The 72,089-nt window shown below is 42.9% G+C and overlaps 1 protein-coding gene across 1 annotated transcript; it reads left to right on the top strand.

Annotated features, from left to right (window-relative positions):
* Positions 1–35,308: 35,308 nt before the first annotated feature.
* LOC140202093 (scavenger receptor cysteine-rich domain-containing protein DMBT1-like) lies at positions 35,309–69,071 on the top strand. Its single transcript, XM_072266952.1, has 15 exons — positions 35,309–35,369; positions 42,339–42,371; positions 43,168–43,482; positions 49,523–49,834; positions 54,021–54,335; positions 55,626–55,940; positions 58,404–58,718; positions 60,854–61,171; positions 61,259–61,321; positions 61,413–61,730; positions 61,861–61,893; positions 64,412–64,516; positions 64,935–65,042; positions 68,144–68,251; positions 68,661–69,071. The coding sequence occupies exons 1-15, from the start codon at positions 35,309–35,311 to the stop codon at positions 68,864–68,866; spliced, it is 2,925 nt and encodes a 974-aa protein (XP_072123053.1). The 3' UTR covers positions 68,867–69,071.
* The last annotated feature ends 3,018 nt before the right edge of the window (positions 69,072–72,089 follow it).

Raw genomic sequence — 72,089 nt, 5'->3', positions numbered from 1 at the left:
TATTTCTTGGACATAAAGTGCAATAGAAGTGGATTTGCAAACAACACGTGAGCGGTGTGCTTTCCTATATCACACGTGCAATGAGTATAAATATTGGGAAGTAATGTTGTGGCTGTATAAAACTTTGAGCAGTCCATAATTGGAGTACCATCTCCTATTCTGGTTGATGACTCAGACAGCGCAGATATTCAAAGGGAAATGTAGACTGAAAAGCATAGGATTAAGACGAGAGGAAGAAAGTTTAACGCAGATTAATGAGGCAAAGATATTAGTATACTACTGATTTGCAAAGAACTTACAAGGTGGCTACAACATGCTGCCACGATGTGTTGGCGAAGAACGGTACAGTGCATATACTTGTCAATCAATTAGAAAGAATTATGTCTTTGAATGGAACGAAGGATATGAATATTGTGCACGAAATGCCATTCAGTTTGTATGGCGATATCGCTGGTCCAGACATGTTTCGTGGGCGTTAGGGTCTTTTTCTGTGACGTAATATTCGATACTTTGAGCATGACCAAATACAACTACTACTACGTCGAATCAGGCCTTTGAATGCCTTGCTACTGGTACAATGTAGCCCAGTACTACCTATCTCGGGTCGGGTTGCCGGCGACTTAACCGGCACACCCCCTGGTGCACTTCGGTTAGCCAGGGAGGAGCGTGTGTAGGCACCCAGCAGGACTAAAAAGAAAAAAAAAAACTGTCAATGAGCAGATGAACTCTTCGTGAGTCAACGGCCACCTACTGTCTGTGTGAGGAGTGGCGCACCAGACTGTCTTGGAACGTAAGGCATATATACAAACGAGTCTCCAACAAAATAGGTGTGATAGAGACACTGTTTTCCATGGAAAGATCAACTAAAGAAGGATGCCATTTGACTGTTTGTTTTGTGGACAATTTCGGACTTCTCTGGATGATATTAATGATATAATTCATACGCAGATAATTGTGTTGCTTGTGATACGATCCTTCATCCTGGGTTCAAGCTCCAGTTCCTGAGATGAAGCAATATGTTCTTGCAGAGGCATACGTAGACTTAGATATGAGTTAAAGCATTTAATGAAATAGTTATTCTTTTAATCTTTTTCAATTAAAAAAATCAAATATTTGCAGCGTAACAACAGGAGAATTAACCACTAGGTGTCTGCTCAAAATACGAAATTGAAAATAGACTTGAATGTCCTGAGGAAGGGTCTCGTCCTGAAACGTCGACTGCACCTCTTCCAGGAGATGCTGCCTGGCCTGCTGCGTTCACCAGCAACTTTTATGTGTGTTACTTGAATTTCCAGCATCTGCAGAATTCCTGGTGTTTGCGTTTGAATGTTACAGTTTGTTTTGGCATATTTCACAACGCTAAATGTAACATGTGGCAGGTATGATATTGTGGCCATCACTGAGACCTGGCTAAAGGATGCATGTCTCTGGGAACTGAACGACCAAGGATGTATCGGAAGGAGAGGAAGGTAGGCAGAGGTGGAGGCGTGGCTTTATTGGTAAGAAATGATATTAAATCATTAGAAACAGGTGATATAGGATCGGAAGGCGCAGAATCTTTAAGGGTTGAGCTAAAAATAGCAGGAGTAAAAGGACCCTGATGGCAGTTATTTATACGCCTCCAAACAGCTGCAGGGATGTGGACTACAAATTACAACTGGAAATAGAAAAGGCTTGTCAGAAGGGCAGTGTTATGATAATTGTGGGGGATTTTAACATGCGAGTAGATTGGGAAAATCAGGTCAGCACTAGATCTCAAGGGAGAGAATTTGTAGAATGTCTGCGAGATGGCTTTTTAGAACAGCTTGTTGTTGAGCCTACTAGGGGATCGGCTGTACTGGATTGGGTATTGTGTAATGAACCGGAGGTGATTGGAGAGATTGAGGTGAAGGATCCTTTAGGAGGCAGTGATCATAACATGATTGAGTTCACTGTGAAATTAGAAAAAGAGAAGCCGAAATCTGATGTGTCGGTATTTCATTGGAGTAAAGAAAATTACAGTGGCATGTGAGAGGAACTGGTCAAAGTTGACTGCAAAGAGACACTGGCGGGAAAGATAGCAGTGCAGCAGTGGCTGTAGTTTGTGCGAAAAATGAGGAATGTGCAAGACAGGTATATTCCAAAGAAGAAGACATTTTCGAGTGGAAAAAGGATGCAACCGTGGTTGACAAGAGAAGTCAAAGCCAAAGTTAAAGCAAAAGAGAGGGTATACAAGGAAGCAAAAATTAGTGGGAAGAGAGATTATTGGAAAGTTTTTAAAACCTTACAAAAGGAAGCCAAGTAGGTCATTAAGAGAGAAAAGATTAACTATGAAAGGAAGATAGCAAATAATATCGAAGAGGACACTAAAAGCTTTTTCAAGTATATAAAGAGTAAAAGACAGGTGAGAGTAGTTATAGGACCGATAGAAAATGATGCTGGAGAAATTGTAATGGGAGATGAGGAGATGGCGGAGGAACTAAACAAGTATTTTGCATCGGTCTTCACTGAGGAAGACAGCAGTATACCGGACACTGAAGGGTGGCAGGGAACAGAAGTGTGCGCAGTAACAATTACGACGGAGAAAGTACTCAGGAAGCTGAATAGGCTAAAGGTAGATAAATCTCCTGGACCAGATGGAATGCATCCTTGTGTTCTGAAGGAAGTAGCTGTGGAGATTGCGGAGGCATTAGCGATGATCTTTCAAATGTCGATAGATTCTGGAATGGTTCCGGAAGATTGGAAGATTGCAAATGTCACTCCGCTATTTAAGAAGGGGGCAAGGAAGCACAAAGGAAATTATAGACCTGTTAGCTTGACATCGGTGGTTGGGAAGTTGTTGGAGTCGATTGTCAAGGATGAGGTTACAGAGTACCTGGAGGCGTATCACAAGATAGGCAGAACTCAGCATGGATTTCTTAAAGGAAAATCCTGCCTGACAAACCTATTACAATTTTTTGAGGAAATTACCAGTAGGCTAGACAAGGGAGATGCAGTGGATGTTGTATATTTGGATTTTCAGAAGGCCTTTGACAAGGTGCCACGCATGAGGCTACTTAACAAGATAAGAGCCCATAGAATTACGGGAAAGTTACATACGTGGATAGAGCGTTGGCTGATTGGCAGAAAACAGAGAGTGGGAATAAAGGGATCCTATTCTGGTTGACTGCCGGTTACCAGTGGTGTTCAGCAGGGATCAGTGTGGGGGCCGCTTCTTTTTACATTGTACATCAACGATTTAGATTATGGAAAAGATGGCTTTGTGGCTAAGTTTGCTGACGATACGAAGATAGGTGGAGGGGCCGGTAGTGCTGAGGAAACCGAGAGTCTGCAGAGAGACTTGGATAGATTGGAAGAATGGGCAGAGAAGTGGCAAATGAAGTACAATGTTGGAAAGTGTATGGTTATGCACTTTGGCAGAAAAAATAAACAGGCAAACTATTATTTCAATGAGGAAATAATTCAAAGTTCGGAGACACAACGGGACTTGGGAGTCCTCGTACAGAATACCCTTAAAGTTAACCTCCAGGTTGAGTCAGTAGTGAAGAAGGCGAATGCAATGTTGGCAATCATTTCTAGAGGAATAGAGTATAGGAGCAGGGATGTGATGTTGAGGCTCAAAAAGGCGCTGGTGAGACTTCACTTGTAGTACTGTGGGTAGTTTTGGTTTCCTTATTTTAGAAAGGATGTGCTGACGTTGGAGAGGGTACAGAGAAGATTCACTAGAATGATTTCGGGAATGGGAGGGTTAACATATGAGGAACGTTTGTCCGCTCTTGGACTGTATTCCTTGGAGTTTAGAAGAATGAGGGGAGACCTAATAGAAACATTTCGAATGTTGAAAGGCATGGACAGAGTGGATGTGGCAAAGCCGTTTCCCATATTGGGGGAGTCTAGTACGAGAGGGCATGACTTAAGGATTGAAGGGAGCCCTTTCAGAACAGAAATGCGAAGAATTTTTTTTAGACAGAAGGTGGTGAATCTGTGGAATTTGTTGCCACGGGCAGCAGTGGAGGCCAAGTCATTGGGTGTATTTAAGGCAGAGATTGATAGGTATTTGAGTAGCCAGAGGCATCAAAGGTTATGGTGAGAAGGCAGGGGAATGGGGCTAAATAGGAGAAAATGGATCAGCTCATGATGAAATGGCGGAAAAGACTCGATGGGCCGAATGGCCTACTTCTGCTCCTTTGTCTTATGGTCTTATGGTCTTATGAATTTCAACGTACTTGCAATGAATTTTGGGTGTAATCCGAAACTGAAGGAGTGCAGCGTAAGGGAGTTGGGCTGTACAAATGGGAACATGGGACACGAGGAGAAGGGACCCCATGGGAAGAGAGTGTAGGTGATGGGCAGATAAAGGAAAATAATCTGTGTGATAATTGGTTGTGGCGTGTACGATGAACTGAGTACTTCAGGTGGAAAGGAAGTGAGAAACGGTTACCTGAAACAGTAAATAAAATTTTCATGCCGTCCATTTATAGTCTACCTGGGCAGTGGCGGTGTTTGTCTTCCAGTCTGAGTTTGCACTCACCTTGGCAGCAGAAGAGGCTGAGTACACATGCGCCATTCTGGAAAACATGAGTGGAAGTGCAGTGGCTTGATATTGGGCGCTTCAGATTGCGAAGGCCGTGAAAAAGTCTTCGGCTTCCGGCACCGCCCTGCGGTCTCTCTCCAATGAGATCCTGGCCATGAGATATTTGTCCTCAGAAGACTGCAAAACATATTTCTTTGTGAGAGGTATCTTCATCATGGTGACAAAGGTATAATTTATTATCATAACCTTATAACCTTATTGCACTGCAAGGTACATCCACTGTGGAAAAAAAAATAAAACAAACCTGAGTTAGTTTTCGAGACGAACAGGTGAGGATGGTGCATTTTGGACAAGAGTGAATCAGATGGGTTTCGACAACAGTTTCGTAAATTCAAAATTGTCATTGCCGAGTCCAAATTTCGTTCCAGGTTTATATGTTTCTTGAATTGAAATAGCACAGTTGCAGGCATAGAGTGTAAAACAATATTCGACGCCTGTGGATGGCAATTCAGCAAGTTGAAGGCTTAAAGATTAAGGCTGGAAATGACTATCTTTCAAAGAATAGGAACACTTCAGCATCTGGACTTTCTCCGTTTTTATGAAGCCAAAGCCAGCTCAGCAAAATCAGCAAGGGATGTTTGGAAAAAAAAAAAAATAAGTGTTAGTAAGATGAAAGAGCTGATCGTGTCATGGTCTGGACCGTGAAGTCCGTATTCCGGTTCACGGTCCGGTCCATCGGCCCTTGCTGCAGGTTTTCCTGACTACCCTGTTTCTGTTCCTGTTGAGCAGTAATTAAGGCACTTGATGGCAGCTGCTGCTTGTTGGGGCTGGCTGCACAAATACCTCCAGGGACCAGGGCGTAACTGCTGGATTGTTCTTGTCCTTACTCTTTGTATCCCTTCCCCTGCCTTCTGTTTCCTGGCCTGAAGCCCTGCCTGGTCTTGCCGGTAACTCTGGCCTTGCCTGAAGTTCTGTCTTGGTTTGCATTGCTTGAAACCTTGCCTTGTCTTGCTATCTTGTACTGGAGCCAGCCCGTACCTAGCTCCCTTCCTGTACCCTGCCTCCGCCAGGTAAGCCATGCCGTCTTGCCGTTACCTGCGGTTGGTTCTGTCCGTTCATGTCCCTTGCCTCCATCGGGTGGTGATCCGCACCCTGCCCAGGAGTATCGTGCGCTGCCCAGGGGATCCGCACCCTGCCCAGTAGGTGCCTCCAGGCCCAAGCCCCGCCTCAAGTCTCCAGCTTCCTGCCATGCCGCGCCTCGAGTCTCTCGCCTCAAGCCTGAAGACACCAGCCTTCAGCCAAGCCTCGCCTCAAGCCTCTGGCCTCTAGCCTCAAGCCTGAAGTCACCAGACTCCTGTCTCCTGCCAAGCGTCGCCTCTAGTCTCTAGCTTCAAGCCTGAAGACTCCAGCGTCCTGCCACCTGCCAAGCCTCGCCTCAAGTCTCTAGCCTCAAGCCTGAAGACTCCAGCCTTGTCCTGCCTGCCAGCTAGTCCTCGTCCTTGCCTAGTTCTGGGGTCTGAGCCAGAGGCGAGACCCAGATACTGAGTCCTTGTCCAGTCTCCGGCTCGGAGTCCAAGCCCGGGCTCCTAGCTCTCTTGTCCAGTCCTGTTCCAGGTTTCCGGTTTTCGTGTCCATGACATTGCCCTCACCATGTATCCTAGTCCTGTGCCTAGTCCTTCAGTGTCTGTGTCTTGCACTTGGGTCCGTTCCTAGCCACCTCCTTGTGACAGAACAATCCAGCTGCCCATGGAACCAGCGACACAGACACTGTTATTTTCCTCTTGCCACCCGGGACTCCCTTCTGTTTAAATACCCTCCCACCCTCCCGGGTCGTCCATATTCTGGACTCCCTTCTTGGTCGCCAGGAGGCTTCCGTAGAGGGAGGCACTGACATGATCCGTCCGTGAAGTCCGTATTCCGGTTCACGGTCGGGTACATCGACCTGTGCTCCACGTTTTACTATCTACCCTGACTCTGTTCCTGTTGAGCACTAATTAAGGCAGCTGATGCTTGTTAGGGCAGGCTGCATAAATTCCTCCAGAGACCAGGGCGTGGATGCTGGATTGTTCTTGGCCTTACTCCTTGTATCCCTTCCCCTGCCTTCTGTTTCCTGGCCTGAAGCCTTTCCTGGTCTTGCCGGTAACTCTCGCCTCGCCTGAAATTCTGTCTTGCCTTGCATTGCCTGAAGCCTTGCCTTGCCTTGCTGTCTTGTCCTGGAGCTACCTTGTACCTAGCTCCCTTCCTATCCGTTGCCTCCGCCGGGTAAGTCGGGCCTTCTTACCCATACCCTGCGGTTGGTTCTGTCCCTTCCTGTCCCTAAGATCCGTCGGGTAAGTCAGGCCGTATTGCCGTTTCCTACGGTTGGTTCTGTCCCTTCCTGTTCCTTGCCTCCGTTGGGTAAGCCATGCCATATTACGGTTATCTTCATTTGATTCTCTCCCTTCCCAACCCTTGCCTCCGTTGGGTAAAGCCAGGCCGTCTTGCCGTTACCTGCGGTTGGTTCTGTTCCGCCCTGTCCCTTGCCTCCATTGGGTGGTGATCCGCGCCCTGCAAAAGAGCACCGCGCCCTGCCCAGGAATACCGCGCCCTGCCCAGGGGAACCGCGCCCTACCCACGAGGTGCTTTCAGCCCCAAGCCTCGCCTCAGGTCTCCAGCCTCCTGCCAAGCCTCGCCTCGAGTCTCTAGCCGGAAGTCTGAAGACTCCAGCCTCCTGCCAAGCCTCGCCTCGAGTCTCTGGCCTCAAGCCTGAACACTCCAGCCTCCTGCCTCCCTCCAAGCCTCGCCTTAAGTCTCTGGCCTCTAGCTGCAAGCCTGAAGACTCCAGCCTCCTGCCTCCTGCCAAACCTCGCCTCTAGTCTCTAGGCTCAAGCCTGAAGACTCCAGCCTCGTCTTGCCTGCCAACCAAGCCTCGTTCTTGCCTAGTTCTGGGGTCCCAGCCTGAGGAATGACCCAGGTATTGGGTCCTCGTCCCGTCTCCGGCTCGGAGTCCAAGCCCGGGTTCCTAGCTCTCTTGTCCAGTCCTGTTCCGGGTTCCTGGTTTTCGTGTCCATGTCCTTGCCCTCACCCTGTATCCTAGTCCTGTCCCTAATCCTTCAGTGTCCATGTCTTGCACTTGGGCCCGTTCCTAGCCACCTCCTTATGACAGATTGTGCACTTTAGGAAGTGTAAGACGAAGGAACACATACCAATCCTCATAGAGGGATCAGAAGTGGAGTGATTGAGCAGTTTCAAGTTCCTGGGTCTCAAGATCAATGAGGATTTAACCTATTGCCAACGTTTTGATGTAGTTATAAAAAAGGCAAGGCAATGTCTGTACTTTATTGGGAGTTTGAAGCGACTTGGCGTGTGAACAAATGCACTCAAAAAATTCTATAGTTGTAAACACAAAATACTCTGCAGATAGAGTGAGACTGGTTTGAGGGAACGTAGGCGGTGGGAATTACCGGGAGTTGGAAAATTCAATGTTCATGCCAAGGTGCTTGAGACTACCCAGACGGTATATAAGATGTTACATTCATGCCAAGGTGCCTGAAACTACTCAGACGGTATATGAGTTATATGAGGCCTCCTTCTACTATCCATTGTGCTTTTCCCTATTCCTCCTGCACTTTTTTGCCTTTCACTTCCCTGTTTCCTCTCCCCCACCCCTTGATCTTTCCCCTTACTGGTTTTTCAACTGGCACCTACCTGCCTTCTCATTTCCACCCTCCCCCCTCCTTCTTTATAGGGCCTCTGGCCCCTCCCTCTTCAGTCTGACGAAGGGGCTCGGCTCGAAGCGTTGACTGATCGTTTCCACAGATACTGCCCGACATCCTGAGTTCCTCCAGAATGTTGTGTGTGTGTGTGTTAAGTCTATAGTTGTAGCGTGGAGAGCATTCTGACAGGCTGCCTCGTTGTCTGGTATGGAGAGGCTACTGCACAAGACCGAAAGAAGCTGCAGAAAGTTGTAAATCCCGTCAGCTCCATCCTGGGTACTGGCCTATTAAGTGCCCAAGACATCTTCAGGGAGCGTTATCTTAGAAAGGGAGCGTCCATTATTAAGGAATTCCACCACGCAGGGCATGCCCTTCTTTCACAGTTACCATTAGGATGGAAATACAGAAGCGTGAATGAAATTCATTAACAGATTATTTCGCTCTGCCGTCCAATTCCTAAACAGTCATTGAATCTTTGGACATTAATGTTCATTATTTATTTATTATTAAAAAAACAAATATGGAGTATTTCGGTTTTTGCACGTTTTAAAAAATCTACTCAACGTATGCATATTGTAATTGTAATACTTGTTTATTAGTTTGCCTGCTAGCTTATGTATTGCATTGAACTGCCGTTGTTAAGTTAACAAGTCATTTGTCGGTGTTAATAAGCCTGATACTGGTTTTATTAAAATGATCAAGTGCCAATATTAATCTGGACAACTGAGTACCTATCATCATCGTTATCAGGTGCCTCGTCCAGTTTCAGCTTTGACTGCCATGGCCCACACACTCCTGTTTCGGGTCAAGTGGATCAATTCATTGGTATTCATTTCCAATTTTCTGGCTGCTGTCTCCATCATTATTTGTCTTTGTCTTCCTCTTGCTTTCTTGCCTTCATCTTTCCCATAATTAAGTGCATTCTAACTCGTCTTTCCTAATCACATGCCCAATGAAGTTACGTTGCCCTTTCATGATCTCATACATTACTTCTCTTTTTGTGTTTGCTCTGCTCATGATATCCTTGTTAGATATTGGTTTCTCCCATGATATTCTTTGCATCCTCCTCAAAAACCACATTTCTGCTGCTACAATTCGTTTCCTCATGTTATTAGATATTGTCCAACATTCTGAGCCATATAACATAACTGGATAAACGTAACATTTCAGTACTCTAAAGCGGGTTGTCATGCCTAGTTCAGTATTGGTTTGTATACTCTTCATTCTCGCAATTCTCTTCATTAAGTGCCTGTACTGTTCTTCTATGAAGTCATCTGATGTCTTTTTAAGGTGAATATTAAGAAGTCCAGAGTTAGTGTGGTGAGTTCCTTAATTGAGTTTAGCATTTGAGGTCTGTCACAATTTCCGTTCCAACATCGCGTTCAAACCGAGGTTAATAGTGCAAATTTGGCTTCTTGGATTTAGTGCCTGGAATAGAGATTAGAGTTCTCAGCTGCTTAGGCAGAACACAGCCAGCTGTGAAGAATAGATTTGGCATATCAGAGGAAAGGTAAACGAAACATACGTTCAGCAATCGACGTGATAGCAGGTGTTTCCTGCCAGCTCAATGGAGAGGCCATATTTGCTGAGACATTCACGTATCACTCCAGAATGATGAACAAACTGTGAATACACACGGAATAAAATTTGAAAAGTAATGTTCCATGGCCATTTTCCCGATGCATCTCATTAAGGATGAAAAGCAGCATTGCGTAAATGTTTTCCTAAACCCGCGGCGAATTGTCTCGAATACTCAAAAACACACGCGTGACATATTGTTCTGTAGCACTTTCAATTTTCATTGCTTGGGTGAAATCTATTGCAATGCCAAATTGCACTATCCCTTCGATATCTGCTACTAAGCAGAGAATAATATAAGCCGGTATAAGATCGCAAAATAAACAATCAGCTCACATCAAATGGATAAATGCCGCAAAACTGCCGATATTTTGTATTATACCGAAAAAAAAGACCCGTTTGTTCTTGAAGTATCGTGAATGTAGTAAAATACTTCTGGCCTAATTTGAATTGTGCCTATTTTTATTGGTGAGTGAATTGTATGAAAAAGTTTGTTAATGCAAGAACTAACTGGCAAACGGCTTATTATAGAAAATCCATGATATTCCTATATAATAAATAGAATATCATGAGGTGTTCTAGAAATGGTGTAGTATGGTAATATTTTTATTGTGAACAGTGGTACTGGTTATGTAGAACGCGTTGATCGAGAAATTATGCTGAAATTTGGTACACGAAGCGGAGAAGCCTCTTGTGAAGGTCTAATTTGTGAAATGGGTAGAATGGCTTCCGCCTTTGTTAGATATTTACTGGGCAAAGTTTTAGGCACTGTTATATCAGTAGGCATCATTTATATCAACGTGGTTCTATTAATGAATGTAGAAAGTTGCGAAGTACATTTGGCAAAATCATTGTCGAGTGGCTGTGGCTGCTGTAGAAATGTGTGAAAATTCATCTTCCATTCTGGACGTGGTGAACCGCCCCTCTCATTTTTTACAAGTACTTTCCATCTTATTTTTCTAAAACATTAATACTGCAGTCCAGACCATAGTGTTTCCATACACTTTCCATCACCCATCTAAGCTCCTTTCATTGAGCTGATCGCTGGAAACTTGCGGATCCGCACCTCATCTATTGTTGTGCACATTGTATGTTTCATACGTAACTCAGCAATGAAAGCAGAAATTTCAAGTTGTAAATGCAGCTCAGTTTTCAGATCAAATGCGATGGTATCAAATCTCCTCGGTTCTGATCTGACTTTCCTTCCACATTCCTGTACTTCTGTCATACTTCCCTTTTCATTTTCCATTTTCTTTAGGTCAGGATTTACCTGGCAGCGTTCTACTTTGGTCACTCTTTTTCTTGCAGACAGAAAGCCTCAGAGCAAATGCAACATTATTTCTAAGCCAAATAGTCCTATCTGGCCTATTGAGTGCTTCCAGCAGTTCTCACTTGATTTGCCTTGCAATGACTTTTGTTAGGCTCTCGGCGTCTCCTCTTTCAATTTTTCAGTTTGAGATTGATGGTAGAAGATTGAGTATATATTTTGCCCAATCCTAATTTCAAGAGAAATGCTGAATCTCTGCCACTTTCCAGAAAAAGGATTTCCACCACATGTGGCGAAGCTATAATATGCGTGCACAAATGTCACACAAAATTAATGTCACACAACATGCAGTGCTGCACCTCAATATTTTTAAACCCTCAACTGTACTAAAATAAGATACTAATATTCATTTTAATAGTGAAATTATTCAGTAATAAGCTTATATAGCACCCGAAGACACTGAAATGTTTTCGCAAGAAGCATCTGAGGATGGCTTGGCACCAACTGGACAGTGCCGTTGACATTTACTATTGGATGATATGTTTTGAAACCTTCGTGGATTTGGTTTACCCATCAGTACTCGAATATTAAATAGATGTAATAACGATGAATCTTAGACATGTTGTTATTTTTCAAATGTTTTCTGAAAAAAGTTAAAACTGTATTAATGAATTTTGAACTGAAATGCAAATTTTATTTTCAAACTGTCTCTTTTATACTTTCCTTAATGGTAAAAGTACGAATGCACGCAATAACCAACAGAACTCATCTTTTGTTCATGTTAAAATGCATAACTATGTGAACTATTTCATTAATCAGTGTTAATCAATGTTCGAAATTGCCAAGGGTTACAGGAGAATTTTTAGAAATTACTATAAAGAGTTTTACACGGCCCGACAAATAGTAGTAAGGATGTTGTCTACAACTAACAACCCGAGATAGAAAATGCATGCAAAAATGGCAATACAGGTATGACAATAGACATGGGCGATTTCATTATGCACACAGATCGGGAAAATTGGTCTGGTGCTGGATCCCAAGGGGGGTGGGGATTTTCTAGAATGCCTACGAGAGGGCATTTTAGAGCAATTTGTGGTTGAGCCCAAAAAGGGATCAGCAATTCTGGATTGGTGGTGTTGTGTTCGAGGGACGGCCTGAGCTAAGCAGTTACGCCTCGGATCCATGTTCACCACCCCCCACCACTTCTTAACGATAGAATGACTGAACTCCAAGTGTGTGCAATGAGCTTGAAATTATTCTGTACCCTTCACATAGTGGTGCTTCTCGTTATCCTGACTTATCTTTGATACACTTTTGTCTACGTTTTGGTTTTGTGCATTGAAAATCTACTGTACGTTTCAACCTTGGAGATAGAAGGAGAATTTACACTTATAATTTTATTGAAAACCTACGATTCTCCAATTTTCCACGTCAATGAGTTGCAAAGGTAGTAAACAGTATTGCTACGGATGAAAGTATAATCGTAATTACAAAAGGAATGATTTTTGTTTTCAGCGTCCCTTTAGGGTTTACTAGAAATTTTTAATTCTTAATGTTAAAATTTTTAGTTACCTGTTGAGAGGTTAAAAAATTGTAATCTTTAGTAACTTTTTGAGAGCTTCTGGATTTTATATTTGATTTGAGATGATGCGCTATGTTTTGTTGATTAGCTCAAAGCTTTACTTCAATGGAAAGCAGCCAGTGAGTGAGTGGGCCAGTGAAGGAGTGGAGATTTGAGGTTTTGACTGGAGAGATTCTGTCAGTTTTGGCAGTTGGACTGTGCAATCAAGTCATTCAAGATTTGAATAGCTCAGCAGAAAGCAGTTGGGTGGACAATCAAGATGTGAATAGCTCAGACTCAGCCGAAAGCAGTTAATTAGGCAATCGACGTCAGGTGACCAAGCAGTTCGAACAGCTCAAACAAATAAATTGATTGGTAGCTCAAGCGGAGCGGTCTGTGGAAAGCGGCCAGTGAGTGAGTGGAACTTTGAGGCTTTGACGAGAAGAGGAGGAGGATGAGCTTGTTCGCAGTTAGTCTTTACAATGCCTACTGAAACGGTGATGTGCCTCTCATGTGAGATGTGGCAGTCTTGGGGGAACGTCCTTCTCTAGCAGAGTCACATCTGCCAGAAGGAATATCGAGCAGCATCTGGATGAACTTCGACTCGTAATGGAGAATAAGGCAGTGATAGATGAGAGCTACAGGGAGGCAGTCACAGGTAGGCTGCCAGAAGCAGGTCGTTGGGTGACCCACGGAGGGGCTAAACGAAGGTGAGTAGACAGGTAGTGCAGAGCACCCCTGTAGCTATTTCCCTGAATAATGTTTACTGTCCAGGACACTGTTGGTAGGGACGACCGACCAGGTGTAAGCCACGGTGGCAGGGCCTCTGGTACTGAGTCTGAACCTGTGGTACATAAGGTTGGGACGGAGAACAGGAGAGCTGTCGACATTGAAGACTCTGTTGTCAGGGGAGCAGACAGGAGATTTTGTGACGTGAGAAGGACTCCCGCATGGTTTCTTGCCTCCCGGGTACCAGGGTCCGGGATGTCTCTGACCGGGTGCACGACATGCTGGTGCGAGAGGGAAAGCAACGAGAAGTCGTGATACATGTTGGCACCAACGACATAGACAGGAAGAGGGATGAGGTCCTGAAGTGAGAGTTTCGGGAACTCGGCAGAATGCTGAAGAATAGGACCTCAAGGGTGGCGTTCTGAGGATTTCTGCCAGGGCTGCGTGATAGTGATGCTAAGAATTGGAGGAGATGGCAGTTGAATGCTTGGCTGAGGAGTTGGTGCAAGCGGCAGCGTTTTAGATATTTGGATCATTGGGATATCTTCTGGGGAAGGTGGGACCTGCACAGATTGGATGGGTTCAACCTGAATTCGAAGGGGAGCAATATCCTTGTAGGTCGGTTTGTTAGCATGGTCGGGAGGGTTTAAAATAATTTGCAAGGGGGATGAGATCCGGACCGATAGAGCAGTGAAAGAAGTGCATGGAGTAAAGCCAGATCTAACATATAGAGAGGCTTTGAGGAAAGAGAAGCAGAATAAAGGGTGTAAAGGTAGAAAGTAGAAGGGCTAAAGTGCGTGTACTTCAATGCAAGAAGCATCAGGAATAAAGGTGATGAACTGAGAGCTTGGACACATACATGGAATTATGATGTAGTGGGCATTACAGAGACTTGGCTGGCACCAGGGCAGGAATGGATTCTCAATATTCCTGGATTTCAGTGCATTAAAAGGGATAGAGAGGGGGGAAATGTGGAGGAGGGGTGGCATTATTGGTCAGGGATACCATTACAGCGACAGAAAGGGTGGGTAAGGTAGCAGGATCCTCTTTTGAGTCAGTATGGGTGGAAGTCAGGAAGAGGAAGGGAGCAGTTACCCTATTGGGAGTATTCTATAGGTCCCCTAGTAGCAGCAGAAATACCAAGGAGCAGATTGAGAGGCAGATTTTGGAAAGGGGCAAGAACAAAAGGTTGTTATCATGGGTGACTTTAACTTACCCAACATTGATTGGCAACTGATTAGTTCCAAGGGTTTGGACGTGGCAGAGTTTGTTAAGTATGTCCACGACGGATTCCTGTCACAGTATGTTGACAGGCCGACCAGGGGGAATGCCATACTAGATCTTGTATTATGTAAGGAACCGGGTCAGGTCACAGATCTCTCAATGATTGAGAATCTGGGGGACAGTGACCACCACTCCCTGGCCTTCAGTATTATCATGGAAAAGGATAGAATCAGAGAGGACAGAAAAAATTTTAATTGAGGTAGGGCAAATAATGAGGCTATAAGATAGAATTTGCAGGTGTGAATTGGGATGCTGTTTTTGCAGGGACATGTACAATGCACATGCGGTCGATGTTTAGAGATCTTTTGCAGGATGTTAGGGAGGAATTTGTCCCGGTGAGGAAGATAAAGAATGGTAGGGTGAAGAAACCATGGGTGACAAGTGAGATGGAAAATCTATTCAGGTGGAAGAACGCAGCATAAATGAGGTTTAAGAAGCAAGAGTCAGATGGTTCTATTGAATAATATAGGGTAGCAGAAAAGAAGCTTAGGAAAGGGCTGAGAAGAACAAGAAGGGGGCATGAGATGGCCTTGGCGAGTAGGGTAAAGGAAAACCCCAAGGCATTCTTCAATTATGTGAAGAACAAAAGGATGACAGGAGTGAAGGTAGGACCGATTAGAGGTAAAGGTATGAAGATGTGCCTCGAGTTTGTGGACGTGAGCTATGTCCTCAATGAATACTTCTCTTCGGTATTCACCAATGCGAGGGATCTTGATGACGGTGAGGACAATACGAGTGAGGTTGATGTTCTGGAGCATGTTTATTTTGAGGCAGAGGAGGTGTTGGAGTTATTAAATACATTAGGACAGATAAATCCCTGGGACCTGACGGAATATTCCCCAGGCTGCTCCACGAGGCGAGGGAAGAGATTGCTGCGCCTCTGGCTAGGATCTTTATGTTCTCGTTATCTACGGGAATGGTACCACAGGATTGGAGGGAGGCCAATGTTGTCCCCTTGTTCAAAAATGGTAGTAGTGATAGTCCGGGTAATTATAGACCAGTGAGCCTTACGTCTATGCTGGGAAAGCTGTTGGAAAGGATTCTTAGAGATAGAATCCATGGGCATTTAGAGAATCATGGTCTGATCAGGGACAGTCAAAGCATGGCTTTGTGAAAGGCAGATCGTGTCTAACAAGCCTGATAGAGTTCTTTGAGTAGGTGACCAGGCATATAGATGAGGGTAGAGCAGTGCATGTGATCTATATGGATTTTAATAAGGCATTTGCGAAGGTTCCACAAGGTAGGCTTATTCAGAAAGTCAGAAGGCATGGGATCCAGGGAAGTTTGGCCAGGTGGATTGAGAATTGGCTTGCATGCAGAAGGCAGAGCGTGGTGATGGAGGGAATGCATTCGGATTGGAGGGTTGTGACTATTGTTGTACCAGAAGGATTGGATCTGGACCCTCTACTTTTCGTGATTTTTATTAACGACCTGGATGTAGGGGTAGAAGGGTGGGTTGGCAAGTTTGCAGACGACACAAAGGTTGGTGCTGTTGTATATAGTGTAGAGGATTGTCGAAGATTGCAGAGAGACATTGATATGTTGCAGAAATGGGCTGAGAAGTGGCAGATGGTGTTCAACCCGGAGAAGTGTGAGGTTGTACAGCTCGGAAGGACAAACTCCAATGCACAGTACAAAGTAAGTGGCAGGATACTTGGTAGTGTGGAGGAGTAGGTGGAACTTGGGGAACATGTCCACAGCTCCCTGAATGTTGACTCACAGATAGATCGGTTAGTTAAGAAAGCTTATGGTTCTCAGCTTTCATAAGTCGAGAGATAGCGTTTAAGAGTCGCAAGGTAATGATGCAGCTGTATAAAACACTGGTTAGGGCACACATGGAGCACTGTCTGCAGTTCTGGTCGCCTCACTATGGGAAGGATGTGAAAGCATTGGAAAGGGTACAGAGGAGATTTAACAGGATGCTGCCTGATTTAGAGAGTATGGATGCAGGGTGACTTGGATAGGTTGGGTGAATGGGCAATTTCATGGCAGATGCAATTTAATGTGGATAAATGTGAAGTTATCCACTTTGGTGGCAAAAACAGGAAAACAGATTATTATCTGAATAGTAACACACATCAAAGTGGCTGGTGAATGCAGCAGGCCAGGCAACATCTCTAGGAAGAGGTGCAGTCGACGTTTCAGGCCGAGACCCTTCGTCAGGACTAACTGAAGGAAAAGTGAGTAAGAGATTTCAAAGTGGGAGTGGGAGGGGGAGATCCAAAATGATAGGAGAAGTCAGGAGGGGGAGGGATGGAGCCAAGAGCTGGACAGATGATTGGCAAAAGGGATACGAGAGGATCATGGGACAGGAGGACCGGGAAGAAAGACGATGGGGGGGGAACCCAGAGGATGGGCAAGGGGTATATTCAGAGGAACAGAGGGGAAAAAAAGGAGAGTGAGAGAAAGAAAGTGTGTATAAAAATAAGTAACAGATGGGGTACGAGGGGGAGGTGGGGCATTAGCGGAAGTTAGAGAAGTCAATGCTCATGCCATCAGGTTGGAAGCTACCCAAACGGAATATAAGGTTTTGTTCCTCCAATCTCAGTGGTTGGATGAATGGTGGCCGGTTAGGAAAGGGGAGGTGCAACGAGACCTGGGTGTCATTATACACCAGTCATTGAAATTGGGCATGCAGGTACAGCAGGGCGGTGAAAAAGGCGAATGGTATGCTGGCATTTATAGCAGGAGGATTCGAGTACAGGAGCAGGGAGGTACTACTGCAGTTGTACAAGGCCTTGGTGAGACCACACCTGGAGTATTGTGTGCAGTTTTGGTCCCCTAATCTGAGGAAAGACATCCTTGCCATAGAGGGAGTACAAAGAAAGTTCACCAGATTGATTTCTGGGATGGCAGGACTTTCATATGATGAAAGCGTGCATCGACTAGGCTTATACTCGTTGGAATTTAGAAGATTGCGGGGGGATCTGATTGAAACGTATAAAATCCTAAAGAGGTTGGACAGGCTAGATGCAGGAAGATTGTTCCCGATGTTGGGGAAGTTCAGAACAAGGGGTCATAGTTTGAGGATAAAGGGGAAGCATTTCAGGACCGAGATTAGGAAAAACTTCTTCACACAGAGAGTGGTGAATCTGTGGAATTTCTGCCACAGGAAACAGTTGAGGCCAGTTCATTGGCTATAGTTAAGAGGGTGTTAGATATGGCTCTTGTGGCTAAAGGGATCAGGGGGTATGGAGGGAAGGCTGGTACAGGGTTCTGAGTTGCATGATCAGGCATGATCATTCTGAATGGCGGTGCAGGCTCGAAGGGCCGAATGGCCTACTCCTGCACCTATTTTCTATGTTTCTATGATCAGAGTTTAAGGGTTTTACTCTTTGGAGAGAAGGAGCAAGAGAGGAGATATGATAGAGGCATACAAGATATTAAGAGGAATAGATAGGGTTGATAGCCAGTGCCTCTTCTGCAGTGCACCTCTGCTCAATACAAGGGGACATGGCTTTTACGTAAGGTGTGGGAAGTCTAACGGGGATATTAGAGGAAGGTTTTCTTTACTCAGAGTGGTTGGTGCGTGGAACACACTACCTGAGTCAGTGGTGGAGACAGACACAATAGTGAAATTTAAGACACAACTGGACAGGTATATGGAGCAATTTAGGGTGGGGGGTTATATGGGAGGCAGGGTATGAGGGTCGGCAGAACACTGTGGGCGGCAGGGCCTGTACTGTGCTGTACTAGTATATGTTCTATGTTCTATGTATTTTACATTGAGAAAATGACACCGCAAAATGTGAAAATAGTCCTGAGGCCTAAATAGTTTTCCAAGGCACTATATTTCAAAATGGAAGCAATGTTCTATTATGAGAATAAGATAAGCTGTGAAGTTGGTACGATCTGATAGTGGAAAATAAATGCTGGATATAAAGCAATAACCATGAAGTTGCTAAAATATATATTCAATGGAATAATTCGTAAGAAAAAATAAAGTAATATACTAGGGAAAACTTGAGCCTGTATAAAAAAATACACGAGAACTGCAATTGAGGAAGAGCGAAATTGGAACATTAAGTTGCTGCAATAAACAAGGACAATGATGAAATTGAAACTGTGAAAAAAAAGCAAACAGAGCTAGAAAAAAAAAAAACATCAGTAATTAAATAGATGTATCATGCTAGAATGTCCGGGAAACTGCCAACAGTGTGCAGTAATAAGAAATTTGAATCAATGCTTTCGAAATATATGTATTTATTTATTGAGATGCAACCTAGTCCTTCGAGCCTCGCCACAAAGCAATACCCAGACTTAACCCTCTACTAACCACGGGTCAATTTTCAATCACCAGTTGGCTGCAGACCTTTTACGTTGTTGAACTGTGGAAGGAAAACGGATCAACCGAGTTGTCAAGGGGAGAAATTGCAAGCTCCTTACAGACAGTGGCAGGAATTGGACTTCTTTTGCTGGTACTGTAAGACGTTGTGCTAACCACGTCGCTTTTCTACAACATTGCAGAACCAGCACTCATGGTAATTGTGGAAGTAAAAATATACTGCTTCCAAAATAGTTCTCGAGAAGCTATCATGCTGAACAAACGTAACTTTAATGGATATATTCATACACATGAAGGAGCTGGCTTTGGGTTTGTGGCTGTTATCACGTTCACAAAATATTATGGTTTATTTTTCACATTGAGGGGTAGTACAATCATTATCCCTGATAATCAACTATTCACCATCACGGTCCACAATTATGGCTTCAGAGAGGACTTAAGGAAACATTTCCAGTCGAAGTGAAAACATGAAAATGAAATTTCAAAGCTGGAATTTCAAAGAAAATTATTGTGGAAGTACATATTATCATGATTACAATCCTGAGATTAATTTTCTTGCGGACCTTCAGAGTAAGTACAACAAAAACAACAGCAACAACAACAGCAAGAACAGCAGCAATACTACTACTACTACTACTAAAAATAATAATAATAATAATAAAATATGCAATAAATGTCATGTGATAGTGCCTTATGTCGTGCTCAACGGTGGGAAGGGCTTTACTTATGATGGATTGCGCTTTATACATTATTTTTTTTGTGGTGTGGGAATGTAAACGTGTTAACATACAGAGGGATTAATGGAAACTGTCATGGTCTGGTCCGTGAAGACCGCATTCCGGTTCACGGTCCGGTCCGTGGACTCGGGACTCCGGGTCTTCCAGCTGTCCCTTGTTTGAGTTAATCATAGGCACCTGATTCCCATCTTTGGGCTTGCAATATAAGTAGCCCTGGGCTTGAGTGTGGGCTCCTGGTTTGTCTTGTCAGCCCCCCTTGGAGCAACTTGCTGATGGATCGTTCGTGAAACCATTGTGATCTCTAGACCTGGTTGTAGGACCACCGCTTCATGGAGCCTTGTTGCCACTTGTTGGAGTAATATTTGCGGTATGGATTCGGCTGTTTCCCGGGCCAGCTGAGTGGCCCTCAGCCACTCCGAGCTAGGTGGGGATCCGGCTGTTTCAGTGGCCAGCGGAGGTTGCTGGCTGTAACTGCAACTCGGCGCAACCCTGAAGCAGAGATGGATCCGTCTGTCGTTCTTTGTTTTTTGTCTCTTCTTGTCCTCACCTCTGTGGGGTAAGTCAGGCTGTTTTGCCGTTGCCCTGTGGGGGGACCTGCCTTGTCTTGTCCTTGCCACTGTTGGGTAAGTCCGGCCGTTCTGCCGTTACCTGACGGAGAGACCTGTCCCAACTTGGTGTGGAGACGAAGTTGAGTCCCGGCTTGTCTTAGGATAAGTCCCGGCTCTATGTTATGTTCTGTCCTGTCTTATGTTAGTGTCATGTTAAAGATGAGTCCCAGCTTGTTGAAGGATACGTCCTGGCTCTATGTTGATGTTCAGTTCCCAGTCAGTCTCTGAGCTTCAAGAACCCTAGCCTCGAGGATCCCGCAGCAAAGCACAAGACTCAAGAACCCAAGCCTCGAGGATCCCGCAGACAAGCTCAAGACTCAAGAACCCAAGCCTCGAGGATCCCAAGCCAAGCTCAAGATCCAATACCCCAAGCCTCGAGGATCCCAAGCCAAGCTCAAGACCCAAGACCCCAGCCTCTAGCTTCAAGAGCTAAGACCCCAGCCTGTCTCCAAGCTCAGGGCTCTAGACCACAGCCACATCCTGTCTGGAAGCCAAGTCATGTCCTTGCTTGGTTCCGGGGTCCGAGCCCGAGGCAAGACCCAGGTTCTGGGTCCTTGTCCAGTCTGGGACTCGGAATCCAAGCCTTGTCTCCTAGTCCATTGCTCCTAGTCCCGGTCCCGCTTTCCCTAGCCCAAGTCTGCATTCTTGTCCCTGCTCCTTGCCTGAATCCTGTCACGTCCCTCTTTAGTCAAGTCCTGTTCCTTTTTCTTCTGTGTCTGCGTCTCGCATTTGGGTCCGTTCCCAGCACACCATTGTGGCAGGAAACTACATACTGGCTACAGAGTGGTAAACACGTTGCCTGTGTAACATTATGCTGAACACTGAAATTTCCTGCTTAAATAGAAAGAAAAAATATACTGAAGATTATGAAATATAGCACCAATAAGTCGGTAAAGTGTACTATATGAAAAGCATGCAAGGTACTGTTCTAGTCACGTGCATAGCCTAACATTTGAAGCAATGGTCTTCATCTTTTTAATACTTTCAAAAGAACCAGGTTGAAGATGGGGTAGAAGTACATTATTAAAATTTATGCAGTGGAAGCACATGATATCGGTCCAACCATATAAAGAACCTGGCTGCATTGTACTATTCACAATGTTACTTTTCATTACTTTTATTGAACATAAACGCATATATGACACAATTTCTTCCATTTAACAGCTTCCTCTATTTTGATATTGAGAGAAATTGACTATCTTCAATTATTTCGGAAAGAGGGAAGTATGAATAATGACTTTTTGGTGGAATGAACAGATGTTCTGGACAGTTGGAAGCTCAGCAAGGAGACCAGTAGGGGACACATTTTGATGAGTACTTCATTTTGGAAGATGTTGGTGTGATTTGTGAACAACAGAAGTGTGGTGCAGTAAATGCAACTCCCAGATGTGTATACGGGTATTTGTGGAAGGAGAATTACCGTTGTCTGGGGAACGAGTCGTTATTAGCTGCGTGTCCGGTTTCCGGATAGAGGCAAATGAGCTGTTCACATGGGAATGCCGCCGATGTCATCTGCTCTGCTGACGGGAGGATGTGGTGAGAGCAGATGTGCCTGAAATGGGAGAGATGCGTTTGAGAGCAGAGTTGATGGTTGAGGAAGCGATGACCCTTTCTTTAAAAAAGGAGGACATCTCTTTCGTCCTGGAATTAAAAGCCTCATACTGAGAGCAGATTCGGCGGAGACGAAGGATTTGTCAGAAGGGGATGTCATTTTTGCAAGAGACAGGGTGAGGAGAAGAGGGATAGTCCAGATAGCTGTGAGAGTCGTAGGCTTATACTAGACATCCGTACCCCATTGGAGCCATTTCGTGTCAATTCGTGTCATTTCTTGAGGTCGTATCCCATCCGTTATTTATTTATTTATTATATACTATTTTTTTTCTCTCTCTCTTTTTCTCCCTCTCTACCTCTCACTATACTCCTTGCCCATCCCCCGGACTTTACCCCTCCCCATTTGTTTCTCCCTAGGCTTCACGTCCCATGATCCTCTCAGATCCCTTTTGTCAATTAACTGTTCAGCCCTAAGCTCCATCCCTCCCCCTCCTATCTTCTCCTATCATTTCGGTTCTCTCCCTCCCCCTCTGACATTCAAATCTCTTACTAGCTCTTCGTTCAGTTTGTCCTGACAAAGGGTCTCGGCCCGAAACGTCGAGTGTACCTCTTCATATAGATGCTGACAGGCCTGCTGCGTTCACCAGCAACTTTTACGTGCGTTGATTGAAATTCCAGAATCTGCAGATTTCCTCGTGTTTCTGCTTTGCTCACTCAATGATATCTCTCTGAACTATTCTTGTTTCCCGGCTTTTCTTGTAACTGTTAATAAAATCTATTTTGTTAACGCTTCAAAACGCGTTGTGTTCTGCATTTATGTCCACCCATGCTCCGCACTTGTGACATAGTCAGCATGGCCTTATAAAGGGCACGTTGTGCCTTATGAGCCTGAATGAATTATTTTGAGGATGTAACAAAACACATTGATGAAGGTAGAGCGGTGGATGTAGTGTATAAGGATTTCAGTAAGGCATTTGATAAGGTTCCACATACAAATCTCCTTCAGAAAGTAAGGAGACATGGGATCCAAGTAGACTTTGCTTTGTGGATTCAGGATTGGCTTTCCCACAGAAGGCAAAGTGTTGGTGTGAGATGGTTCGTATTGTGCATGGAGGTCGGGGAGCAGTTCCGAGGCGTTCCGCAGGGATCTGTTCAGAGAACCCTCCTGTCTGTGATTTTTATAAATTACCTGGATGAAGAAGTACAAGGGTGGATTGGTAAGTTTGCTGATAACACAAAGGTTGGAGGTGTTTTCAGGAGGATACTCTGGAGGGTTGTCATAGGTTACAGCGGGACATTGATAGAATGCAGAACTGGGCTTGGAAGTGACAGATGGACATCAACCCAGATAATTGTGAAGTGGTTCATTGTGTTAGGGCCAATTTGAAGACAGAATATAATATAAATGGTAAGACTCTTGACAATGTGGAGGATCTGAGAGATCTTGGGGTCCTTGACGATCGGGCACTCAAAGCTGCTGCGCAGGTTGCAGTGTTTTTAAGAAGGGTTACGTTATGTCGGCATTTATCAACCGTGGGATTGAGTTCAAGAGCCCAGAGATAACGTTACAGCTATATAAGACCTTGGTCAGATCCCACTCGGTGTATTGTGTTCAGCTCTGGCCACCTCACTGCAGGAAGGATATGGACACTATAGAGAGTGCAGAGGAGATTAACAAGAATGTTGCCTGGATTGGAGGGCGTATCTTATGAGAATAGGTTAAGTGTGTTTGGCCTTTCCTCCTTAGAGCAACGGAAGGTGAGGGGAGACCTGATAAATGTGTATAAGATGAGGAGACGCATTGATCATGTGGATAGCCAGAGGTTTTCCCCCCAGAGCTGACATGGCTAAAAAGAGGGGACATAGTTTTATGGTGCTTGGAAATAGGTACCGAAGTGATGTCAGGGGTAGCGAACACAGAGTGGGGGATGCATGGAATGCACTGCCGCCGCCGGTGGTAGAAGCAGAACCAATAGGGTGTTTCAGGAGCCTCTTCGATAGGGACATGGAGCAAAGAAAAGTAGAGGGCTATGCGCTAGGGAAACCCTAGGCAGACTCTGGTGTAAGTTCCATAGTTGTGGGAACATTGGCGTGTAATGTGCTGTAAATTTCTACGTTCTATGAAATTAACTGTTCTTCGGTCGTAGGGATATTCACAATGGTGACGTTATAAATAATTGAACGATTCTGTTGTTTAGTGGCATTCATGTGTGATTGTGATTCAGAAGGAAAACAATTGCCGTTCCTTCTTTTCCCAGTGGTAGGCCATGTGCCTATGTTCGTTATATTATAGGTAGATTCAACTTGAGTATAGAGTGAATAATTCTGAAGATCGGAGAGTAATTGTGCACAAGAATGTGGAATAATAACAATTGATGTAAGAGGATTATAGCTTTGGACGCGATGTGGAAAATATAGAGATATAGTATTTGCACAGTGACGACACATGTTGTTGATTTTATTGAATGAGTGATGAGAGACAATATGAAGTGAAGAGCCAAATTTAAATTCGGTGAGTATGAACAGAGTACAGTACCTATACACGGAGCAGAGAAGATTACAACATCGCACAGTTCTTTCGGCCTACGATGTACTGCCGACCTTTTAACTTAACTCTAAGATCAATATAACCCTTCTCTCCTGCACAACCATCGTTTATTGTATTATCCATGTGCCTATTTAAGAGTTTCCGAAATGTCCGCAGTGTTTCTGCCTCTATCACTACCCCGAGTGGTGGTTGTTCCACGCACGCTCCATTCCGTCTAAAAAAATTAAATCTGGCATTCACGCTATACATTTCTGCAACCACTTTTAAATTACGCTTCCTTAGTAGCCATTCTGACTCTGGAAAGTCTCTGGCCACCCATTCTATATAAAATTGATATTGTACATTTCTATTAAGTCCCCACTTTCCCCGCTGCGCTGCAAAGAGAAAATCCACAGCCCTTGATTCTCTCTTTTCCCCCTTCAGCCAGTAGAGAAGGAAAAAATTGCCACCTACTTCTGATACTGTAATTCCGAAAGACCACATCCGAGCTTAAAGAGTGGCCCGGACAGGTGTCAGAAGATGCAATACATCCTCTACTTATCAGTAGGTACAAAAATGACAAAAAGATCATTCAGTTTGTCTGCCTGATATTTCTCGTTTTTTTTTTTCCAGAGATGAGGTCCTATACTGAACTAGCATGTATTGCGGGAGTATGGACTGATTATGCTTATTGCAGAAGCGGTAGGGGTGTGGGGGTACAAAAAGATGTGCTTAGTGGTCGGTCCTGTTGCAGACGGCGTAAATTACAGAGATTTATATGTTGGACCCGGAGAATGGTGGGGTGGTAGGTGAGGACAAAGGGAACTCTATTCCTATCGGCCTGACAGGACGATGGAATGAGTGCAGGTGTGTGTGAAACGGGAGAGATGCGTTTGGGAGCAGAGTTGATGGTGGAGGAAGGGAAGACCCCTTCTTTAAAAAAAAAAAAAGGGCATCTCCTTCGTCCCGGAATGAAAGCCTCATTTCGAGAGCATATGCGGCAGAGACGGAGGAATTGCGAGAAGGGAATGGCATGCTTTGCAAGAGACAGGGTGGGAAGAGGAATAGTCCTGGTAGCAGTGAGAGTAGATAGGCTTATAGTAGACATCAGTGGATAAGCTGTCTCCAGAGATAGAGACAGAAATATCAGAAAAGGGGAGGAAATGGACCAGGTAAACTTCAGGGCAGGGTGAATGTTGGAGGCAAAGTTAATGAAGTCAACGAGCTCAGCATGCGTGCAGGAAGCAGCGCCAATGTAGTCGTCGAGGTCGCGAAAGAAAAGTGGGGGACAGATGCAAGTAGAGGTTTGGAACATGGATTGTTCCACAGAGCGAAGGAAAAGGCAGGCATAGCTGGAACCCATACGGGTGCCCATGGCTACACCTTTAGTTTGGAGGAAGTGGGAGGAGTCAAGGGAGAATTTATTAAGAGTAAGGACTAATTCCGCCAGACGGAGTAGAGTGGTGGTAGAGGGGAACTGGTTAGGCCTGGAATCCAAAAAAGAAGCGGAGAGCTTTTAGACCTTCTTGGTGGGGGATGGAGGTATATAGGGACTGGACATCCATAGTGAAAATAAAGCGGTGTGGGGCAGGGAATTTAAAATCATTGAAAAAATCAGAGCTTGCGAAGTGAGATGGACATGGCAGGAACACTTCATCAACAGTTTCACAGTAATATCTATGTAAATCTTCAGAAAGCCACAATACTAAACACAGTAGAAATGTATAATAGCATGAAAGTTCCTATCAAACAAGTGCGCCTGGCTAGACCGGTACTTCAGAACAATTAATATAATACATAGAGCCATTCCAAACACACAAAACTTACAGAAATCAATAAGTGAAATACACCAGAAATGCGCTAAATTACAAGAGGAATTTTAAAGATTATGGAACATGAACAGGATATACATCGTCCCAAGAGTAATACTTACAACTGATATGATCCCAAAATCATTACACAATAAACCAAAGCTGCAATATCTATGTGAATTTCTGGAAAGCAACAATATCAAATCACACACAAAAAAAAATACAGTCGGAAGGTTCATAACCTTTGAAACGTGACTGTGCTTGGCAAAACCTGTATCCGAGTTTTTACCAGCGTGAGTGAGAAAAAAAATACAGCAGAAATAATAATAGAACAATAATAACTTTATTTATGCAGCAACTTTTAGACATCCGCATGCGGCCTCAAATGCTTTACGTAGATTCTAAAGTAAAAACAATTTGTATTGATGTTTGTTGCTGGATTAAGACAGCAAGCGTGGGTTCTTAATCAGTTTAATTGCTCAACGCTTACTAGCTGTTGCTTTGAAATCTACCTTTCAGATTCACGAAAGCATCCTGAGTCAAAGTCGCCCAAAAAACGGAAAGATTATGGATTTTGGACATCGGCGATTCATATGGGTATCACTGACATCATTGTGGTGCAAGATTTTCATTGAGGAGTATTAATTTTCAGTCTACATTTGCATAATAACCAGTATTAAAATGACCCAGCTGAAGGGATAGAAATATAATACAATTTTCCAGTTCTATGGCCTCAATCCAAGACATTTAACCACAGACACAACATAGGTTAAAATGTCCTACTTTCAAAGAAGAGTAACATTTCAGGCTCTAGACTGACTACTAATTACGAGGGAGCACTAACTGCTCAGTAATTCTACATAGGAAAGACTGGAAACATTCAGTATGGGTTCATAATATGAATCAAATATCACTGTTAATATTGTCGTGTGTATACCTATTCCCTTCTTCTGTGAAATCATACGAAAGGATGTTGACATTAATGATAAGGACCGCGGATTTGGAATGAAACGGGTTATTAATCAACTTTTAATTTGAAGTATGTCAGTATTTACATCCTACCATTCTGTTCACAAAAAATATACATATTAGCAATGGCTTCTTGTGTTAAGTAACAGGACCAAAAAATGGACCCGTAAACTTTTTTTGAGTCAGAATTCAGTCTGCTACCAAATTTAGATTCGGCATTTCAATATTTCAGAGGAGAAGAAAAATAAAATCCCCCATAGCAGGTGTTTCCTGCTAGCTCAAGAGATAAACAGTTTTGCAGAGACGTTGCTGTGCTGCTGCAGAATGCTGCAGCAGTCTCTGTATACAGCGAATGAAATGGAAAAAAAAAGACACAATGCTCAATTATTACTGCCTGAATAATCCCTTGCAAATAGTTGGTAAGGAAGACAATACTCAGCTATCATATAGTGAAAACCTTTTAATACTGTAAAGGAAGACTGTGGGTCATTGGATTTCCTAAAATCTTTGGCAAATGATCATGAATACACAAAATAAGTACATTTGTCTTTCTTTGAAGTAGTTCCGAGAGTCAACTTTCTGGCAAAATCAATTAGTGTGGAAAGATTTAGAAATGCAATAATTTCTGCTCACAGCAGAGCAGAGTAAACTCGAGTATAAAATCTGACAAAAAAAAACAGCTCATTCCAAACGGATAACTTCTGCAAGATAGTTCAAATTGTTATATTAAATTGACCGAGAATGATCTGATTCACATTGATGATGTGAAAATTGATACAAAAAGTGATCAGGCATAAATTTGAAATTTAAATTGTTTTATTGAAAGTGGCGCACTGAATTTCGTAACAAGTAACCCGAATTTCTGTTCTGTTTGGCATCGCTCTTCTCTCTTTCAGTTGAATCTGCACATTTCCACCCCTTCAATGGGAGCATGTCAGGCTGTTATTTAATTAATTCAGGATTGAGTTCAGGAAATTTAGGTTGGAAACACAGCTCAACTTTTAAAAAATTTAGAAGATTATTGTATTGCTTTTGTAGTTTGAGAGTTGTGCTCCACATTCAGAAAGCCTCTTTACTCTCCTCTTTACACCTCGCTTTTCATTAGAGCACTTATTTGTAATCTTTCCTATTCATGACATTTGTGACAGTCACAATAGTCTATGCGTGGTCTGTTGAGTGCTACTAGAATTTTATGCATGATTTGTTCTTCTTTTACCTTGCAGTGTCTTTCATTTAAGCTCTATATAATCTCTCTTTTCAGTTTCTATTGCGATTGCTTCCAGGAATGTGAGTATGTATTACCCAGTTCTAATTTCCAGTGAAAAGTTGATTGTCAGCCACCTTCCAGAGACGGAATTCCCACGATCTTCAGGGACGCACGGCGAGAAGAAGGTACATAACCAGGCTAAGAAAGCAATCTTGGGACACTTGTCTGTCAGCATGTCCGTAAGCAGGAACACAATGATGACGGCAAAGAAGATATCCAGTGCATACAAAAACGCTATAATTGGGAAATGTCAGTGCATATATGAAGGAGATTACAAATCTTGCCCGAGTGGTGCCACAACAGCCTCTTGTCAATGTCAGCAGACTTATTGATTTTAGGAGGAGGAAATCGGAGGGCCATGAGCTAATCCACATCGAGGGATCTGAGGATTAGCAACTTTAAAATCCTCAGTGTCATAATTTCAGAGGATCTGTCCTGGGCCTAGAATATAAGAGCCATTATGATGAAGCACAACAGCATCTATATTTCCGAAGATTCGGCATGATATCGAAAACTTTGACAATCTTCCACAGATGCTCAGAGAGGAGTATATTGACTGATTGCATCACAGCCTGGTATGGAATATCCGGCATCAAATACTCGATACGGCCCGGTCTGTATTGGAACCTATACTGCTAAAGCTCTCACCATCACTGAGCACCTTCTTCCATCATCATGGACATCCACCGTCCAGGCTACTCTCACCTCACGTTGGTGCCATTAGGAAATATGGTGCAGGAGCCTCAGGACACATATCATCATGTTCAGGAACAGTTGTTTTCCATTATCCATCAGGCTCTTGGATCAGAGAGCATAACATCACTCAACCTCACTCGTCCAATCGCTGAACTGCTATCACAGCCTATAAACTCATTATAACAATGTGTGATCAAGGGTTTTTCATTTGATGTTATTAAAATGTATTGCTTATTTTTGTCATCATCATTATTATTATCTTTTGCATTTGCACAATTGGTTGTCTTTTGCACGCTGATTGTTTTTCTTCCTTCCTGTTGGTTGCAGTATTTCATTGCTGGTATTGCATTTTTTGGATTAGTGTTTGTGTCCCCGAAACCCCCCACAAATCATAGGGTTCTACGTGCTGAAGTAGAAAAAACTTTGTAAGTAAATATATTTTAACCTTTGAAGAGAATTGCAGGTGCATCGAATATAAATCTGTACTGAAGAAGAACAGCCCTTGCGCCCATCATGTCTGTGCGGAACACCACATCAAGTACTACTCATGCCTTCTGCTTGCCCATTTCCAGTTTCTCCAACCCCTGCCTGTTGAGGCACATAGATGAACGTCTCCTAAACGCAACTAACATATCTGCTTCCGCGGCAGGCCTGGCAATGTTTGTAAGTACCCATTTTCGTTGTGTCATGAACACGCCCGAAACACTGTCTCTCACCTATGTCTCATATAACTTGATGAATTTTTATCACGTCTATCCTTGAAATAATCATAGGTTATCTAGCCTGTCGTTACAAGTAAGACAGTATAATCCCGGCAGCATCAGATCAAGAGACTTCTGCACCATGTACAAAACTTCCACGTGTTTCAGAAATCGTTGATGACAATGGAAAGTCGTACCCAGGTGCAACCGAACGTATGTTTTACACAGCTACACTATGTAATCCTGACTCTTATACTCGGTGGCCTTAGTAATGTTGTTATGGGTGCAATGTTTTATCCTTTCCATCCACTGAATTTATTTTTTCACTTTCAGCAAGAGATGGACTTGAACCCCAAGATCCCTCTTCACAATAGTGCACCTAACCATTTATCATCGTCGGACTACGTTCCCTTACTCTTGCCTCACCTCACACGCACCCAAGTGGACCTTGAATGGCCATTTTCCGCCGGCAAGTGTTAATGATCCATATCCTGTTGCATCAGTGATGATACTGTTCCATCTTCACACCTCCACCATATTTATATCATCCTCCAAGTAAAATATAAAAACAGATATATCTAAATCAACAGACAATTTGCAGACACCTGGATACATATATCCAGCCAGATAATCCCTTCCACCACTACAATATGCCATTTATGTGCAACCCGTTTCAGACTCTAAACTATCATGTAACTGTGCTTTCTATGCACGTTAGTCTTCCTCATAAACCCAGCAAAATGGATATTTTCAAGTACATTTATAGACTCCATCTGGACAACATCCAAGCGTAACCACCATCAATCGACTTGTTCACAATGTACAATGCTCCAAGCAGTTTCTAAAGAGATTACTTCTTCCACAGAAAGACATGGTGGTTGCTGCATATATCCTGTGATTTTCCAAACTGTGACAAATCCTATCATTAAAACTCCACTTCAATAGTTTCAAAGGGTTAATGTGAGAGTCAACAGCTTATAAATTCCAGGATTTTCCCCTACGCCTCTTAATCAGGGAAATAACACTGACCCCTCTCAATTACTTATTTAGTACTTTCCAATGTCGTCAAGTTCCACGCACTAATTACCTCTCTTATTCTTGAGCAGTCAATCCTTCACTCCGTTCAGCCTCTTGTTCTGAATCAATGGTAAAAGAGATTGTGATTCTTTTAACCTAACTTGCAAAGTTCATGTTTATACGCTATTGGCATTTCTATTCCTTTGTTTAAGTTTTTAACATATCCCTAAATGAGGCTGTCCAATTTCATTTCCCTCAATGTTATCTATGCTTGGTTTTACTTTCTACCAAGAGCCAATAACATAATCCGTCCAGTATGAATTCAATTTTCATCCTTAACCATTTTTGCATCAGTGAATGTTTGTCTGCTCCGAGTAGAGCTCTGACATTACCTTGATTAGACATAGGACTCACCCATCATTATACTTCAATTTATATCATTTTTGGCTTGGTGAAATCCCGGTGAGCAGTCAGTCCTGTTCCAATCGCAACCACTTATCTCCCATTGAAACACCATCATAGTTTAATGCAGTAATCGAGACTCAAAGTCCATCTGCCTTTTCTCTAATTCTCACCGAGTTGGAATAAACGCCATTTTAGTCCCATCATGTCACTTGAACTCTCCCTGCTCGTTTTCTTTTCAGACATACTTCTCAGGACATTTATACTTCTATCACTTTCTCTATCTAACGTACAACTTAGGTTCCCACCGTCTGTCAATCCGGTTTAACCCCTCCCGCCTACAAATTGTGAACCTTCCTACAAGGGCTTCGCTGTCTTTTCTGTAGTGCAGCATCGCATCTTTCTACATCGGTTGCAGCTGCCCCAGAGGATCACCTAATAACCAACATCTCTAAAGCCTCCAGATTACACCAACTGCTGACACATGCAATGACCTGCTCTCTCTTTCAATTATATACCTCAGCAGTATATGCCACAGGCAGTAAGCTTTCAATGACAAACCCGGAGTTCATATTTTTTAACTTCTGCCTGAGTCACAAAGTTCAGTTTGAAGATCTACAAGTTCTTCCGTGCCAAATGATGCACGACCAATTGCTACAGAGCAACTCCATCAGAATGTCCTGTGCCCGCTCAGGGACGTACTTAAGCCTGGGACTAGTGAGGAAACATATCATTCTGGATTCTGTTTTAGGACCACAGAGACAACTTCCTGTACCTCTGCTTTAAGAACTTCCTATCGCCTCAGCACCCCACGATTAAACAGTGAGAGACTGTATTGCTCCTTCAGGCTGTTGCTACTATTTTTCCTGAGGGGACACCGCAGCTCAACTCTTAAATGGTACTTTCATATCTGGGTAGCCCTGGGGATTCATTGAATGCTTCCCTTTCGGTTACCCATCAATATGGCTGACTGTCTCCCTACAAAATTCTCTAACTCCTGTATGGCGATTGGTGGGCTCAGTGCTACTCCAGGCCAGTCATTCTTCCTCACAGGAACAGCAACTGTAGATACCTCTTGCAGACAGAGTCGTGGGGACCATTGACTGTCCCCTGATTTTCCATTACTGGCAGGGGAACCGCACTCTATTGAATGGTATCATTGCTCATCCAATAATATAATAACGCAGGAAATTAACATAGAAACAAAGAACACCGTTAACACATACAGGCCATTCAGCCCACAAAACTGTGCCGAACATGTCCTTACCTTAGAAATTACCCAGAGTTACCCATAGCCCTCTACTTTTCTAATTTCATGTACCTATTCAGGCGTCTCTTAATAGAGTCTATCGTTTCCGCCTCCACCATCGCCGCCGGCAGACCATTCCACGCACTCACCGCTCTCTGCATTAAGAAAAAACTTACCCCTGACATGTTCTCTGTATCTATTTCCAAGCATCTTAAAACTATGCCCTCTCGTGCTGGCCATCTCAGACCTGAGGAAAAGCCTCTGACTATCCACATGATCAATTCCTCTCATCAGTTTGTACATTCTATCAGGTCACCTCGCATCCTCCGTCGCTCCAAGGAGAAAAGGCCAAGTTATCTCAACCTATTCTCATTAGCCATGCTCTCCAATTCAGGCAACATCCTTGTAAATCTCCTCTGAACCCTTTCTATGGTTTCCACATCCTTCCTGTAGTGAGGCGACAAGAACTGAGCACAGTACAAGTGCTCCAAGTGGGGTATGACCAGGGTCCTATATAGCTGCAACATTACGTCTTGGCTCTTAAACTCAGTCTCACGATTGATGAAAGCCCATGCACCGTATGCCTTCTTAACCACAGAGTCAACCCGTGCAGCAGCTTTGAGTGTCCTGTGGACTCGGACCCCATGATTCCTCTCATCCTACACACTGTCAAGAGTCATACCGTTATTGCTATATTCTGCTATCATATTTGGCCTACCATAATGAACCGCTTCGCACTTATGTGGATTGAAATCCATTTGCCACTTCCCAGCCAATTTTTGCATTCTATCAATGTCTCGTTGTAACTTCTGACAGCCCTAGGCACTACCCACAACAGCCCCAAACTTTGTTTCGTCAGCAAATTTACTAACCTATTTCTGCACTTCCTCATCTAGGGCATTTATAAAAATCTCGAAGAGTAAGCGTTCCGGAACGGATCCCTGAAACACACTACTGGTCACTGACCTCCGTGCAGAATGACCCGTCTCTAACCATGCTTTTCCTTCTGTGGATAAGTCATTTCTGGAGCCACAAAGCAATGTCCCCTTGGATCCCATGCGTCCATATTTTCTCAAAGAGATTGGCATGGGGCACCTTATCAAATGCTTTGCTAAAATCCATATGCACGACATCTACGGCTCTACTTGCATCAATGTGCTTAGTTACATTCTCAAAAAAATTCAGTCAGGCTCGTAACGCAAGACCTGCATTTGATAAAGCCGTGCCGACTACACCCAATCTTATTATACCTCTCGAACTGTTCATAAATCCTGCCTCTCAGCATTTTCTCCATCAACTTATCAGCCACTCGAGTAAGACTCACTGTCTATAATTTTCTGGGCTATCTCTACTCCCTTTCTTGAATGAGGGAGCAACATCCGCAAACCTTCAAGCCTCCAGAACCTCTCGCGTCCACATCGGTGATGCAAAGATCATCGCCAGAGGCTCAGTAATCTCCTCCCTCGCTTCCCACAGTTGCCTGGGATATATTCCGTCTCGTCTCAGTGACTTATCGAACATGATGCTTTCCAAAAGCTCCAGGACATCCTTTTTCCTTAATATATACATGCTGAAGGGCTTCATTCCGCTGTAAGTTATCCCTACAATCGCCAATATCCTTTTCCACAGTGAATACCGTAGCAAAGTATTCATTAAGCAGTCGAAAACAGGCAACGTAACTTCGGTTTGCATTGTTGTTTTTTTTTTGTCCTTTTCCTGAAGTTTGATAGATTAAGAGTGCACTGTTTAACCCAGCAGCCGCACATTCACCTCCAAGTCGTCACGATGAAAATGGGTGCCGCGATACTGCGGGTCTTCCATACTTTCACTTTAAACCAGTGCTGACTACGAGCAAGCTTCCCAGCGGTTCAGATTCCCCATCTCGGCTGCATATTGTATCTTATTCGCCATTGTACATCGCATTGGAAGCTCGTCTATCTCCCTCCACCGCAAGAATTTGGAAAGTGTTTTTATACGCATAAGGTTCTCTAATCGGACACGAAAATGGTAAGAACGATTAACGCTGTGAACGGTATGTGTTTGTGTGTGTGGAGGGGGGGGGGGCGTGGGGTGGTGTGGTTGGGGTGATAATGAGCTTTCACTAGGATGAGTGCCAGGATGAGCGAGTGGGAATATCATTGACATAAATAGTCCTGAGAATTAGAGGATCATCAAAAGAAGAGGAGGGATACTAAGAGCACACAATAATCGAACTATCATACGTTTCTGGCAAAAAAAAAAGAAATGAATACTGCAGAAGCATCGAGAGATAAAACATAATTTTGTTTTAAGTATTTAGTGTTTTTTGATGGAAATAACCTAATAGGTTTGTTGTGACAGCGAACGATATTGATCGATAAAAGAGACAAGGAAACGAAATTGAGTTGTTTTTGTTTTGGTGAAAGTCGGAGTCGGGACAAGATCGCTGACTAAATAGTCAAAGTTTCCAACTGCATGATATTGGGAAAGAGGGAGATATGTAATGTGGTCTCCGAGAAAGCCCAGCGAATCAGAAATAGTCTTTGCAATGATCTGAATAGCCTATTCCTGGGCGGTTGGCTTCTATGACTGAATGTTTTCTTTAGGATGTAGATACCGCGTCGCTGTATCATTGCCTTTTCAGATTATCTCAGCTCATTGCTTCCTCAGAAGATGAACGCATCAGTTCCATTAATGGACAAGTCCTTTCCCATTGGTGCGTTTCAACAAACTGTAATTCGCGCGTCAACTGAGAGGAAAACTATTGGATGCCTAGAAAGAAATATTGAATACTCAAAAACATTCTCGTAGAACCTGCTTTCAGATCAAATATTCAGTTACTGGTGTGCCTATCTTTGAACATACAGGGCCGATAGCTCTAAATGACGACCGAGAGGTTACCGTTGACTATCTTGGCACTGATGGTGTTGAAGATCTGGAATTGTGAGTTCTTTAAGAAAATTGAAAATATTAGATGATCTGTTGATATGCTTATTATCATTAATGTCCAATGTCGCGTAATTTCATAACACTGTTACAGAAAATTGAGTGAAATGGAAAGTAAAACAGTAAATAAAAGTTCCTCTTCCACTTCCAACTTTGTGATAAATCAATATTGAAATAGTAGACAAAAAGGAGAGGAACAAATCTGTCACCCTGCGAATTTCGCGACGAAATCAATGTTTCATGTGCTTCAAAATTTGCAGTGTACTGGTTGAATAGATCAGGAATAGGCCGATTTGTTTCCAAGAAATGACGACGGATATGCTACGTTGAAATTTGGTATTGAATTTGCAGTTTTTGTTTCCCTTCTAGAAGCAAATTTTCATTTCTATCATTTGCAGTTGAAGTGCTTCTATTAATTACATCGACTTCTCGTTGACTTTCTGTCGAATACTTCACTGCAAATTGCAGCGAAAGACAGATGAGTTGTTTTGGCTCGAAAATTCTCGCTTTAGAAAACAGTCGGCTGCTGTCATCTTATATTCTATGTAAATTATTAATCGATGTTGGAGAGTGGTCGCACTTGGGAAACAGCCAGTCAGATTTCACAGTATATAGTTCAGTGAATGCGAGCAGCAACCAAAGTTACAGCTGCTGCTCCTGCTTAACGCTGGTACTCATTCCTATCGCTGGTAATGATCAGTTCTTTCAAAACACTATGTTGCACAATCAGGTGAACAAGATTATCTAGTTCATTTAGTCTCAGCTTTTGGAAATTATTTTCATATTTTACATTATTGAAATCATTCTGTAATACCATGAGCTTGATTAGTATCGTCAATTAAATGATCTTTTTATTTTGTAGTTTTGTGCGGCCGGAGAAAAGCTGCAAGCATTTTCATGTTACATTGCAAGTATGAGAAAATTTGCTGTTCTTAACATTTTGAACTCTACATTCCTTTTCCTGTCCAGGTTAAACTTATAGTGCAAATCTCAATGGGAAAATGTTTTCTTTATCTCTTTTTACGTTATGTAAAACATTTAATGCGTTACTGCCGTATAACGGAGGAAAACCATGAGAAATTCAGGGTGCAGTGAAGGGCAAAGGAAATTAACGAAGTAAAATGTTTCTGTTTCTCTTGACGCAGATGCATGTGAATCTGCCGCGTATTCCTGAATTTAATCTAATTTGCCGAATACTTGTTTGCTATTTATTTTTTAAAAAATGAACGTAATACAAATTTTGTTCAGAATTTCTGATTAAGCTAATGACTATGCAAACTGAATATTGATAGATTTTGCATAATTTTGATTATTCATTATCATTTAAGTCTACTCTCTCATCGACACTTTAAATGAAAGCAAATTATTTCGTGTTATTTCTCAATGGAAATAATGATGACTTAATTTCCCTCTCGGAAAGTAGGGCTATATAGTCACCCACACACAAAAGCTCCCTACGGACTTCTAGTCTGTGCCGAGTGGGAAACACTAACTTACAAATGAACCGTATTTTAAGTTTTCCTTCTTTCTAAACCTCCACCCATAATTATTCCCAATCACCAACATACCGGGTGGTATATTGCCTCCCGGGTGCCAGAGTCTGAGATATCTCCGATTGAGTCCTCAGCATTCTTAAGTGGGAGGCCGAACACCCACAAGTGGTGGTTCATATTAGTACCAATGACATAGGTAGGGCAAGTTACGAGATTCTACATAGGGGATTTCAGTGAGTTGGGTGCTGAGTTAATGCCCAGGACCTCTTGGTTTGTGAACTCAGGAAGGCTATCCGTCCCACGTGTAAGTGAGGCCAGAACTGGGAATATTAAACAATTTATTATTTTGCTAATGAATTTGTTTTGGAAGGAGGGCATGCAATATTTGGATCATTGGGATCTCTTCCAGAGAAAATCGGACCTATACAGAATGGACGGCTTACCTTTTACAGGAGGGTGTTAATAGCTTAGTGGGAACGATTGTTCATGATGCATGTTGGGCCTTAAACTAGAATTGCATTGGGGTGGCAACCTGAGTATTAAAACAGTTAGTGGAGTTGTTGTGGTGGGAGATGTTGGTATGACCTCAGACAAAGTCCGCAATTAAAAAGTTGAACGTGGTGCCACTAGTGTCCTGAGCCACGTGTACTTCAATGCAAGGAAATTCATACGAAAATCCATTGATAGTGCTGATGATGGTTTACAAATAGAGGCAATCTGTAGTGAGAAGAGGCTGTTGACAGGGCAAAATTGCAGAAAACAGGATGAATTGGAACTTAAAAGCCGCACAAAATCGGGAAGGGTAAATACAGCACGAAGGTGTCATATTTGAATGCGGTCAGCAGGTAGAATCAGTTAAATGGACTTGCAGCACAATTTCAGATTGGCAAGTCTGATGTTGTAGACATCGCAGTATCATGGATGAATGCAGATTATAGCTGGGATTTAAATGTCCAGGGGTTCATATTGTAAGGATAGGCAGGAGGGCAGAGACGGCGACGTGGCTCTGATGATAAAATAGGAAACCGAGCATTAGAAAGCGCTGAAATCGGATCGGAAGATGTTAACTTATTGTGGATCGAGCTAAAGATCTGCAAGGGTAAAATGACACTGCTGCCAGTTGCATTGAGGTAGTGATAAGGATGTGAACTATAAATTTCAAGTGGAGGTAGAAAATACATGACAAAAGGATGAAGTTACCATGGTCATGGGTGATTTCAATATGCAGGTAGATTGGGAAAATTACGTTTGTGCTGGAATCCAGTAGGGAAGATTTATCGAGTGCCTACGAGAGGTTTTTTTTTGAGCAGATCATAATTGAACCCGCTTAGTGATTAGCTATTCAGGAATGTGTTTTGTGCGATGAACTGGAGTTTATCAGAGAGCTTGAAGAAAAAAGAATCCTCGGGGATAAGTGATCATAATATGGCCGAATTAACCTGAAATTTGAGAAGGGGGAGTTAAGATCAGATGAATCATATTACAGTGGAGTGAAGGGAATTACAGAAGCATGAGAGTAGATGGCCAGATTTAATTGGAAAATAACACTGGCAGGACGGCCGGCAGAGTATAAAGATCTGATACTTCTGGAAGCAATTCGGAAGACACAGAAGAAATATGTCCCGCAGAGGAAGAAAGGGAGAAGAAAGAGATGGCTGAAGGGATTGTGGAGGCATTAGTAATGATCATTCAACGATAAGCAGACTCTGGCAAGATTCTGGAAGACCGGTACTCTGCAAAAGTCACTCCATGTTTCAAAAAGGCAGAGAAGCAGAAGAAAAGAAACTATAGAACCGTTAGCTGACCTCAGTGGTTGGGAAGATGTTCGTGTCCATTATTAAGGTTGAGGTTTCAGGGTAATTGAAAGCACTTAATAAAATAGGCGGCAGTCAACATAGTTCATCAAGAGAAATTCTGGCCCGACAAACCTATTGGAACTCTTTGTCGAAATAACACGCAGGATAGATAACGGAGAAACGCTGATATAGTGTATTTGGATTTTTAAAAGGCCTTTGACAAGGTGCCACACATGAGGCTGCATAACAAGTTAGGAGCCCATGGATTTACAGGAAATAACTTAGCTTGGAGAAAGCAATGGCGAATCGGCAGAAGGCAAAGTGTAGACATAAAGGCAACATTTTATGGCTGGCTGCCGGTGACTTTGGTATACCACAGGGGATTGTGTTGGGACTGTTTATTTTTACGTTTACTGCCAATGATTTGGATGATGGTATTGATAGTTTTATTGCAGTTTGCAGATGATATGAATATAGTTGGTGAGGCAGGTAGTTTTGAGGAAGTAGAGAGGCTACAGATGGTCTTCGGGGGATGAGAAGTATGGGCAAAGGTATGGCAAATGGATTACGTATCAGGAAGTGTATAACTCGTGAAATTTGCAGGAAGAAATGAAAAGGCTGACTATTTTCTAAATGAAAAGAAAATTTGGAAAAATAACCGAGGTGCAAAAGGTGAATTTGCAGGCTGCATATGTGGTGAGGAAGGCAACTGCCATATTAGCATTCATTTCAAGAGAACTAGAATATAAAAGCAACGATCTAATGGTGATAATTTATAGAGCAAAAGGGATGCCTTACTTGGAGTATTGTGAGTATTTTTGGGCCCCTTATCTTCGAAAGAATGTGCTGAAGCTGCAAAGGGTTCCAAGGAGTTTTAAAACCATTCCAGGATTGAACGGGTTTGATGGCTCTGAGCGTGTGTTCATTGTAATACAGAAGAAAGTGCTCTGACTTAACTGAAAATTGCCAAGTACAGAGAGGCCCTGATGGAGTGGATGAGCACTGGATGTTTCCAGTCGTGGGAAAGTCAAAGACCAGACGATACAGCCTCAGAATATAGGGGCGTCCTTTTAAAACGCATATGAAGGGGAATCTATTTTGTCAGATAATGGGGAATCTATGGAATTCTTTGTAACATGCAGCTGTGGAAGCAAAGTCGTTAAGTGTATTAAAGACAGACCTTGTTATATTCTTCATTGTTCAGGGCATGAAGGGATATAGGAAAATGACAAGAGACTGGGGCTAAGAGGAATTTGATGAAATGGAGGAACACACTCGATGGGCCAAATTTCCTAGTTCTGCTCCTATGTCTTATGGGAGATCCCAGTTAACTTAAAATTAAACTCTATCAGGGAAGTGGGCAAAGCCCGAGTTTCAAATGGAGTACATGCTAATCCACACAGGGTAAACTTGAGATTAGAACTGAACGCCGATCACCTGTGCCTGAGCGCAGTGTCCCTATTAATGCAACGTACTAGAACTACCCTTTACTTAATAATGCGTCGTGCTGCATCTACGTACTTGTAGAGACGCGCACTTGTGTCTACCGGACGATGCTATCTGCGAGATGTGCAGTGTATGTTTCCCTGTGAGCTCGCCTGTTTCTCCAGGTACTCTAATACCTACGCACATGGCTTGCTGGTTGGTAGTTTAATTGGATAACATAGACTATTACTTTGTGGAACCCTAAAGATTATGCACATGGCAGTTCATGGGATTTCGTGAGATGTAATAAGTGCAGGATGAAGAAGAATAATGAGTAGAAGAACGAAACTGATTTTTCTTCGGACATGTACGTCGATTAGAGAATTTGATAGGTTTCTTTTTTATCATCCGCTAAGAAAACAAAATAAAAAGTTCTCTTCAATACATAGCGATGAGGTTTAAACAACAGGAAATTGCTTCAACTGTTACGAAAAATAAAGAAATGATTATCTTTACTCAATTGTCACATTTAGTTCAAAACAAACAGTGACATATGTTTTTTGGGGCAAATCCAATCGGCGAGGCTTGCGCTAGTCTGTGCAAAAATATCGCTACGCTCATGGGGCAACACTGCATGCTAGCAACTCACCAACCATATGCACACGTCTTTGGAATGTGGTAGGAAACTGAAGGAAGCCCACACAATCACAGAGCGAACGTGAAAACTCCTTTGAGTCGGGAAGTGTTCCTAAGCTGGCGCTTTACATCGATGCGCGAGAGGGTAAGCGCCGCGGAATTGAAAAAAAAAACCTCGTAATTTATTTCCAGTTCTAAGGCTGACTTAATTTATAGGTATTACGACTTATGAGACATAAACCTAACACAATGAGCGTCAACATTGCCTAATTGACAATATAAGGATGTTGGATCCTCGTCTTCCTAACCCGAAGACCACAATCTGTGCGGACTGACGATGACATTTTCTCCTCGTTGATGATGAACACTGGTGCACTTCAGGAGTGTGTGCTTAGCCCACTGCTCTACTCTCTGTGTACCCAGAAGGCAGGACAGCGACTATACATCATCCCGAGTTTGAAGAGATTTGGTATGTCAAATAAAGAAACACTCACACACTTCTATAGACGTACAGTGGAGAGCACTCTGTGAGGCTGCATCACAGTCTGGTATGGGACGCGGAGAGGGTGGGGAGTGGCTGGTGCACAGGTTCGGAAGAAGCTACAGAAGGTTCATAATTTAGTATGCATCATCTTGTTTACTAGCCTACAAAATACCCAGGACATCTTCAAGAAAGGCAACGTCCATTGTTAAGGACCTCCAGCACCCAGGGCATGCGATTTTCTCACCGTTACAATCAGCTATGAGGTAGAACACCCTGAAGGCACATACTCAGATATTCAGGAAACTCTGCCATCTGTTTCTTTACCGGACATTTACCCCCTTGAACACCACTTCACTTTTGAAATATAGATATATATTTCTGTTTTTTTGCATGATTTTTAATCTATTCAGTATAGGTATACTGTAATTGATTTAATATTATTATTGTTACTATTATTATTATTATTTTATTTATTTTTCTGCTATATTGAGAATTGCATCGAACTGCTGCTGCTAAGTTAACAAATTTCAGGACATTAATATCGGTGATAATAAACCTGATTCTAATTCTGATATAAGTTGAAGAGTGTGTTTGAACTGAACTGGAGGAAATGGCGTGAACACCGTTCACAAACTATAACAGTGGCCTTGAATTTATGAATATAATCATGCAGTTTCCACTTGTTACAAATCGGTTAACGTGAACATAGCAATGCGGCAGACAGTGCCTGTCACTAGAGCAGAGTTTGTCGGGGCAGTTGGACTGGGATCAACCGGTCATTTGCAATATCCGGAAATACATGTGCGGCAGCGAGCGGTGTGATTTAATGGATGAGTCTGCCAAAGGGAAAATATCATGTTGCTTTGCTTTTGAATTTAAATGTATTTTGAGAATCATAGCGGCGTCTACAGAGCCAGAAAATCAAATAATGCAGCGGAACGAAGAGCTCGGAGGGCGTGACTGAGCGTGGGAGGGAGGAGGATGTGGGGGTGGGGCAAGATAGCGGATGCGGGTGTTTTTACCTTTGACCGCATATTAATTTCGTATTCCATTTACCATGTCCTCCTAATCCATAAGTATACGACCCCCCGTAAATCCAAAGAGAAATCTAATTGTACATTTCTCATTTCAGGCCGTCCAGTGCATTCTCAGACCGAGCAGTCAGGTAACCTCGCTTGATTTTCACTGAGTGATGGTCTGGGTTGTTGAAACTAATTGTTAAGGAGTACCTGGTTGAAAGGCGTCTGCTATTCTCGTGGAACGACGACAAGCACCAAACTTACCAGACAGTCAGCAGAGAAAGAGCTTCTGTTGCCTTTATTAATTCCTGAAAGTAAAAAAAAAAGCCTCCCATTTTTCATTCCATCCTTTTAGTGCTGTGTTGACGTCACGTGGAGGCTCAGTTCGACTCTTTCTCCAGGAAATTTCCACACCTCCATTAATGTTTGTGTTCGATTACCTGATTGATGCGTACTAAGTACAGTGGAGGCACGGAAAGAGCAGTCCATCTGTAGCTCTCCGAAGAGTAAAAACGATTCAATGTTCCCTATAAGCTCTGTGAGTGTGCGGCCGCGCATTTAGACATTGTTTCCGCGGAGCTGATTTTTTTTTTGACATTTAAACATTTAAAGGGTGTACAGTTGTAAGGGTGTTAAATACTTTTCTTATTAGAGCAATGGTAGGTCAGCAAAGGTGTAAAACAAATTAGAGGGAACATTGAAGCAGATCATCTTGATTTCCTCGGAGACATCCATTTCTTCCCGTAGAATGACCGGTTGACTCTCGGTTCTCCAGACGTTGTCCAGCTCATTGACTAATCTCGTTATGTTAAGCAGCGTATTCGGGGTTTGCCACAGTCTGAACTCCCTGTTGATCATCACGTTGTTCAAGAAGAATTTTAATGTTTGAGGAGGCTTAATTCGTGGCTGACTTATGATGTTTTATTTTCTGATATTTTTCAGAAATCCCAGCGTTAAGATTGGTGAATGGTGGCAGTCGATGCGCCGGGAGAGTAGAGATTCTCCACAAGGGAAACTGGTGGACCGTGCACCACAGTGTGTGGAAGGAGCAGGCCACGAATGTGATGTGTCGGCAGCTGGACTGCGGCGCCGCGCTGAGAACCCTGGGCAAAGCTCACTTTGGGCAAGGATCCGGACCCGTTTTATCAAACTCTGTTAAGTGCGGCGGGAGGGAGGCCACTCTCCGGGAGTGTACAGTCGATGTGTGGTTTGACTATGGCTACGGACATTCATACGATGTCGGCGTTATTTGCGAAGGTAAGTATCAGGTTTTTATATCTGCGGTCCCGCCATATTGATGTCGTGCGGGATGACTCCGATAGTAAATAACCGGGACGGGCCACACTTCTCTTGTGATGTCAAACTAAATCCAATTTATGTAGGGATTATTCCCGTCATGTTGGAAAAGCATTTCGTGTGATCGTACTCCTACTGTGACGTTAATTAAGTAGCACCAAGTGCATATGTAGTCCAGTGTCAGCTGAACTGCTCGAAAGAGTCGAGTCATATTTGTGGCATGAGAGAAAATGATGTCGTCAGGCCTGCACAAATCCGGACCAGAAAAGTCGTGCATTTCCTTCCCCCACAGATGATGATTGTCGCGCTCAGTTCCTCCATAGTTTGTTTTTATTTCATCCAGCAGCCAGCCTTTCCAATTGTTGATTAATAGCATAATATGGCACGGAAGCAGTCCTCTCCTAACACCCTCCAAACATTTTCAATACAAGTACCTCGGTAAATGTTTCTACTCCGGTCCTTTTGAAAGTATCTGGTAAGTTGATGGAGATGATCCTGAGAGGCAGGATTTATGAACATTTGGAGAGGTATAATATGATTAGGGTGGTGGCGCGTGGCCAAGTTTTTAAGGCGTTCGTCTAGTGATCTGAAGGTCGCTAGTTCGAGCTTTGGTGGAGGCAGCCTGTTGTGTCCTTGAGCAAGGCAGTTAACCACACATTGTTCTGCGACGACACTTGTGTCAAGCTGTATGGGTCCTAATGCCTTTCCCTTAGACAACATCGGTGGCGTGGAGACGGATGACTTGCAGCATGGGCAACATCCGGTCTTCCATACAATCTTGCCCAGACCTGCGCCCTGGAAACCTTCCAAAGCGCAAATCCATGGTCTCACAAGACTAACGAATGCCTATTATTATTATGATTAGGGGTAGTCAGAATGGCTTTGTCATGCAGGTCATGCCTTACGAGCTTGGTTGATTTTTTTGAGGATATGACTAAACACATTGATAAACGAAGAGCAGTAGATTTCGTTTACATGGATTTCAGCAAGTCATTTGATAAGGTACCCCATGCAAGGCTTATTGCGAAAGTAAGGAGGCATGGGATCCAAGGGGTCATTGCTTTGTGAATCCAGAGCTGGCTTGCCCATAGAACGTAAACAGTGGTAGTAGACGGGTCATATTCTGCATGGAAGTCGCTCACCATTGGACTGTCTCAGGCATCTGTTCTGGGACCCTTACTCTTCGTGATTTTTATAAATGACCTGGATGAGGAAGTGGAGGGATGGGTTAGTATGTTTGCTGATGACAAAACGGTTGGAGGTGTTGTGGGCAGTATGGAGGGCTGTCAGAGGTTACAGCGGGACATTGATAGGATGCAAAACTGGGCTGAGAAGTGGCAGATGGAGTTCAACCCAGATAAGTGTGAAGTGGTTCATTTTGGTAGGTCAAATATGATGGCAGAATATAGTATTAATAGTAAGACTCCTGGCAGTATGGATGATCGGAGGGATCTTGGGGTCCGTGTCCATAGGACATTCAAAGCAGCTGCGCAGGTTGACTCTGTGGTGAAGAAGATGTATGGTGTATTGGCCATTAACAATGATTGGGTTGGATTTAGGAGCCGAGAGTTAATGTTGCAGCTATATAGGACCCTGGTCAGAACACACTTAGAGTACTGTGCTCAGTTCTGGTCGCCTCACTACAGGGAGGATGTGAAAGTCATAGAGAGGGTGGAGAGGTGATTTACGAGGATGCCTGGATTGGGGATCATGCCTTATGAGAATAACTTGAGCGAACTAGGCCTTTTCTCGTTGTAGCGACGGAGGATGAGAGGTGACCTGATAGTGGCATGGTCCGGCTCGGGGTCGCTTTAAGTTTACCTTGTTTACGTTTCGATCAGGACCGTTGATTAACTATTTTCCCGTGTTCCTCGACTTTGGTGATTAGAGGCAATTGACACTCTGCTGAACCGGTAGTTTATAATCTCCGGCTTTCAGCCGTTCGGAGCGGGAGCGTCTGCAAAGTCACAGCGTGCCAATGTCACCTGGCCGTAGCAAGCCTTGTCTCCGCCCGAAGCGAGTGCCGGTAATTCGCCTTTCCCCACCGGAGCAACCCTGTCCAGTTAGCTCGCAGAAGCAAGTCTGCAAAGTTTCCTTATCCAGGTGGGTCCGTCAGGTAACCCGCCGGAGAGAATTAAGAGCCGCTGTCTACTGTTCCCCTGTCGAGTCGAGAGCTTGGCACAACCCGGAGGTTCCACGCACCACGTCCTGGCCCCGGCGGCGTTCCAGTACCACGACCACGTCCACGTCCTGGCCCCGGCGGCGTTCCAGTACCACGACCACGTCCACGTCCTGGCCCCGGCGGCGTTCCAGTACCACGACCACGTCCACGTCCTGGCCCCGGCGGCGTTCCAGTACCACGACCACGTCCACGTCCTGGCCCCGGCGGCGTTCCAGTACCACGACCACGTCCACGTCCTGGCCCCGGCGGCGTTCCAGTACCACGACCACGTCCACGTCCTGGCCCCGGCGGCGTTCCAGTACCACGACCACGTCCACGTCCTGGCCCCGGCGGCGTTCCAGTACCACGACCACGTCCACGTCCTGGCCCCGGCGGCGTTCCAGTACCACGACCACGTCCACGTCCTGGCCCCGGCGGCGTTCCAGTACCACGACCACGTCCACGTCCTGGCCCCGGCGGCGTTCCAGTACCACGACCACGTCCACGTCCTGGCCCCGGCGGCGTTCCAGTACCACGACCACGTCCACGTCCTGGCCCCGGCGGCGTTCCAGTACCACGACCACGTCCACGTCCTGGCCCCGGCGGCGTTCCAGTACCACGACCACGCCCTGGCCCTGGCGGCGTCCAAGCACCATGTCAATCCTTGCCCTGGTGGTCTCCAGTTTTGAGTCTAATATTGGGCCTGGTGATCTGTGATTCCTGTCCTACCCACTTGTCTGAATCCCTTCTCTGCCCCTTTCGCCTCTAGCTGTCGTCTGCAGCCCCTGCCTGCACTTCGGTCTAGTTCCATCGCCGGAGCTAGATAGGTACTCTCTGGTGTTCATTCATGTTGGTCTTGTCTTGTCCTGTCCTCGCCTCCGTCGGGTAAGTCAGGCCGTCTTGCCGTTGCCCCCTGGGGAGTCATGGCTTGTCGTGTCTTGTCCTCGCTTCCGAGGTGTAAGTCAGGCCGTCTTGCCGTTGCCCCGCGGAGGGTCATGAGTCCCGGCCCTATGTCCTGTACCCAAGGAGTGTTCCCGTCTCTGTGTTCTGTGTATGTGTCCGTGGTTCCATGTAACTGCTCTCCCGAGACCGAGGCTCTGCGTTCCCATGTTCCTCCTCGCCCTAGCCCATGTCATGTCCATGCCTGGTTCTGGGGTCCAATCCCGAGGCAAGACCCAGGTACTGGGTCCTTGCCCAGTCTTGGGCTCGGAGTCCATACCCTAGCCTCTTCATGTCTCCTCTAGCTCTGGGAGCCGATTCCGAGTCCTAGCCCAGACCCTTGGTTCCAGCTTAGTCATAGTCCTCAGTCCATGTCCAATTCGCTATTTCCTGTCTCGCTTTCCTGCTTTTGAACAATAGGCTAATTTTAAGTAACCGCACAAGATGTGTCTTGCATTTGGGTCCACCCTTGCTCCCAATGCCGCCGCCTTTGTGACAGATAGAGCTGTATAAGATGATGAGAGATGTTGATCGTCTGGATAGTCAGATGCTTTTTCCCCAGGGCTTAAATGGTTGCCCCAAGAGGACACAGGTTTAAGGTGCGGGGAGTAGTTACAGAGGAGATGTCAGGGGTAGGTTTTTTACTAAGTGGTGAGTGCATGGCCAAGTGGTTAAGGCTTTGGACTAGCGAACTGTAGGTCGTAAGTTCGAGCCCCAGCCGAGGGAACATGTTGTGTCTTTGAGCAAGGCACTTAATCACACATTGCTCTGCGACGACATTGGTGCCAAGCTGTATGGGTCCTAATGTCCTTCCCTTGGACAGCATTGGCTTCGTGGAGAGGGGAGTCTTGCAGCTTGGGCAACTGCTATTCTTCTATACAATCTTGCCCAGGCCTGCGCCCTGGAGAGTGAAGACTTTCCAGGCGCAGATCCATGGTCTCGCAAGTATAACGGTGAGTGCATGAAATGGGCTGCCGGCAACGGTGGTGGAGGCGGATACGATAGGGTCTTTCAGGAAACTTTTAGATAGGTACATGGAGCTTCGTAAAATAGAGGGCTATAGGTAAGCCTAGTAATTTCTAAGGGAGGGACATGTTCGGCACAACTCTATGGGCCGAATGGCCTGCATTATGCTGTAGGTTTTCTGTTTCTATGTTCAATGTTTTATTTCGTCCCTCACGTTAAACATAGGTTTCCACTTTTTAATGCTTTTTCCCTAAATGCCGAGAGTTTCTCTTCCCTGACAGATGATGCTCATGCCGCCAAAATGCTCCCTGTTCCAGCATCTAGAACTGTTGATCAGTAGAGTGATACAGCTCGTAAACAGTTTACCCCCCCCTCGCGCCCCCTCAAAGAAAGGAGACAACAATCGCCCATGACAAGCAATATTGCAATATGCGTCAGTTCGACCACACGAGTTCCTATATCCATCAAAACAATTCCTATTCTTTACTTGTCAAAATAGCGTTCAAATACTGTGACTTTACCTGCCTCAGGCACTTCCTTTTGCAGGACACCGTCTGCAGACCGTCACTTAGATGAAACGCTTGCCCCTCAGGTCCTTGTGAAATATTTGCTATCTCCGTTAAACCTATGCTTTCACGTTTTAATAAATTATTTCTGAAAGTAAAGGATGCTTGTATTCCCCATATTTTTACGACGCATGCTTTACAAAGCATGCATTACACATGGCAGCAAGCCAGTTTTACAGGTCAACAGCTGCCATACCTCAATTGCATGCTGAGTTCAATAGGACAGTGTATATAGCTGGGCATTCTTCGCGTTCGACAATGAAAGGACTTCTCGTGATCTGCATCCGACAGCATAACCATGTGCTAGGATATTTCTGGGACATCAGACTTATTAACGTCTGTGTTTGTTTTCAACAAAATGTAATGCATTCATTTCAGCGTTGCTTAAATATGAAAACACCTATTAATTGAACTGTTGGAATTATTGAGGCTGCTGGGCACCTTCGTCTGACCTTATCGTTGCCTTCTCACAAACTGTACAAAGGGTTGAACTCGAAACAATTATATTTGTACACACCCAGAAGAAGGATAACTGGAAAAGGAGATGCGATTAGATTATTGGTCATACTTTTTTGTGGGATAAACATGTCTCACTAATTTATTTCAGTGTTTGAAGAGTAGCTGGGAATATTAATAAATCCAAACAAGTAAACTTTGGTAACGTTTTCCATGTCTTCGCATGCTAATCTCTCAGAAAGTTCAGCCGCATGGTTTCCAGGCCGAGCAGGCTAATTAGCTATATACTGCACTACGGGAGTTCGATAGAAGAATGATTTTCTTGTGAACAAACCTGACCAGCGGTGTGCACACAGACATTATTGTTGAGAATTTTGTTTTGTCTGATACACACACACACACACACACACACACACACACACACAGGTGCACACACATATAAGTGGAGCAGCAGACGGGATTGTCGAACGCACAGGACCTTGTTTAGTGAACGATCAATTGTTTGTCCTTAATTATTGAGGAATCAAAGAAAAATATCTTTTTTTATGGTGCTCTGATATCCCGATGTGAATTTCGATAATGTAGACTAAAAGACGAACATAGAGTATGCACTTGCGATCAAAAGATTGTTCGCTTACTGATTTTAGAATAATCATGATCCATTATTATTACCAGCTGTTTTGTTTGTACACACAATTTGCTTGCAACATGGGTGTGCAAGATGTTCAGTAAAAATTAATTCACCAGAACGGAATAAATATGGTGCATTCTGGTGGTGGAAAACCAGGTTATCCCTCGGAGAACAGATTGCAACCCAACGATTTCGGACCATGATATATGATGAAAGTAATATGATTTGACTGTACATTGTTATAATTTTCTTTGCCATGCTTGCTCTTCACATCTTTCTCAGGTCACCGAACTGCAAGATTGGTGTCCGGAAATGACGAATGTTCGGGAAGACTGGAAGTGCAGTTTGGTGAAAAATGGGGAACAGTTTGTGACCTGCACTGGGATATGAATAATGCCAACGTGGTGTGCAATCAACTTCAATGCGGAGTCGCTGTTTCTGTGCTAAGGGGAGCTTATTTTGGAGAAGGAGAAGAGCCTGTATCGGAAAAAATCCTGGAATGTCAAGGTAATGAGTCGAGCCTAGCCGACTGTCCATATTCTTCATGGACTCCCCGTTGCAACCACAAGAATGATGTCAGTCTGATCTGTTCCGGTGAGTGTCGGGTTTCAGAAAAAAAAAAAATCAATATTATGCTTTGATTGTACTTTGAAGGCAGTATTTACTTATCAATAGTTCTTCCAAATAACTCCTCATAAGTTGCATTAGTGCAGTATCATTCGATATTATTTTGATCTGAAATTGACCGACAGTATAGCGTGGGGGGGGCGGGGGTGAGGGGTGGTGGTGAGTACAATTGAAGGATTTGCAATGAGACAGCATTAATGTTTGAGTTCAGTGTGGGGTTCTGAAGGAGGAAATTTAGAATACCTATAATTGGAAACTTTAGAATGGATGAAAAAAAAAAAAGAATCTCCTATCAAAACTTGACCAATAGGCTGATTAATTACGGTGACATTGAGCAATGAGTCATCATATTAACAAAGTACTTAGAGATTATTCACCGATTTAATTAATGACTAGTGATGTAGCTGCACAGAAAAAGGAGTACTGGACCACAGAAGAGGGAGATTGTCCAGCGGATCTTATAGACGGACGAGATGGTGAAACTTACTGCAGGGAGCATAACGTTTAGAAAGGAGTGCAAAGAAAATACAGATAGGTACTCAAAATTATGTTGTGATTTTATAGATTTGTAGGGATGTATGCTGTTCAGGCAGCACGCTGAAATTGAGCGGGAAGCACATGGCGATAGTTTCAGAGAACATCGTTCAGGTTTAAATCAGAAACCATATTGTAATAGAACATAAACTTAAAAATCTACAGCAATTGCACGCCCTTCGATCTAGAATGTAAAACCGATCATGTTATCGACTCTAGAAGCTGCCTAGAATGCTCCTGCCACATAACCCTCTATTTTCCTAAGCTCTATATATCCCATGTGAGAATCTCTTAAAAGACCGTATTGTATCTTCTTCTACTACCATCGCAGACAGTGCTTTCCACTACATCCCGCACGCTCTATGTGAAACTATTACCTCTGACATCCTCCATTACCACTTCCAAGCACCTTAAAATTATGCCCCCTAGTGCTACCCATTACAGCCCTGGGGCAAAAAAGCCTGGCTATCCACACGATCAATGCCTTTCATCGTTTAATACACCTCTGTCAGGTCACCTCTAATCCTCGGTCGCTTCAAGGAGAAACCGGTAAATTCATTCAACCTATTGTCGCAAGTCATGTTCTGCAATCCAAGCAACATCCAAGTAAAGCTCCACTACACTCTCTCTATTACAGCCACATCTTCCCTGTAGTAATATAGTGTGTATAAGATGATGAGAAGCATTGATCATGTGAATAGTCAGAGGCTTTTTCCCGGGACTGAAATGGCTAACACGAGAGGGCACAGTTTTAAGGTGCTTGTAGGTAGGTACAGAGGAGATGTCAAGGGTAATATTTTCACCCATGGTGAGTACATGGAATGGGCTGCCGGCGACGGTGGTGGAGGCGGATTCGATAGGGTCTTTTAAGAGACTGCTGGATAGGTTCAAAGAGCTTAGAAAAATAGACGGCTATGAGTACCCTTGGTAATCTCTAAAGTAAGTACATGCTCGGCACAGCTTAATGGGCCGAAAGGACCGTATCGTGCTGTAGGCTTTCTATGTTCTATGTTCAATGAAGTGACCTGAAATGAACACAGTACTCTAGGTGTGGTCTAACTGTCTTGTATTGCTTTAACATTACCTCACGGCTACTGAATTCAAATTAGAATAAAAGAAAACAATAAAATAGTTCAAATAAAACTAAACATACTAAACTCTAATAAAATGCTGACAACGGCCTGAAACAGATTAAACGCTAAAGTCCAAAGAAGATAACATCTGCAGATTCCTGAAATAAAACGAATACACACAAAAATACTCGAAGGGTCATTGCCAGAAACGTCGCATGTTTACTCTTTTTCCATAGATGCTGGCTGGACCACAGCGTTCCTCCAGCAATTTGTGTTAATCTTTTGAAACAAAGCCATTTAACAACTAAACCGTTCTCTTTCATTACTACAGAGACAAGGGAATAAAAATAATTTATTTTAGTTAATAGTTAATATCCAGATGCTTGGAGAATTTTGAAGAGATTACTCCTTTCTTGGAAAACGGACCGCACAGGATAGGTTATCCAGAAATGTGTCAAAAACTGAAGACATTGTTAATGTTACTTCACTTCCAAGCATCTATCGACTGCATCAGTGAGGAATGCAATTAGGTCGAAACACACTGTGCCATTACCATCGGAGTTTCCTGCTGCAGAACCGAGCAGAATAAATGTCCGGATGATCATGCATAGAGGCAAAGGATGACAGACCAATAACATAGTCGTTAATCGAAAACAAAATACCTTATTAACTCCCTGCAAATTAGGTTCAGGCAGGTGAATATTGATGGCGTCTTTGCAAAACCATAAGACAAGGCCAGTAGATATAGGAGCAGAAATAGGCCATTCGTTCCATCAAATCTGCTTTACTATTTCATCAGGTCTGATCTATTTTACCTTTTAGCCCTAACCCCCTGCTTTCTCCCCATAACCCTTCATGCTCTGACTAATGAAGAATTTATCAAGCTCTACCTTAATTATACCCTAAGAGTTGAACTCCACACCTGCCTGAAGCAACGAAGCCCACTAGCTAGCTAAAAAAATTCTCTCTCATCATCGTTCTAAAAGGACACCCCTCTATTCCAAGGCATTGTCCTCTGTCTTCGGCTATCACACCATAGGAAGCATCGTCTCTATATCGACTCTATCGAAAACGTTCAATATCGGTTTCACTTGGGTCAACCCGTATTCTTCAGAATTCCAGTGAGCACAGGCCCAGAACCATCAAAAGCTCCCCATATGATAAGGATTTCAATCTCGAAATAATTTTCCCAGGACAAACCATTCAGCCTGAGAGCCAGAGGTGGAGAAGTTACTGGAAGATCCTCTAATGGCCAGGATCTACCAACTATTCATCAACAGAATCTGCTATGTAGTCAGAATGGTGTTGTGAATGGAAGATGGCGTTTAACGAAACTTTTTAAGGTTTATATTAAGATTTAACTAAAAGTGTCAATGAGGGTAGGGCTGCGGATTTTGTACACGGGACTTCAGCACAGCCTTTGATAAGGTTCCACATGGGAGCTTCGTCTGAAAGATTTCCTTGCCCATTTGTCTATCCCCACGAATCTCCCTCCTGGCATTTATCCTTTCAATTGGAACAAGTACAACATCTGCCTCTATTTCTACACACTCGTTATCATTCAGGGCCCCAAACAGTCTTTCCAGGTGAGGCAACATTTCACCTGTGAGTATTCTGGTGTCATCTACTGTATTCGTTGTTTCCGGTGTGGCATGCTGTTTATCAATGAAACCTGGAATAGATCGGGAGACCCCTTCACCGAGCATGTACAATCCGTTCTTCCAAGAAAGTAGGGTCTCCCAGTGGCCGTTATTTTCAATTCCACTTCCTATTCCCATTCTGACATGAGCCTCTTTCTGCTGCCGCGATGAAGCCACACTCAGGTTGGAGGAGCAGCACCCTACATTCCGTGTGGGTAGCTCCAACCGAACCTGTTGGCTTTAACATCGATTTTTTTCGAACTTCCGTTAATGCCTCCTTCTTCCCTTTAACATTCCCTATTTCCAATATACACTCTCACTTTATCCCCTTAGCTGCCTATTACCTCCCTTGGGTGATCATGCCCCCTTTCTTTCCTCTATGTCCTTCTGTCCTTCGCAATCATATTTCCCCCTTCTCTAGCTCTGTATCCAGTAATTTTTCTAGATACTTACTTCACCCCTTCCCCCTTCTGGTTGCTCCTATCACCTTGTGGTTCATTCTTCCCGCGCTTTCTTACTCGGAATCCTCATCTTTTGTTTTCCCTGTCCTATTGCAGGGACTCGGCCCGAAACGTCGTCTGTACTCTTTTTCATTCAGCTGTCTGGCCTTCTGAGTTCCTCGAGCATCCTGTGTGTATTGCTTGGATTTCCAACATCTGCAGATTTTCATATGTTTATGATAGGATCTCATAATATATTGGAAACAACATTTGCCGGTTCAACGAGGTGAAGAACATATCTGCATTGTACTGCTCACTGCATTCCGTTTCAATGAATCTTCATGTCGAGAAACAATTGTCAGGCAGTCATGTGGAGAAGGTGGAAAATCAAACAATTCCTCAACTTTAGTATTTTACTCTGTTTTTGTTGAGAGTACTTAACTACATTCAATTATATCTACAACAGGGAAGCATGGACCACGTTTGGTTGATGGGAAGAGCAGATGCTCTGGCCGTGTGGAAGTACTGCACGGAGGCCAGTGGGGAACACTTTGCGATGAATATTTTAGCCTGGAAGATGCTGCCGTGGTCTGTGAACATCTACAGTGCGGGGCAGTAAGTGCAACTCCTAGAGGTGCTAAGTTTAGCGAAGGTAAAGGGCCATTGTGGAAGGATGACTACCGCTGCCTGGGGAACGAATCCCGACTAACCGATTGTCCAGTCTCGGTCTGGGGTCAGATTAAATGTTCACATGGGAATGACGCTGGTCTCATCTGCTCTGGTGAGTCACAAAGAATATCGGACAGAAACAACCTGCTCTTTGGTCGTAGAAATTTACACAACCGTGACGTGTTAAGTGATTTAACGGATGGTTTATTGGGGACCATATCTGACTGAGATTAAGAAGATAGTTTATGCTTCTTAATTTCGCAGATGCATGCTATAAAACCACATTCGTCGTATTATAAATAGACTGTTTTCAAGTATAGAGTGAATAATTCGTAAGTTGGAGAATAATTGTGCAAAAGGCTGCAGGATGATGACAATTTATTTATCAGCATAGCAGTCTTTGGCACAATGTAAAAGTCTACAAATATAGAAATATAATATCTGTGCAGAGAACAACTGTGTTACAGATTTTATTAATAAGTTGACGAGAGACAATAAAAAATGAAGGGTCCCATTTAAATTGGGTGAGTAAGAGCAAAGCCCGGCACTTTCACTATGAACAATACTTGTAAGTTAGAAAACACAATTCATTCTGCGTATTATGTATCACCGCCTCTTTAAGCTCCTGTAATATCAGTCCAATCCTTCCCGACTACACAACACTCCATTGTTTTAACATCATCCATGTGTTCCTTAAATGACTCTACTGTATCTGCCACTTCGGCAGCAGTAACAGGCCGCTGCATGCGCACAACTGGACCCTCTGTGTAAAAAAAAAAAAAAAAAAAAAAAAAAAAAAAAAGCTCTGATTTTTTTACCTACACTTTCCTCGATTTACTGTAAAGTGATGCCGACATGTATTCGCCATTTTGACTATTGTGAAAAATCTCTGTCTATCCACACTACATAAGGCTCTTATCTTGCACACCTTGATCAATTCCTATGTTGCGCTGCTTCGCTCCAAAGAAAAAAAAAAAGTCGCGTTTTTTTTTCTTTTTGTGAGCTTTTCTTTCGGCACTCGTTAAGAGAAGGTGCAACTCGCTCCCGGGATGGCTGTACTTAATGTTCGGGAACAAAATAAAAGAGTTTTACGAAAGAGCCCCCCCCCCCCCGCGCCAACAATGTAGATTTGGTTAGGGATCAGAATACGTAAATATTCAATATTTATCAATATGGTCAAAGTTTAATTGTATGCCTCATACTTCCAGTTTCTGAGATAAAGTACGGAAATAGTTTTTATAGCTCAAAAGGGCTGACAAACTTTACTGAAATTGCTGGCAACCTTAGTAACATGTGGGAAAATTAGTGTATAAAACACACTCTGCAGCAATATCAGAAAAAATATGTTGTGGATCCTTTTCCTTGATATTAACTCTTTTATCTATCTTCTTCGGTATCGTAGCTGAAATGTGGTCTTTGAGACTGAGCGATGGGGGAAGCCGATGCGACGGCCGAGTGGAGGTTTATGCTAACGGCACCTGGCATAGATTGCAGGATAAAGACTGGAAACTCAATGACGCAAACGTTGTCTGTAGTCAATTGCATTGCGGCTTCGCTAAATCCGCCTACAACTCCTCAAGGTACAGAGAAACTGCACGGCCCGTGTGGGTGACCGAAGTTCAATGCGAAGGAAACGAGTCACATCTCCGAAACTGCAACATCTCGGTGTTGAACAGGTCTTCTTCTGACATCTCGGGCGTTGGTGTCCTATGTTCAGGTGAATATTGTCAAACAGTTGCCAATGGGAATTTGTGATCTGGTATGGTCATTAGTAATGCATCGAGAAATTCAGAGACAATAAGGCATACAGATAGATTTATAGCCACATCGGAGCAAACGTCCTTATTGAAGGATCTCCGTTTTATAGTACAATGACCCCCAACCACCCTCCCCACCACGCACACACACACAACGCCTCCCGAAGCCCCGTTCCACAGAGACTACAACATATTTGAATATCAGAGGGAATTTGCAGAAGTCCCTTAGCTTACCATCGTACCAGATGGCACAACCTGGGGATATGAAGGAAATTCTAAACACAGAGGAAAGCAGCCTGATTCCGGGCAGAATACGCAAAATTCATCCAGAGAGTCGGTATTTAATCAGCTTCAATGGATGTGTGACGCACCAGCTGTAATGCTATGAACACCATTTCGCAGACTCATTCGCCATTGGACTGTATGCCAAACCGGAGTGTCTTGCAGAGCGTCAATATGGGGGGGAGCTGCCCATTTATCCGTTCGCTTCAATCTAATCAGGAATCGCATTCAAATTTCTGTGAATTGCAAACGGCTAAAATTACTGTGTATGCACTTGTACATAAAAGAAATTAATTCATTTCTGAGACCACAGACCTGGGAGGATGAAAACCCATTTTGCATGCTGTACAATTACGAGGTTGAAGTTTCAGTTCCATATACCTGAAACTCTCAGCTTGAACTCTCAGTTTGAGATCTTTCAATCAGAATGATGGGCAATGTTTTCTGCATTAACCAAATATTCCCGTACGGTGAAAATATAGTTTTGTTCAAGTGATTCTTATTGCAGCATTTAACAAAACTCTATGGAAAAATGTCAGTAGGTGGCAGCACATTATTGGTACCATAGTGTCGAAAAACCGCACTAGTTTGGCTGTGAAACTATCTGTCTTCAGTTGTGTGCAGTGAATAGATGTGTGTTAATTACCTTAGTAAATAGATGTGTGCTTGTCTACAGCTGCTACAACAGTGAATTGAATGAGAAAAAGATACATCTATTTTGTATAATCATCAAAGAAAAACATTATATCCCGGAGCATTTCTCTCATAGGGCGGACAAACCTTGGTTGGTGTCTCCAGCTGCATCTTCTAATACGCGCTCTCCAATTCTCACCACTGTTGCGTTCATGAGTTCATTCCTTTGATAGTATCATGTTTTGTTTAACTCATGTCACCTCCTGCAATACATGCTGAAGGAACACACAAAATCAGGAAATCAACGTTGAAGTTGTGCCTGTGGTAAATGATGTAAGAGATTCAAGTGTTAGGTGAAAGATATAAGGGGTTGAGATGTATGAATCCGCTATGAATCTGGTTTATGACAGTTGACTATGGAAACAATGAAAGAAGACAGGGCATCAGATAATGATGATGACTGGGTAATGAGAAGTTATATGAGGGGAACGTGAACGGGAAAAGGTGAACGAGAGAACAGAGAGCGGTTGCTGGAGAAATTACCGGAAGTGGGATGTATTTCCTACAGATTGAGGTGGACGGTATTTTGATCGCGTTGACGTATATGGAGAATGCAGTTTACGGCGAATCCAGTAAAACTTTCTGATAGTTCAGTTTCATGCTGTAGGTGCAGGATTGGCTAACGAAAGACCAACGAGAGCTGATGTCTAACCTTATTTCACTTTAAATCATATGGTTGATCAAGAATTTTCAGAGTTTATCCGATAATTGCCATTAGATGCATGAGCGAAATTCTCAGAGAACCTTTTTTTTATTGGTTTGAATTTTATGCACTGCTGCTTTAATATGCAATAATTCATATTGCAATTTGCTCATCCAGACATATGCACATTGACAGTGCGGCACGGAGTACATTTTTTTCATATTTATGTTGCACAGACACTGTGTGAATCAGCATTGCATAGGAAAAATAAATCCAGGCGAATTTGAATGGCAAAAGTTACCTCCGTTTTCACACTTTCCGAAATGCACACCTTCGTTACTGCAAAGCAATAGACTGGAACTATTACATGGAGGAGTATTAAACAAAGCGATAATACTGAATATTTTTAATTCACCATCTTAAAAATAAAATCCAGCTTGTGTTGTCGGCGAAGTCTGTCGAGCTGAATTGCAAACATTTTACTTGAAGATGCCTTTCTTACTCTCCTGAAGCTCCTTCACCCACACTGGAGCACAAGTCGCCAAAAGCAGCTCGCCAGTGTCCTCTGTGAATTATTTTGCTGCCTTTGCTGTTGTGTTTTGGGCTTTCGGTTTTCACCACACGACTTCATACACCCTCTTAAGAAAGTTCCTTCCTCTCCCAGGAATGATGTATTTTTAGTTTTTGTTGACACATTTGTAGCACCGTTTTTTTTTTAACAAGCTGGGGTTTGGGTTTGTCCAACGAGTTGATGGAATCATTTTTGTTAATGGAATGGGTAAACTCGTATGTTTCTTTTCAACAGACCACTTGCAGTTAAGGCTATTCGGCAGTGAAGATGGGTGTGCTGGAAGACTGGAGATTTATTACCATGGATCCTGGGGAACAGTCTGCGATGACTCCTGGGATCTAGTTGACGCTAACGTGGTATGCAGGCAACTAGGTTGTGGTTATGCTTTGGCGGGAAAAATTCATGGTACCTGTGGACGAAGCACTGGAGAAATTTGGTTGGATGAAATGAGATGCTCGGGTAATGAAACGTATCTCTGGAAATGTCCATCAGCCCCGTGGGGCCAACATGACTGCAGCCATAAGGAAGATGTGACAGTGGAATGTTCCGGTAAGCTATGTACATTCTGCTCATTTTCTGCAACGTGTTATTCCAGTCTTCACTTTGGAGATTTGTGGAAAGATTGACGGCACACAATAGGGTTATTGAAATATAACCATAGAAATCTACAGCACATTACAGATCCTTCGGCACACAGTGCTGTGCCTATCATGTAAATTAGTCTAGAAACTGCCTACAATTTCCCTGCTGCATAACCTTCTGTTTTTCGAAGCTCCATGTACCTATCTTCATCACCATCACTGGCAGCGCATGCCATGCACCCAACACCATTACACTAACAATACCGGCTAATCTGTGTAATGTTTTCGCTCTGCTTTTTGAAACTAAAACAATTAACATGTTGTACCCAATTACTTTCAAAAGGAGTGTGAAAGCGAAAAGCCATATAATCAGAGCAGCATATAAGATAGAGAGGTGAATATGTAGCGCAATGTCAACACCACTAATTGCAGTAAACGTATTAAATAACGTAGCATTGAAGGTAACTGGTTCAGATTACGCCTTGTTCTTTTGCCAGATGTGTTGCTCATCGCAATGTTTTCTGCTATGCACTGTTGGCCAGAAAACTCTATTTGTTTTACTATGAGGTAGAGAACTGTATCGAACTTCCCAGACCCAACGAGATAAACAAACAATTGTCTTGCTAACCCTTACCTCTTGGAATCCCGAGCCCCCAGAGCAAAGCACTACGTCACGTGGGAACGCATAAACCCTTGCAGACAGCGGCAGCATTAATCCCGGGGAAAAAAAAAAGATGAAAACAGTAACAAGTAGAAAAAAAATGATTTTGTGGCATATTGGAAATACGCAAAAATTGAAATACCCTACTCTAGATAATACAATATTCAATCTGGAAGATTACATGGAACCTAATTGTTTCTGAAGCTTCTGTTACATTTGATTGTTACAGAAAGGGGCGTCAAGATATAAAATAAATAAGTAGGTGCGAAAAAGTGTTGTTGATTATTAGGGGACCAGAGGTTATCTGAACAACACATTTGAACGCAGCTGTTGATCAGAGCGATTAAGCTGTGAAAGGGAGACAAATTGTTAACAACGCCAATAGTACCTGCAAGATGTAAGAATCGATGGAGTGCAAGGGAAATTTTGGGTCAACTGCAAAGGCTAAGATAGAGGGAAGACAATAGAGTCGTTTCTGAAGCACTTGCATCAGAGAGCGTCTTAGATTGTATTCATTAGAGTATAGAAGAATGAGAGGGGATCTCATAGAAACGTTTCGAATGTTGAAAGGGTTGGCCAGAGTAGATGTGGAAAGGTTGTTTCCCTTGGTGGGTGAGTCCAGGGCAAGAGGCCATAGTCTTAGAATTAGAGGGTACCCAGTTAAAACAGAGATGAGGAGAATTTTTTTTTTTTTAGCCAGAGGGTCGTGGGTTTGTGGAATTCGTTGCCACATATGGCTGTGGAGGCCCGATCATTGAAGGTGTTTAAGGAGGAGATTGACAGGTATCTAATTAGTCAGGGTATCAAGGGATATGAGGAAAAAGCCGGAAATTGGAACTAGATGGGTGAATAGTTTAGCTCATGGGGGAGCTGCGGAGCAGACTCGATGGACCGAATGGCCTACTTCTGCTCCTTTGTCTTGTGATCTTGTGATAATCTAATAGGCGGTTCCTGCAGATTGGACACTGAGTGAGCATTTCTTTCGAAAGACTGAAGCGTGGCTCATTACTTATGAAAATTTGCAGGGACCTTTTCCGTTTATTTCCTGTTATTTATTTCTTGCAGCTCTGCTCATTCTCGACATCATGTTCAGAGCGAAAAAAAAAACTAACACCTGTTCCTCATTTTCACACAAACCATCCTCAGATTCAATGCTTGATCCTTCGCAAAACCGGTGAAGTGTAATAACATTTCACTAACAGTCCCACGTTTCTGTTCCCCCACAACCCATAATTAATTAGAATAGAGCTCTTTGTTGTTCCCTGATTTCCTTATCCGTCCACACATTACTCTCCCTTCTGAGTGTTCCGTGCGCTTTCAGATTTTTGAGCTACTACAAATGTGTATTACATGCTTTTTTTTTTTGTTGGCCGAAAACAAGATAAGTTTTCTGTGGTATGAAAGCATTGTTAGGACCTTTGAATTAACTAATTTGTTCTCAGAACACAAAGAAATGCGCCTGGTGAATGGAAATCACAGCTGTGAAGGGAGAGTGGAAGTGCGGTACAATGGGAGGTGGGGAACAGTTTGTTCCGAGAAACTGGATAATACGGATGCGAACGTGATCTGTAAGCAAATGAACTGCGGGCCCATGGAATCTATTGAGTATGACTCTAAGAAGTATCTAGAAGGATCTGATCCAATATGGCTGGATGAAATAGCATGTCTCTCGTACGAGTCGACTCTTTGGCAGTGTCATGCAGACCCTTGGGGGAAACACGACTGTCAACATAACGAAGATGCAGGTGTTAAATGTGAAGGTAACATATGGAACTCATTATCTGGCGATTTGCATTATATACGTAGTTGTTAAAAATAAATACAGAGCATTTTTCTCTTGTCATCAGAAGCGAAAATACCGCAGAGGTCCAGTGAAAAGGTCTGTGAAGCACCCTATGTGTCTCAAGCAGGTAATTAATGCTACAAGTTACAATATCAGTTTAGCAGTTTAAATTCAGTTTCAGAGTTATGATTAAGGAAAAGTAAATGTTTTTTTTTCAGCGTTAGAACTACCGCTGCGTCTTTCTGGCGGCAACACCAATTGCTCCGGAAGGTTGGAGATAGAATCCAATAAGACTTGGGGCACGATATGCGATGATTCCTGGGATATAGCCGATGCCAATGTAGCGTGCAGGCAGCTGGGCTGTGGCTCTGCCCTTTGGACTCTCGGGTCGCATAAAAATGTCCAGGACATCGGTGATATTTGGCTGGATGAAGTGAAATGCAAAGGAAGTGAAGCTTTTCTGTCCAGTTGTTCTTCCTCTCCACTTGGTCAACATGACTGTGACCATAAGGAAGTTGTCTTTATTGTTTGTTCAGGTAGGCGTCCTTGGACAAATTCCATGTTTTCTTCAACTGATTTGTAAACGTCGGAATCATAAACAACTGAAAAATAGAACCAAAAAAAATGAAGTTATTAACATTTATCCAATAATTCTCTTCACAACAGATTCCGCTCCTCTCACTGGTTCGACGGGTTCAGGTATTTGATATTATGGCATTTCTCCTTTATTCGATCTCGAAAATACTGATTTTCCTCTGTTACTAATTGTCCATTCCAAAGGAATTGAGCCGTTAACTGAGCGTTTAACATATTTGCCGAAATCCTTGTTGTCCAATCACGTGTTTGTATTGGGATGTTGTAAAATTCTTAAAAAATAATATATCCAACACCTGCCAAATATCTCGGTGAGATTAACTTATGTGAACTTCAGGATAATTGCCTCATTATTGAGGATCCACAAAGTGCCTTGAACAAGTGTTCTTATTGAAACTTTGAAGAATTTCCACTGTAGATTTGGTAAATGGTAGTTGATCATTGTGTCAACAGTGAAAACTAATTCATATCATTTGTTGTGAACATCTCCATTAGTGTATCGTGCTCTAACCATGCAGAGAGGACGGCTCAGAAAGCTCAACAACCTCTCTATTTCATCAGGAAGTTAAAGGCATTTGAACATTCCAATCGGCCCTCACCAATTATTAAGGAAGCGCCGTAGGAAGTATCCTGTTTGGATGCATAAGGGATTGCTATGAGTCCTCTACCATGGCATAGAGCAACTACAAATGTTTAACAGATCAGGGAAAACTACATCCCTTCTATAGACTCTGACTTACCTTCTCGCTGCTGCCGTAAAGCATGCGGTATAATCAAAGCTCCCAACCACCCCATGATTTTTTTCATCAATTCTTTCTATGACACAGAATTTGCAAAAGCCTGAAAGCAGGATCAAAAATAGTTGTTAGTACCCTTGTATAAACCTAGTAAATAGATGCCTAGTACAAAAGTATTGACTCCAATTTACTTTATGATCTTGCTCTTTATTGTATACCTGTACTGCATTTTCTCTTCAGCTGCTTCACATTTTATGCCTTCTGTTATTGTTTTATCTTCTGGATCACCACATTATGATGTTAGCTGCATGACCAGTATGTAAGACACACTTTTTACTGTATTTCGATACACGTGACAACAATAAATAAGTTCCAATTCGAATTCCAGAATGTTCACATTTAGTCAGTTTGTTGTCGAGCCGGAAGAATTGAACAGACTGCGCATATCTTTCCACTGCTTGTGAAATGGTCTGTATGGACCTTCATGGAAAGTGCGCTGTGAATCTGGCTGGTTGGGATGCATTTTTTGTATGAAGTACTGTACTGCTTTGCGCTGTTATACAGTGTCATTGTTGGTAAATCTACAGCTTGCTGGTATCTTCGGCATTTATCACAGTGCAGTACGGAGAGCAATGTCATCGTTTCACAAAGGCACCTTGGATCTTATAACTGCAGTGCAGTGGTCAAGGAGGACAAAGAGAAACAGGAATTAAATACTTACAAAGCAAAGTTTGAATGCTATTCCCTGTATCCCTATTCCCCTGAAAACTAAAGACCCCCACATATTTGTACGTATAACTGAGTGGTACATTATCAAGGAGGTCGATTATGATCATGCAAGTCATTCAACCTGCTTGGAAGACTTGCAGGTCGCAAGGATATTTCCAAATGTGTGTGTGCACAAGGAAGTGTTCAAAATTCAGGAAAGCACAGGGATGCTAAGGAGCCTTGACGAACATTTTGATTAAACAGCGTTTTTCCTGACAGGCGGAGATTTAATTTCGTCTGGAAAGAATGTTGATGAGTTTGAAAGATAATTTTGACATTGGAGTATTGATCGAGAGTCATTGTATTGTTCAATATGATGAAGAAACAAATGTCCTGCAGCTTCTGCTTTGTACTGCGGCTTCAATGCTTTAATTCCATTAGTTTGATCTCTATAATATCCGAAAATCCCGAGTTGTGAAAATGGATGTTTGTGGTTGAAAGGATTTGGAGTCGGTATGAATAATGGAAACCACGATCAACCTTCGAGCAGTGGACATGCTTGCCAGGACAAATACCATTCTTGCTGAAATAACTTGACCCTTTATTTATTCAAGATGTCCTCCGGACTCCGTGTGTACGTTTTGTTTCTTTTCACAACAAACAAAATCAGCCACAGCTCTGTGACCTTTAGCAATAACCCATTACCTATTATGTAACTTCTCATGGCCGTCATGTTTTGAACAGATTATTCTGTCATTTAAACAGCTTATCCTGTTCGACTCATAATATATTTTCAGAGCTATTGACTTCCACTTGAGAGACATCCACCAATTGATTCTATTTTATTTTAATCTCCATAATTCTCTCGTCGTAGCATTTGCTTCATTTTCCTTTGCCATTTTCACCACGGATGACGTATTGTCTAATGTTTATCGGGTTTTGTTCCATAGTGTCGTTTTACAAGCTTACTTTTTTTTTTCCAACATCATAACCCGTAACTATCAGTTCCGTTCTTTTCCACGACGTATCTGACGTCTTTCCATAAATCTTATTCTTCGAGTAATTCTGCATTATGCAGACTAACTTCGATAATTAAAAATAAGCATTTCTTTTTGTGAATGTCTAAGCCTTAAAGTTATAATATCTGTTTTAATTTATCTACTGAATTTGTGTTTAAGTATTGGAAAACAAGTTCTCCTCCATCTTGTTTGCTGTCTGCGTGACGTTTGGAATCGTTGTCGTGGGCGAGTTATTCGCAACGATGGTGATAAAGCGGAGAAGAGGTAAGATTCAAGCTTTAAACTTTCTTATTTTTCGGAATAGTATTTCAAATTTTGTTAAGAGTAATGTATGCTGATTTCTTACAGGCGGTCGTGTTATTATCCGGTACAATACGTACCCAAACCTGTGTAGTAATAATAAACGTCTCATCATTTGGAATGTTGTATACCAAACGGTGGAACAACTATTGGCAAATATGTTTTATATATCTACAGACAGCCTGCATTCAGTCTTTCTACTGTTACTGTAATTCTCCCAAATGTACAGATTATATGAATGATGATGACAGAATTTTCAAAGTTCTCGTTCATCAACAGACATATATGATTGTTTCTCCATTATTAATTTTAATACCGAGAGTTAACTCTTCAATTTGTATCTTGTAAATGAACATGGTTTTCCGAACTGTCACTTCAACAGACGCAGAGTTTAGAGGCAGAGCTTCATCTGATATCCTTTACCAAGCAATTTATGAAGAAATTGATGATACTCCTCGCATCAAGAACTTGAATTATTCACAAGATTCAGGTACGTCTTGCTTCTTTCATTTACTTTTCAGGAGGTCAACACCGTCTCCACCCATACCGGCACAAGAAATCGAGAAATACCGCTTAAAGATAACAAAACGTACTTCAAAGTTGAAACGAAAAGAGTCAGAGAAAAAAAGAAATGAAATGTCTGACAGCAAGATGTCTGTTGGCCATAGGAAAATTCAGACTTTGGCTTATGGAGTTTATGGTGGACAGAAGCCAAGGCCCTACGTTTTTTTTTAAATCTTCCTTTCTTTCTTCTTTCACAACTAGAGCACTGTGGAGACTAGGTAAGTTCGTACAATGTTCCTCTTGCGGGATGGGGCAAGGCAAAGTGACCTTTAGTGTCCGTGGCGACTGCACTTGGAAGAAATGCATCAAGCTGCAGTTTCCTACAGATTGTGCAAAGGAACTGGAGCTGGAACTAGATGAATTCCCGATTATTAGGGAGGTTGAGAGGCTGACCGGCGGGACTTATATGCAGGTAGTTACACCTAAGGGGCAGGACACAGGTAACTGGCTGACCTTCAGAAGGAGAATGAGATAATTAGCCAATGCAGAGTACCTCCGTGGCTGCTCTCCTCAACAGCAGTGGTACTGCTTTGGACACTATTTGGCAGGAATAACTTTTCAAGGGAAAGGCATACTCGTCAGTTCTCTGGCAGTGAGTGTGGCCCTGTGGCTTAGAAAGAAAGGCAGGAGGAGAGGCGTCCTGCACTGCTGGACGATTCATTTGGTTAAGTAATCAGACAGATGTTTCTGGCTACGTGAACGATATTATTATTTCCCAGGTGGCAGGGTCACAAACATCTCTGATCAACAAATAATTATTAAGTCGGGAGTGGGAGAGTGAGCAGCAAAAGGTCATGATCAACGTCGGTTTGTAAGAATGGGTGATCAGGTCCTACAAAGAGTGCTTACGGAATTAGGGGATGAGTGAAAGGACAAAAATTCCAGGGTTGTGATCTTAGGATTGCTATGAAAATTATACTGAAGGAACGGTTTGACAGTGCTGAAAAGTGGTGAGGTGTTGGTGGGGTTGTGGTTTAAATTACACTTGTAGGCGGATGCGAGCTGGGGCATAAGAACAGACAGTGGCGTGGTTGTGGGGAACGAAGTTGTTGAGCAACATACAACGTCAAGAATCGAGAGACTGACCGTGTTCTGAGTTGTGTATTTTTCAATGGAGGAAGTATGTAAGAAAACGCTGATGAGCTTACGGTACGGATCAGCACATGGGGCAATGACATTATTGTCATTAGTGAAACTTGGTTGCAGCATTGATAGGGTCGTCACTGAGAACCCCAGGATTTCATTGCCTTAGACTTGATAGTACAGCAGTTCTTAAATGGGGAGTGGTGACATCACTTATATGAGAAAATGTCACAGCAGAGTTCAGTAGGAAAGACTGGTGAGCTCGTCTGCTGAGGCTATATGAGTGGAACTATTGAACAAGTGAAGGACAGCGACTGTAATATATTTTTTAACACAGACCACCCAACATTCAGCCGGATTTAGAGCTGCAGAATTAAGAAAGAGAGGATAGAGAGAGAGACAGGGGGAGGGGAGAGAGAGAGAGGGAGAGAGAAAGCTCATACTGCTGCAAGAGCATATGTTACTGATAGTTGGTACTTTAAAATTCACACATATTCATTGGAATCCTTATACTGGAACATAGCCTGATGGAATAGTTTGTCAAATATAGGCAGGTGATTTCCAAATTAGATAGAGCGAAATACTAGATCTCCTATTAGGGATGAGACAGGACAGGTGACAGGAGTTTGTGTCGTAGAAAATTTTGCATCTGGTGATCATAATTCCATTAGTTTCAAGACAATCGCTGAGAAAGGTAGATGTGATCATAGGGTTGCATTTCTAAATTGGGGAAATACTAAATTTAATGGTGTAAGAAAGAATCTGGAAAGTGTGAATTGGAATAGGTTGTTTTATGGGAAAGGCTTTCTTAAGTGGGAGGACCCTCAAAAGTGAAATTCTCAGAGTACAGACTTTGTAATTGTCTGACAGAATAAAAGACAACGATAACATATTTTTGGAAAATAATAATTAAGTGAAAGGGACTACCCAAGGTAGGAGAAGCGCCTTATTTTCTGTCTGGGTATTAATTTCAATATTTCATTTTGATGAACAGGTGTTCTCCCCCCACAAACTTCCTCTGTACCCAACTCTGACATTTTACCTTCCTCATCTGTCCCGGCTCCTTATAACTCTTACTCCTTCTTTCTCCCGTGCTCCACGCTCCTTTCCTATCAGAATCCGCTTTTCTCCAGCACTTGACCTTTCGAACTCACCTGGTTTCAGGAATCACCCCGCCTCTAGCCTCCTCCAGCTCCCTTCACGTTACAACTCTGGTATCTTCCCCTTTCTTCTGAGAGCTGAAGAAAGATCTTCGTTTTAAGACCTGATGAATTTCTCCTGCAGTTTGTGTGTGTTGTTTAGGATGTCTAGCATCTGCAGACTTTCTCGTGTGCATAATTTTTAGAGTCTGGAGGAATGATGAGACGAATGTCAAAGGTATTTTGATACACAGATGGCTGTCGGTTGGTGAAACGTTCTGCTAGGGGTAGTTGTAGCAGCAGATACACTAGATCCGTTAAAGAGACTCATAGGAAACATAGATGAAAGTGCAGTGGAGGACGATACGGGAAGGAATGTTGGGACAAAGCTTCTGTGATGTGCTGAAAAACTCTGTGTTCCCTGCTGGAGAATCTTGAAATCGCAGTGAACTGGAATGTTGGAGGAAAAACAGTCGCCGATTGAGCTGCAGAGGTGTACTGATGCTGCTAGCAGTAGTGCCCTCATCCATCTTTAAAAAATATATTTATCATACTCTATCAGTTTGTGTCATTGCTATCTCTCGTTCCTCATCATAATACAGACATTCCTTTCCTGCTCTCGTTCACCCAGCGCATCTACACTGCAGTATTTGCACCAGCCTTGATTTTCACTTTTCTGACTGCGATCAGAGTAGCCTCACACGAAGTGCCCACACTACTCTTACTGAGATGATGAAGGATTTATGAATTCCGTCCTGTAGATGAAATAAATCGCTCCATCATTTTCTCTTTCGTTTACTTCTAGTCGCTGGTTCCATTGATTCCATCAATCAAATCGAATATTACACTTGTGATGCATTTAACAGCACCAAAATGAAACCAGGATGTACTGAAGGAAACTCGAGCGTTGAAGGTTGGTGTATGCTTCTTTATGATGTGATTTATTTTTCTTTATTTATCCGTTCTAATGACGGCGATCATAACCCCGACCAAGCAAGTTTTACAGGCATTATGACATTAAGTGATAAGAAATGTCAAACTTCTTTGAGGGATTTTCGTTATTTCATGTGTGTGCCAAAAAATCTCGCCTGCAGACAGCCGAGTAATTGAATTAACTGCTATTTTTTGTTCATTTCGTTTTGGGATAATTAGAGAGCAGTTTTGGTGCACGATAACTTGTTCAAAGCCAACACACTGATAAAGACCGGTCCTTCATCAGAATGCCGATCTCACGTGGAACAAAACGAATATCTTTCATCCAGCAGGGCGCGGTGTACAACATCAATTTTCAGGAATATCGATTTCATTAATGCTTCTCCTAGATCTGGTTCCCAACATATATGATGGCGTTGAGTACAGAACCATTGATTCTCCTGATGCTACGATCCCGATACCCGACGTAGCGACCGATACTCTGATGCTCAGAGTTGCCCATGATGACCTAGAAAATGAAGGTAATTTCAGCTCCATCATATACGCACGAAACAAAGTTCTGGGTAACAAAACACTGATCGTCTTATGCTTTTGACGCATTCAAATTTGTGTGTATATTTTGATTCTTAAAAATACAAGTCCTGGGAACGTAGTTCCCAGCAATTATAAATTACCCCGTGGTGCATTGAAACTTCCAGCCATTTCAGTCCCAAGAGTCGTCGACAGCTCGTTCACATACTTTACATCTTCACCATGAAGTTAGTAAGAAGGATTTTATTTGTATTTGTTCACTATTTGTGTCCCGTCAGCTGTAATTAATATTAATTGAAATCAGTTGAAATTAGGGTTCACAGAGTTGCTCAGTTCATGGAGGACTTTCCTTCACTGCAAAAAGTATTGTGTATTTTTTTTTCCTAAATTTTGAATGCAAATAATTAAATCCAGGATAAAGTTTCATAGATTTGTCCTGAAATATACTCTATACTGGGTTGATATCTAATCATGACGCATTACTGTCTGTTCAGGTTGAGGAGCCGAATACTTTCAATGAAATTGCCCTGTGCCTTCCAATTTTGTCACTGAAATAAAAAAAAAGACAGATAATATGTCCAACACTATTTGTATTTAATTTACAGTCTTCACTTAACCAGCTTAATCTATCAACCTTGTTTCCTTTCTCAGGTAAATTATTCTGAACTCCACAATCCCTTCTTCTAATGCGAGTCTTGAAGGGAGTGGAAATATTGCGAATAAACTATCCTTTCATCTCTCCAGAAAGATGAGCATGTAGATCGTCACGTTTTTGGTTTCTCACGTTGTAATACCAATAGCAGAAAGGTTGAGTTATTTTGAGACATTTGCTTTCTCTCTTGCCCTATAACATGCAAGAAATCATGTTTATTCAGCTGACCCGAAAGAAATCTGGTGAAATTAAAATGAAAATCAGTATTTTACTTCTTGAGCCTTCATGGTATCTCGTATGGTTCTTAAATATATCCCAGGATGCTCAGAAGAATGGTCGTATGGCTTTATCGTTCTTTATTTTGTTGTGGTTGGTGCCAGTCGCAGTTACATTTTACATTGTTCCGTGAAAGTTTGAAACAAATAAAATAAATATATTATTGTATGTATAATGTGATTCTCATTCATGTTATTAATGTGTTCATATTTTGGCCTAAACTTGTCACAGCCACCGATTCGGCAGCGCAGCGGATATGGCAATTGCCCTCGTGAATATGCACGTTTCAGCTAATTATTATTTTATTGTAATAGTATTTAATTCCATTCATTCCTTCGTATTATTTGTCGAGACTTGGACACAGCACAGCAACGCTTCGTTTCCTGTTTGCATTCGGCCTTGCCTGAGAACTTAGACAGTCGAGTGTACTGACTCTAAAGACTAGCGGTATTCATTTAATATTTAATTGTTCCTTTCAGCAGCAGAGTAGGCTTCGTTTTCCATTTAAGAGTTTTAGATAACGGTCCCGTTTGGTTGAGAGTTTATTTTCATTTCACTTTAACTCTCTTTGCATTAAAGTCTGTGAACTATCAACCTGCTTCAGTGTCTCTCAGTCGGCTCTGGGGCCATATGTGAACCTGGTGACAAAACTCATGCCAGGCCAGCAGCACAGCGCTTGCGGATTACCTCTAATCCGAGCAAGAGATACATACTATTACAATATCCCTTTTGATGATGATTCAGATGTCGTGGCTACTTACCTTTGGCAGAGATGTGTGAATAAAGTCACAAAGTTGCAATCAGCAGTTTGAGGCAACGCTGGTGACGGTCATGAGACGCGATCGAGAGGAAGAGAGGGAGAGAGGACGAACAAACATTTTTCGCTCAACTTAATAAGTAAAAGAGTTTTCAGAATAAAGCTAATCGTTTCTACTTCGAAACAGGGCAGCAAAAAATTCCAGATCTTGGTTAATCTTCCGATATTATTTAAATCTGCAATTGCATTAGGTGAAGATCCAATATTCTCCCTTACTTTAAGTGTGGACATTATAAGAATCAGAATCAGAATTAGTTTTATTATCGCCGGCATGTGTTGTGAAATTTATTAACTTGGGAGCAGGAGGTCAATGCAATTCATAATACAGAAGAACAAAATTAATGAAAATATTATTATTATTTTCATTATTATCATTAACTATGATAATAATCATAATAATCATCTTCACCATCATCATTATCACCATCATCACAAATGAGTAAATCAACAGCATATATATATTGGATATTTAAAAAATTGTGCCAAACACAGAAATACTATTCATTTAATCAGTGAGGTAGTGTCCATGGGTTCAATGTAGCAATCAGATGGCAGAGGGGAAGAAGCTGTTCTTGAATCGCTGAGTGTGTGCCTTCAGCCTTCTGTATCCCGTACCTGATGGTAACAGTGGGAAAAAGGCATGCCTTCAGCGCTGGTGGAACTTAATAATGTAAGTTGTCTTTCTGAGAGACCGCTCCTTGAAGATGGCCTGTGTAATTTGTAGACAAGTACGCAAGGTGGAGCCGACTAAATTTACAATCCTCTGCAGCTTCTTTTGGTCCTGAGCAGTCGCCCCACCGCATACCAGACAGAGATGCAGCCTGTTAGAATGCTCTCTATGGTATATCTATAGAAGTTTTTGAGTCTACTTGTTGACATAACAAACCTCTTCAAACTCGTCATGAATTTAGTCGCTGTCTTGCCTTCTTTTCAACTCTATCAATATGTTGGGACAAGGATAGGTGCACAGAGAACATGACACCCAGTAACTTGAAACTGCTAACTTTCTCCACTTCTTATCCCTCCATGAGGATTGGTATATGTTCCTTCATTTTACCCTTTCTGAAGGTCTCAATCATATCTTCCGCCTTATTGACATTGACTGCAAGGTTGTTGCCGCGAAATCACTCCACTAGTTGGCATATCTGGCTCCTGTACACTCGCCTATCTCCATCTGAGTATCCACCAGCTATGGTTGTGTCATCAGCAGATTTATAGATGATATCAGAGCTACGCCTTTTCACGCAGTCTTGGGTATAGATAGAATGGAACAGTGGGCTAAGCACACACTCCTGCGGTGCACAAATATTGATCGTCAGCGAGGAGGAGATGCTATCAGCAATCCGCACAGATGTTGGTCTTCTGGTTCGGAGGTCGGAGATCCAATTGCAGAAGGACTTTTTAAGGCCCAGGTTTGTGGGAAATTTGATATTAAATGCAGAGCTGTAGTTGATTAACAGCATCGAGACATATATATTTGTATTTCCCAGGTGGTCTAAGGCCGTGTGAAGAGCCATTGAGATTGCATCTGTGATTGACTTA

The sequence above is a fragment of the Mobula birostris genome, chromosome 8, assembly GCF_030028105.1.
Source record: "Mobula birostris isolate sMobBir1 chromosome 8, sMobBir1.hap1, whole genome shotgun sequence".
Lineage (NCBI taxonomy): Eukaryota > Metazoa > Chordata > Chondrichthyes > Myliobatiformes > Myliobatidae > Mobula > Mobula birostris.
This window is presented reverse-complemented; position numbering and strand designations above follow the sequence as displayed.

Excerpts from the sequence above, each read along its gene's own strand:
- LOC140202093 (XM_072266952.1), top strand. The coding sequence starts at position 35,309 with ATGACGACCGAGAGGTTACCGTTGACTATCTTGGCACTGATGGTGTTG. Across the intron at positions 49,835-54,020 it reads TGTCAGTCTGATCTGTTCCG|GGAAGCATGGACCACGTTTG; the intron begins GTGAGTGTCGGG and ends TATCTACAACAG. Across the intron at positions 58,719-60,853 it reads TGTGACAGTGGAATGTTCCG|AACACAAAGAAATGCGCCTG; the intron begins GTAAGCTATGTA and ends ATTTGTTCTCAG.